Raw genomic sequence first — 72,089 nt, 5'->3', positions numbered from 1 at the left:
TTGTGGCTCCCTGGCTCCTCTTTTTGATACAGCGCAGGACCTCCTGCAACACCATGACGTACCGTACCGTACCGTGCCGTTCTTTACGGACTGATGCAGGGCACCTGCGCCATTCTAAGGATATCCACGTAGCTGGGCTCTTTATCAACTGTTATATGAATGCCATGTGCTACACCAGGAGGCGCTTCACCTGGGACAAGATGACCGCTGCAGTCTGTAGGATTATGAAATGACCTATAAACAATAAAGAAGAAGAGAATGATACCCATGGTGGAAATCCTTTTCTTTCTTCTCATGCAAGGAGGATAACATCAGAGATAGCTACTCAACCCCCACCACCACCAACAACACTGTAGAAGCACAAGTCTCTATCTTAACTGCATAAACCCAATGAGAGCAGGGCAGACCATGTCCAACTTGATAGACCCCCTACTGTGAGCAGGGATGATCCCCCTGGAGCTCAGCACCTTCCTCGGGGCGAGTCCCAGCACTGCCCCCTATCCGGCTCCCACCGAAAGCCTGTCTTTTGGACTCGTTTTGGACTTTTGCAACGGGGATTGTGGGTTTTGCATGAATTATGCTAATTGTGCAAACCAGGAAGTGGAAGATCAGCAACTTCCCCTTGCTAGTTTCCCCCGCCTGTGTGTCTGTATGTCAAAAAAAGCTTCAGGCCTGTGAACTCTGCACCCTCTCCCCTTTCTCCCCACAGCCTTCCCCAAATTCACTAGGTGCTGTCTCCATAATTGAAATGTCATGTGCTGTTGGTTGGCTACAGTGACCGCGTAGCCAGTGAACAAGTGTGCCATGGTTAGTGGAAGTGGCAGGGCCTGTGTGTGGTAGATGTGGACTTTACCGGATGGCTGCACTTTAGTACAAGATGCTGGACTTTGCATAGATCCGGTGTTTTAGGAAACACGCCTGTGTATATCTGGCAAACACAAAAAACCACTCACTCTTTGCTTGATTATGGGTTATGCATACATTATGCAAATGGACCAAACCAGGAAGTGGACTTTTGGCACTTTTCCTTCCTTACTTTCTCTCCTTCTGTGTCTGTCTTTCAATAAAGCTTCAGGCAAGTGTTACCCCTACCCTCTCCCCATTCACCCCACACCCTTTCCCGATCTTACACTGTGTCGTCACCGTCATTAAAATGCAGTGCCTGTTTAGTTAGCTTCAGTGAGCGAGCACTGCGCCTGTGTAGTGTTTCCATGGCACAGTTGAGAATTATACTCCTGTGTGCTGTCAACACTAAGTGTCCATCTTAATTTATTGTATATGTCGTGTTTTGATCTGTGCTGCCACACAGTATATGCTGTATGTATGTGCAAATGGATGGAATTTTGACTTATGCTCTTTCAATAAAGCACATGTGTGTAGTAGATGCTGTAGCTGCTCCTCCTCCTCCTCCTCCTTCTTCGGCGGCCTCATTCACACGTGTGGCACCGTACCACTCCGTACCCCGTGAAAAGATAGGACTTGCCCTATCTTTTCATGGCATACGGCGCCTTGCGCCATACATCCCTATGGAGAGGGGCGGGAGTGAGCAGCGCTCTCCCCCTCCTCCTCTCCCCGCGTGCTGCCGTGTGCCCGCAGTGCTACGGTACGCCGGGCAACGGTAGTGTGAATCCAGCCTTCTTCTGAAGCTTCTCTAGTATCTTGTGACTGGAAGCTTTGCTTTGTTTTTGGTTTATTAGATATGTGAATATTTAAAGGAACCAAAAGCCTTAAAAATTGTGTAGTTGAACCTGAGGCGCTCAAAGCAGGGCACAAGATGTTCAAAGATAAGCACACCCTGCCAGAGGAGGCATACACCGGCATGGAAGTGTGCTTGCTTTACAGTCCTTCATCCTGGTGCTAGATGTCCTAAACAACAACACAGTCACATATGCACAGTCATCTTATTCCAAAACAGGGCCCCAACATTACCACAGACCAACAGACGGAACAGCCTCCCCGAGAAATGACAGCTCCCACCCATGCCACCAAACACACCAGACAATCCATTATATACAGCCACGCTACACGTCACAACCGTATCTGCTCCGACAAGACGGGCCTGGAAAATAATCACCTCCTGGAGCTACCGCCTCAATTTCTCCACTTGGACTACCGACCAAAAGTCACTGACAACCAAATGAGCAAAGCACCATCCGTCAGCAGAGACAGATTCCTCACATACAGAGACCCAAAAGGAGGCCTGAGTGCCCCTAGTAGTCACCTGCAGCCCATACCTGGAGCGCCCACGTGCTATTGCCAGGGAACTCCAACCCATTCTTCATAAAGATAAGAGGCTAAAAGAAGAATTCCCGGTCCTCCGTCTCCTTTCCTTCCAGTAACCATCAGAAAATGGCGCCTCATCCTGCCTGCAAAAACAGACGCGGAACGTGTCGGCGCATTCCCACGGGTGACCGTGTACCTGTACCACAAGCAAAGCAGGTACATAAGATGACGGGGATATTTTCCTGAATGTAGTCCAATGCCGTGCACCTTATTATGTGTGGCCAGTGTCCCACCACGGGCCTGTATGTGGGGGAGAGAGCCGGGAGACTTCCTCAGCGCTTGGACCTGCACCGATCCCATATTAAAAACAAAAGGAAAGGAGCGGCCGTACATTTCTCCAGAGAGGACCATGCCACGGGAGATCTGTGCAATATTGTTTTAATGGGACATTTCAAAACACGGAGGGAAAGGAAAGAATACGAGTATAAATTAGGGATGTGTATAACCCGAGTGCGGGAGTATAAATTAATACAAAGATTTAACACCTTGCAAAGTGGTCTTAATAACCGCGTGCCAGCCTCATGATCCCCCTCCCCCCCCCCCCATCCCATCTCTGACCCGGGGGCCACAAGCAGATAAGAGCCAGAGCTCTCTTGTCACACCTTACAGGTTTTTAGTCTGTTTCTTAACATCATATTGTAAATGAGATGTCTATGTATATATCATCCTGTTGTCTTAAAGGTTTTTTTTTAATGTCCTTTGCAGATCACTGTCTAGTGTGTATAAACTGCTGTAAATTTTCGGTTTCGTGCATAACATCCTGTCTGACGGAAAGAACTAGTACTCTCCAAAGCTCACCATCAAATATAATCAGTGAGCCTCACAAGCGGTATCGCCTGATTTTTTTTCATTCTTCGTTTAAGATTGTAAATAGTGTCCTATCTGCAGGCAGCATGGTATAGAGCAGGCGGAGCAAAGAAAATTTGACACATTCTTGTATCTGCAGGCAGCATGTTATAGAGCAGAAGGAGGTGAGCAGATTGCACACAATGTGCCAATAGCAATAGCTTGGTTCAAGAAGAGTAAAAATACCCGTCTTACCTTTTCTGAGAAGTATTTTTAGCGGAGGAAGAGTATAATATTAGAATAAATAGGCCTATATATCAGTGGTGGCGAACCTATGGCACGGGTGCCAGAGGCGGCACTCAGAGCCCTTTCTGTGGGCACCCGGGCCATCGCCCCAGCACACCAGACAAGACTCAAAGACTCTTCCTGCAGTTCCAAGCAACTTAAAAGGTGCTGCTTTCAGTCATATTTTGATACTTACTTCGCTACTTGGGACTGTAGGAAGAGGGAGAATGAGTAGACAGGGCCAAATTATCTTTGGAGGACCTCCTGCTGGCCCCACAATTCTCTGTACAGAGGGGGACACTGGAAAGAAGCTAAAATTTTCCATCTTTCTACTGTGTTGCTGTCCTCCGGAGGACAATATGATTGAAAGTTGTTGAACAGGGAGCAATAAGTTACTGCTTTAATTTTTGGTTGGCACCTCGCAATAAATAAGCAGGGTGTTGGGTTACAGTTTGGGCACTCGGCCGCTAAAAGGTTCGCCATCACTGCTATATATATACATAATGTTAATAAGTGGCTGATTATGCAGGTAAATCATCACTGCCTTGTTTTCGGTGCTTAAATAGCCAATCTAGGCAACTGTAGTCATCTTCCATCATACATTAAACAAGGGCTGCACAACCTTTATTCAACTCAGGGCCACAGTGTAATTTGTCAAGGGGGTCGCACTTGTAACCGCCGAAAAGACATCAAATTCCACAGTGAAATACAAAACTCCTTCCCAGAAACGCCATTTACTGCTGTGCCAAAAAATCCAGCATTGTATTCCATGTACCTGCTGTACTGGACAGACTATAGGAATGATTTTGTTTTAAGTGATTTTTTTTTCCCTTTATTTTGTTAAACTTGATACAACAACAGTGTTAGTGGTGGTGACATCACAGGACACATGACATCACAGACACCACATGACATCACAATGGGAATAGAATGTTGAGGCTTCTGCCCCGGAGACATCTGCCGTCACTTGCACTCAACATCTTGAAGAGGACGCATCCAGGTAAGTGGGGCTCCGCGGCGCGTTGGTCATGCACAGTATAATTTGGGGGGGGGGGGGGATGGTGCAATTTAGAACCATTTACCCACAAATAATCTCAGCAGAAAACATCTATGTTTCTTGCTGTGAGAACTGAGGACTGGATTTTGATACCAATTTACAATCTACAAATTGCTGCCAAAATCTCTCTCCAGTTGAAGTCAATAGTAGGCGGTGAAATCTACCTCCCAACCATTGGAGGGGCGGAGGAGGGACAAAAGTCATGGCGCATGTAGCACGCCGCTGAGATTTTTTCCCCCTTAGCCTTTTTGCCCCACCCCCAGCAGCTCCCCTCATACTGCGTCCCCCCCCCCAGCAGCAGCTCCCCTCATACTGCGTTCCCCCCCAGCAGCAGCTCCCCTCATACTGTGTCCCCACCAGCAGCAGCTCCCCTCATACTGCGTCCCCCCCAGCAGCAGCAGCAGCTCCCCTCATACTGCGTCCCCCCCAGCAGCAGCAGAAGCTCCCCTCATACTGCGCCCCCCCCAGCTGCAGCAGCAGCTCCCCTCATACTGCGTCCCCATAATCAGGGTCAGAAGACCTGATTTAGACCCAGTATTTGACAGTGATCAGAGAATCTATGTTAAATACCACAGTGTAAATGGGATTTACTGTATATTAGATCCTAGGAGCCATTATACATTTACTGTATATTATAGTGTGAGCTCCTAGGAGCGGGACGTAGATTATATATTAGACTGGTGGGTTAGGTTTTGGGGGGGGGGGTGTTACCCAATAATAATGTACAGGATAGATGTTGGCCAAATGAGTAGACAGTTATGTAAGAAGCCCGGGTCACTGGGGCACTTCTAGTTTTGGGCCTGCTTCTGTCCAGTAGCTCCAGGGAGTCACGCGATTCACTGCAGTCTCCTGGAAAACGCAATGTCCCAGGAGGCCACTCATGGGCTGTAGCAGGTCCTGTGAACCCACGGAACTTCTGGCCAGGTGCCGACCCATGTACCAGCAGTACCAGAGCCGTGTGGCAACCGAGAGCAGGAGAGAGGTAAGTATTTGTTTTTTTTATATTCATGGAAAACTCCGTTAAGCTCTTAGGAGCAGGTCATCACCTGTATATTGGATTGTTAGATCCTGGGAGCAAGGCATTTACTGTATATTAGCTCCAAGAAAATAGTATACAGTAAACGCTATTCCTTGTACTTTATATTAGACTGTTAGCTCATAGGTTCAACCATTTCAGGCGGGAGAGCATTTCTCCCAGGCGTGCGGATCCCAGAGGAAGAGGAACTGACGACATCTGCAATCCCCTTCGTCCTCTTGTAGCCCACCTCCAAAATTAACCCTATGCATGCTTTTACCACTGGTCAAAGCGGGCATACGGTTTTTGGCCTTGCCTAACCTCCTGCCCTTTTCTGTATATTTGAGTGTGAGCTCCTAGGAGCGAGGACATTAGACTGTGAGCTCATTAGAGCAGGGAATTTACTATGTATATTCAATTGTGAGCTCCTAGGAGTAAAACACTTGGGTCCGCACCTGTGTAGGGGCTTTCCCTTACACTTTCCCTTTTGGGAGATTGTAACGGAAACAAAAACCCGGAAGGTGAACGGAAGCTCTTCTGATCACCCTCTGTTCCCCATAGACACTCACGTATGGAAGGTTATCTTCTGTTACACTTCTGTTATTTATGGCTGAAATAAAGACACAGGTGTGAACTCGGCCTTAGCTCACAGGAGCTGGGCATTCACTGTGTACTGGCTCCGAGGAGAGCTAGTATACAGCCAGCGATATTACACTGTATATTAGATTCTAAGGATCCATGTCCTGTATATTAAAATGTTAGGCCCAAAGAGGTGGGCATTTTCTGTATATCTGAGTGTGAGCTCCTAGGAGCAAGGACATTATTAGACTGTGAGCTCATTAGAGCAGGGAATGTACTACCGTATATTCTCGAATATAAGCCGAGGCCCCTGATTTTGCCAGCCCTCAGCCAGCCCCCTGCCCCAGTTGTCAGCCAGCCCCCTGCCACTGTAGTCAGCAAGCCCCCTGCCCCAGTTGTCAGCCAGCCCCCTGCCCCAGTAGTTAGCCAGCCCCCTGCCCCAGTAGTTAGCCAGCCCCCTGCCCCAGTAGTTAGCCAGCCCCCTGCCCCAGTAGTTAGCCAGCCCCCTGCCCCAGTAGTTAGCCAGCCCCCTTCCCCAGTAGTCAGCCAGCCCCCTGCCACTGTAGTCAGCCAGCCCCCTGCCCCAGTAGTCAGCCAGCCCCCTGCCCCAGTAGTCAGCCAGCCCCCTTCCCCAGTAGTCAGTCAGCCCCCTTCCCCAGTAGTCAGCCAGCCCCCTGCCCCAGTAGTCAGCCAGCCCCTTGCCACTGCACTCAGCTAGCCCTTGTTTGCCCAATTCCTGAAAAAAAAACTCACCTTTCCGGCGCCCTCGAAGGTCTTCTTTTCTTCGGTCCGGCAGCAGCAGGTCCGTGTGACACTGCTGACATCAGAGTGCGGGCCGGCCGGCAGACACAATATGATGACAGCGGCGGGTTGCGTCATAGTCTGCGCGGAAATGTGAGTTGTGACTTTATTTTTTTCCTTGACTTGAGTAGAAGGGTGCCGCCCCACGGGGCATTCTTGGACCGTCTTTTGATTGTTTTTATGGCCGGTGACACACGTGGCATTTTTGCTGCGTTTTATTCATTGCGTTTTTGCATCCTTGAAAAATGCATTATATTTGCATATTGGTGCTGGCTGTAGTCAGCCAGCACCCTGCCCCAGTAGTTAGCCAGCTCCCTGCCCCAGTAGTCAGCCAGCCCCCTGCCACTGGAGTCAGCCAGCCCCCTGCCAGTGTTGTCAGCCAGCCCCCTGCCCCAGTAGTTAGCCAGCTCCCTGCCCCAGTAGTCAGCCAGCCCCCTGCCAGTGTAGTCAGCCAGCACCCTGCCCCAGTAGTCAGCCAGCACCCTGCCCCAGTAGTTAGCCAGCCCCCTTCCCCAGTAGTCAGCCAGCCCCCTGCCAGTGTAGTCAGCCAGCACCCTGCCCCAGTAATTAGCCAGCCCCCTGCCCCAGTAGTCAGCCAGCCCCCTGCCAGTGTAGTCAGCCAGCCCCCTTCCCCAGTAGTCAGTCAGCCCCCTTCCCCAGTAGTCAGCCAGCCCCCTGCCCCAGTAGTCAGCCAGCCCCTTGCCACTGCACTCAGCTAGCCCTTGTTTGCCCAATTCCTGAAAAAAAAACTCACCTTTCCGGCGCCCTCGAAGGTCTTCTTTTCTTCGGTCCGGCAGCAGCAGGTCCGTGTGACACTGCTGACATCAGAGTGCGGGCCGGCCGGCAGACACAATATGATGACAGCGGCGGGTTGCGTCATAGTCTGCGCGGAAATGTGAGTTGTGACTTTATTTTTTTCCTTGACTTGAGTAGAAGGGTGCCGCCCCACGGGGCATTCTTGGACCGTCTTTTGATTGTTTTTATGGCCGGTGACACACGTGGCATTTTTGCTGCGTTTTATTCATTGCGTTTTTGCATCCTTGAAAAATGCATTATATTTGCATATTGGCTTTTTCAATGGGTTTTCGGTTAAGGGCGGTGACACACGTGGCGTTTTTTTTTTTGCGTTTTTGTATCCCTGAAAAAATGCATCATATTTGCATATATTGGCTTTTTCAATGGGTTTTAGGTTGAAGTATATTAACATGGCGTTTTCTCCCCTGCCTTTTTTTTTTGTCTGCGTTTTGCAAGGTGCGTGTTCATTGTGTTTGTCAAAGCGGTTGCATTTCTGCATGCTGGCTTTAATCTGTTTCTCATCTGCCTACACTTGTAGAAATTCAGAAAGACAGGTTTAAACCAGCCAAACGCGTGGTAAACATACAAAACGCATGCGTTTTCAGTCCTTTTAAAAACGGTTCAAAAACGTGTGGCAGCACCCTTTGCCCAGTTTGAGGTTTTCAGCAATTTTTTTTGTGCAGAAAAACTCGGCTTATACTAGAGTATATATTCAATTGTGAGCTCCTAGGTCCGCACCTGTGTAGGGGCTTTCCCTTACACTTTCCCTTTTGGGAGATTGTAACGGAAACAAAAAAACGGAAGGTGAACGGAAGCTCTTCTGATCCCCCTCTGTTCCCCATAGACACTCACGTATGGAAGGTTATCTTCTGTTACACTTCTGTTATTTATGGCTGAAATAAAGACACAAGTGTGAACTCGGCCTTAGCTCACAGGAGCTGGGCATTCACTGTGTACTGGCTCCGAGGAGAGCTAGTATACAGCCAGCGATATTACACTGTATATTAGATTCTAAGGATCCATGTCCTATATATTAAAATGTTAGGCCCAAAGAGGTGGGCATTTTCTGTATATCTGAGTGTGAGCTCCTAGGAGCAAGGACATTATTAGACTGTGAGCTCATTAGAGCGGGGAATGTACTACCGTATATATTGTCGCATATAAGCCGAGGCCCCCTAATTTTGCCACAAAAGTAGTTAGCCAGCCTCCTGCCCCAGTAGTCAGCCAGCCCCCTGCCACTGTAGTCAGCCAGCCCCCTGCCAGTGTAGTCAGCCAGCACCCTGCCCCAGTAGTTAGCCAGCTCCCTGCCCCAGTAGTCAGCCAGCCCCCTGCCACTGGAGTCAGCCAGCCCCCTGCCAGTGTTGTCAGCCAGCCCCCTGCCCCAGTAGTTAGCCAGCTCCCTGCCCCAGTAGTCAGCCAGCCCCCTGCCAGTGTAGTCAGCCAGCACCCTGCCCCAGTAGTTAGCCAGCCCCCTGCCCCAGTAGTCAGCCAGCCCCCTGCCAGTGTAGTCAGCCAGCACCCTGCCCCAGTAGTTAGCCAGCCCCCTTCCCCAGTAGTCAGCCAGCCCCCTGCCAGTGTAGTCAGCCAGCACCCTGCCCCAGTAATTAGCCAGCCCCCTGCCCCAGTAGTCAGCCAGCCCCCTGCCAGTGTAGTCAGCCAGCACCCTGCCCCAGTAGTTAGCCAGCCCCCTGCCCCAGTAGTCAGCCAGCCCCCTGCCAGTGTAGTCAGCCAGCCCCCTGTCCCAGTAGTTAGCCAGCCCCCTGCCAGTGTAGTCAGTCAGCCCCCTGAACCAGTAGTTAGCCAGCCCCCTGCCAGTGTAGTTAGCCAGCCACCTGCCCAATAGTTAGCCAGTCCCCTGCCCCAGTAGTTTCCCAGCGAGTGATATTAAACACCAAAGAGCTGGGCATTTTCTGTATATTTGAGTGTGAGCTCCTAGGAGCGAGGACATTACACTGTGAGCTCATTAGAGCAGGGAATTTACTATATATATTCAATTGTGAGCTCCTAGGAGTAAAACACTTGGGTCCGCACCTGTGTAGGGGCTTTCCCTTACACTTTCCCTTTTGGGAGATTGTAACGGAAACAAAAAAACGGAAGGTGAACGGAAGCTCTTCTGATCCCCCTCTGTTCCCCATAGACACTCACGTATGGAAGGTTATCTTCTGTTACACTTCTGTTATTTATGGCTGAAATAAAGACACAGGTGTGAACTCGGCCTTAGCTCACAGGAGCTGGGCATTCACTGTGTACTGGCTCCGAGGAGAGCTAGTATACAGCCAGCGATATTACACTGTATATTAGATTCTAAGGATCCATGTCCTGTATATTAAAATGTTAGGCCCAAAGAGCTGGGCATTTTCTGTATATCTGAGTGTGAGCTCCTAGGAGCAAGGACATTATTAGACTGTGAGCTCATTAGAGCAGGGAATGTACTACCGTATATATTGTCGCATATAAGCCGAGGCCCCCTATTTTTGCCACAAAAGTAGTTAGCCAGCCTCCTGCCCCAGTAGTCAGCCAGCCCCCTGCCACTGGAGTCAGCCAGCCCCCTGCCAGTGTAGTCAGCCAGCACCCTGCCCCATTAGTTAGCCAGCCCCCTGTCCCAGTAGTCAGCCAGCCCCCTGCCAGTTAGTCAGCCAGCCCCCTGTCCCAGTAGTCAGCCAGCCCCCTGCCAGTGTAGTCAGTCAGCCCCCTGACCCAGTAGTTAGCCAGCCCCCTGCCATTGTAGTCAGCCGGCCCCCTGCCCCAGTAGTTAGCCAGGCTCCTGCCCCAGTAGTCAGCCAGCCCCCTGCCAGTGTAGTCAGCCAGCTCCCTGTCCCAGTAGTTAGCCAGCCCCCTGCCACTGTAGTCAGCCAGGCCCCTGCCACTGTAGTTAGCCAGCCACCTGCCCAATAGTTAGCCAGTCCCCTGCCCCAGTAGTTTTCCAGCGAGTGATATTAAACACCAAAGAGCTGGGCATTTTCTGTATATTTGAGTGTGAGCTCCTAGGAGCGAGGACATTACACTGTGAGCTCATTAGAGCAGGGAATTTACTATATATATTCAATTGTGAGCTCCTAGGAGTAAAACACTTGGGTCCGCACCTGTGTAGGGGCTTTCCCTTACACTTTCCCTTTTGGGAGATTGTAACGGAAACAAAAAGCGGAAGGTGAACGGAAGCTCTTCTGATCCCCCTCTGTTCCCCATAGACACTCACGTATGGAAGGTTATCTTCTGTTACACTTCTGTTATTTATGGCTGAAATAAAGACACAGGTGTGAACTCGGCCTTAGCTCACAGGAGCTGGGCATTTACTGTGTATTAGCTCCTTGCGATGCTATACAGTAAAACGATATTTTGTCATGTATATTGGATTGTATTTGTATTTCCTTTTTTTTTTTTTCTCCCCGCACACATACAGCAATATGCAGCAGGACAGACCTGATCCAGGGACGTAGATCCGATCGCCGCATGTGGGGTCAGGAAGGAATTTTTTTCCCCCCTTAAGTATAAATCTCGGGAGGTTTCTTTGCCTTCCTCTGGATCTTTGGGTCCAGTGGTTCTTGGGCCAGGGCAATGGGGACTGCAGCTCGTTCTGTGGTCTCCACCGGGCCTGACCCGAGAGTCACCGCGACCACTGTGTTATTTATTACAGGGCCAGTAATACTTTTATTACAATGTTGCTTATTGCTCCAATAAAAGATCTGAAATGAAGATACAGTTGTTTGTCTTTTTTCCTGCGTCCTGCATTGTGACATGGATGAGGGGGATCGCTGCCGTCTCATGTTATAGGACCATATAATAAAGTGTCACCACGCAAATCACAGGGCGGCAGCTTCTACGGTAGCAGCGACTATTGGAGACGCTAGAGAGTGAACGTTACATTAGCTGCACCCACAGGTGCGGCGTAATATCAACTCTGGGTGCCCTGCACATTACACACTTAGTCCCCGGTAGGGGCAAAACAATGTTGTTCCTTTTACTCAACAAACTACCTGATGGGAGACTGAAGACAGGGGCAGGAAGCGGAGCCCGAGAGGCAGTGATCCCCGGAGGTCTCTAATAAACACAGGGAACACGCAGAAGAGGCCTTGTTGTTCCTAGGGGTGGGACACATAGGTGGGAGTATGGTCTACAAGAACAACTGCTCTCTCACTGATGGAGCAGAAAGTTGTGCATGTGGACTATTACTCCATTAGAGCCCAGGGATCAGCTACCGGCGGTATGGAGTATGAATAGCGCGGCCGGGAGCGCGGCCACACCCTGCTGTCCATTCACAAGTTCGTATAGGACCCCCATTCTTCTTATACGTAAGTGTTTTGGCAGTCTGCCCCCGCAGCGATCAACATGTTATTCCTGTGTATTGGCCAAATGCTGGTAAGTTAAAGGGGTTGTCCGTTCACTACAATTTTTCCCATATGCAGAGGATAGGGAATGGCTTGCAGACAGATAGGGGTCCTAGTAGAGGGACCCACTTTGTATCACAAGAACAGGGTTTCCATTTTGCCCCAAATTAATAGAAAAGATGGGCGCTCATGCGCTTTCCTCTCTATTTATCTCAACGGCACTTACGGAGAAGGTTAATCCCTTTACACAAGATGGGGAACTGGCAAATATCCCTAGTTAATAGAGTGAAACTTATTTGTAATATAATATATGGGCAACAGAAAAAGTCATAAACTCTTATAGCGTTACAGAAAAGTGTCCGCCATATCCTTTAGACTGTAGTAGTCAACATCGCGGATGCCCTCAAGACTTTTCTGGATGTGTGCGTATCTGTATTCACCAAATGGGGCTCTCCAATAAGACACATCAGACTCCTCTATGGTGCTCCACGGGCCTCTGCAATGACTCACTGAAGCCGGAGTAGTGCACCCTGGCCTTCTTTTCGCATCCACCACCAACAGTGTCCTATTGCAATATCCCTACCAGGGCTGACAGCAGGAACTAGAACCCAGAGTGGCCGGCTATGTTGGCGGCTAGGCCGGAGGTGTCCCGGAAGCCTGGGGTTCTGATGTAAGCTCCTCTTCCGCAGCCATCTGGGCCGGCAAGGTAAAGCTGGAAGAGGGGGAGGCCGCGTGTGTAGAAGGTATCTTCGGCCGGCACTCCCAGTTTAGGTGTCCATCTCCTCCGGCAGATGATATTTATGAGATTCTTAAACAACATCTTTTAGCTGGTGATGGCTCCCTTGTTTTCAGGCTAGCAAGGCTGTAGGTGGTCTGGCTGTGACCATAAAAAATGTTAGCGTGGACCAGTGGTCAGCTTCACTGGGAAGAATCTCCTTTGGAGCCAGATCGGCTCTGCTGCATTAGCAGCACGACAATCGCCATACAATTTGGCAGTGTGTTCACAGCACAAATCTCAAGCCAAAGAACCAGAGCTCTAGACAGATCCTATATTTTTAGGTTTGGCCTGTCTAGACACTCTGCACTCTGGGTTGGCAGCCTTTGAAAGCTTGTGAAAACCTAAGGAAGATACATAATGTAACAATCATACAACATAAAACTATAAGTTGTAAATCCAACTTGTAACCCTTGCAACTTACAGACATCTAAATAGATTCAAGTAATACCCCATTTCAGCCACTTGGCGGTAGTGTGGTAGTGGAATGCAGCTTACCCGGCAGCTCTTGGAAAAAATACACGTCACTCGATGTTTCGGAGTATATGGGTGCACAAGTAGGTTACTACACCATATATACAGAGGCCGTATAGGTCAAAAATTGAGGAGAACTTATTTAATCTAGAATAAACAGTATAGCAATCCAACAAAAATTATTATTTTGCAACGTTACGGTCTTATAAAATCAGACCTTCGTCAGGCACGGATTGCAAGGTATAAGTAGAAATAGAGATGAGATGCGGTGCTATGACCGCTGGAGCGCAGGTGGAGAGGAGGAAAAGCGGGTGCTGCCTGCTGGAGAAATGAGCCCTCAACCAGCAGCTCTATCTTGCTTATCTTGGTTTTCTATATGCAGGCAGGATGTTATAGAGCAGGAGGGCTGGGGTGTTTACCCACCGAGACTCAAAATATTGTGAACATTTCAAGATGAATGCCTAGAGGCGGGATCTTCATCTACTGGACATCTATGGCTAATACAGTGGATGTGCCTACCGTGCTGCATATGAAACCTTCATGGGTGCTGCAGAACGGTGTGAGCGAGCAGAGGCTGCAGAACGGTGGGAGCGAGCAAAACTGAATGGTGAACACGAGCTGCAGGTACGCTAGCTACAACCATCTGCTGCAGTGTTGCCAGAGAGCTATGTCCCAAAGCTGCGGACATGGTTGCTGGATAAAGGTACTGACTTGGACACTTTCTTGCTTACCTTTGAAAACCTTGTCAGCAATACCATGTGCCTGCGGACCAGTGGCTTCGGTTCCTTACCCCATTTCCATATAATAACCCATAAGGCAACATATAATGCACCCTCTTTAATGCTACCCTCCCACTTTTATTGTGGCTCCCTGGCTCCTCTTTTTGATACAGCGCAGGACCTCCTGCAACACCATGACGTACCGTACCGTTCTTTACGGACTGATGCAGGGCACCTGCGCCATTCTAAGGATATCCACGTAGCTGGGCTCTTTATCAACTGTTATATGAATGCCATGTGCTACACCAGGAGGCGCTTCACCTGGGACAAGATGACCGCTGCAGTCTGTAGGATTATGAAATGACCTATAAACAATAAAGAAGAAGAGAATGATACCCATGGTGGAAATCCTTTTCTTTCTTCTCATGCAAGGAGGATAACATCAGAGATAGCTACTCAACCCCCACCACCACCAACAACACTGTAGAAGCACAAGTCTCTATCTTAACTGCATAAACCCAATGAGAGCAGGGCAGACCATGTCCAACTTGATAGACCCCCTACTGTGAGCAGGGATGATCCCCCTGGAGCTCAGCACCTTCCTCGGGGCGAGTCCCAGCACTGCCCCCTATCCGGCTCCCACCGAAAGCCTGTCTTTTGGACTCGTTTTGGACTTTTGCAACGGGGATTGTGGGTTTTGCATGAATTATGCTAATTGTGCAAACCAGGAAGTGGAAGATCAGCAACTTCCCCTTGCTAGTTTCCCCCGCCTGTGTGTCTGTATGTCAAAAAAAGCTTCAGGCCTGTGAACTCTGCACCCTCTCCCCTTTCTCCCCACAGCCTTCCCCAAATTCACTAGGTGCTGTCTCCATAATTGAAATGTCATGTGCTGTTGGTTGGCTACAGTGACCGCGTAGCCAGTGAACAAGTGTGCCATGGTTAGTGGAAGTGGCAGGGCCTGTGTGTGGTAGATGTGGACTTTACCGGATGGCTGCACTTTAGTACAAGATGCTGGACTTTGCATAGATCCGGTGTTTTAGGAAACATGCCTGTGTATATCTGGCAAAAACAAAAAACCACTCACTCTTTGCTTGATTATGGGTTATGCATACATTATGCAAATGGACCAAACCAGGAAGTGGACTTTTGGCACTTTTCCTTCCTTACTTTCTCTCCTTCTGTGTCTGTCTTTCAATAAAGCTTCAGGCAAGTGTTACCCCTACCCTCTCCCCATTCACCCCACACCCTTTCCCGATCTTACACTGTGTCGTCACCGTCATTAAAATGCAGTGCCTGTTTAGTTAGCTTCAGTGAGCGAGCACTGCGCCTGTGTAGTGTTTCCATGGCACAGTTGAGAATTATACTCCTGTGTGCTGTCAACACTAAGTGTCCATCTTAATTTATTGTATATGTCGTGTTTTGATCTGTGCTGCCACACAGTATATGCTGTATGTATGTGCAAATGGATGGAATTTTGACTTATGCTCTTTCAATAAAGCACATGTGTGTAGTAGATGCTGTAGCTGCTCCTCCTCCTCCTTCTTCGGCGGCCTCATTCACACGTGCGGCACCGTACCACTCCGTACCCCGTGAAAAGATAGGACTTGCCCTATCTTTTCATGGCATACGGCGCCTTGCGCCATACATCCCTATGGAGAGGGGCGGGAGTGAGCAGCGCTCTCCCCCTCCTCCTCTCCCCGCGTGCTGCCGTGTGCCCGCAGTGCTACGGTACGCCGGGCAACGGTAGTGTGAATCCAGCCTTCTTCTGAAGCTTCTCTAGTATCTTGTGACTGGAAGCTTTGCTTTGTTTTTGGTTTATTAGATATGTGAATATTTAAAGGAACCAAAAGCCTTAAAAATTGTGTAGTTGAACCTGAGGCGCTCAAAGCAGGGCACAAGATGTTCAAAGATAAGCACACCCTGCCAGAGGAGGCATACACCGGCATGGAAGTGTGCTTGCTTTACAGTCCTTCATCCTGGTGCTAGATGTCCTAAACAACAACACAGTCACATATGCACAGTCATCTTATTCCAAAACAGGGCCCCAACATTACCACAGACCAACAGACGGAACAGCCTCCCCGAGAAATGACAGCTCCCACCCATGCCACCAAACACACCAGACAATCCATTATATACAGCCACGCTACACGTCACAACCGTATCTGCTCCGACAAGACGGGCCTGGAAAATAATCACCTCCTGGAGCTACCGCCTCAATTTCTCCACTTGGACTACCGACCAAAAGTCACTGACAACCAAATGAGCAAAGCACCATCCGTCAGCAGAGACAGATTCCTCACATACAGAGACCCAAAAGGAGGCCTGAGTGCCCCTAGTAGTCACCTGCAGCCCATACCTGGAGCGCCCACGTGCTATTGCCAGGGAACTCCAACCCATTCTTCATAAAGATAAGAGGCTAAAAGAAGAATTCCCGGTCCTCCGTCTCCTTTCCTTCCAGTAACCATCAGAAAATGGCGCCTCATCCTGCCTGCAAAAACAGACGCGGAACGTGTCGGCGCATTCCCACGGGTGACCGTGTACCTGTACCACAAGCAAAGCAGGTACATAAGATGACGGGGATATTTTCCTGAATGTAGTCCAATGCCGTGCACCTTATTATGTGTGGCCAGTGTCCCACCACGGGCCTGTATGTGGGGGAGAGAGCCGGGAGACTTCCTCAGCGCTTGGACCTGCACCGATCCCATATTAAAAACAAAAGGAAAGGAGCGGCCGTACATTTCTCCAGAGAGGACCATGCCACGGGAGATCTGTGCAATATTGTTTTAATGGGACATTTCAAAACACGGAGGGAAAGGAAAGAATACGAGTATAAATTAGGGATGTGTATAACCCGAGTGCGGGAGTATAAATTAATACAAAGATTTAACACCTTGCAAAGTGGTCTTAATAACCGCGTGCCAGCCTCATGATCCCCCCCCCCCATCCCATCTCTGACCCGGGGGCCACAAGCAGATAAGAGCCAGAGCTCTCTTGTCACACCTTACAGGTTTTTAGTCTGTTTCTTAACATCATATTGTAAATGAGATGTCTATGTATATATCATCCTGTTGTCTTAAAGGTTTTTTTTTAATGTCCTTTGCAGATCACTGTCTAGTGTGTATAAACTGCTGTAAATTTTCGGTTTCGTGCATAACATCCTGTCTGACGGAAAGAACTAGTACTCTCCAAAGCTCACCATCAAATATAATCAGTGAGCCTCACAAGCAGTATCGCCTGATTTTTTTTAATTCTTCGTTTAAGATTGTAAATAGTGTCCTATCTGCAGGCAGCATGGTATAGAGCAGGCGGAGCAAAGAAAATTTGACACATTCTTGTATCTGCAGGCAGCATGTTATAGAGCAGAAGGAGGTGAGCAGATTGCACATAATGTGCCAATAGCAATAGCTTGGTTCAAGAAGAGTAAAAATACCCGTCTTACCTTTTCTGAGAAGTATTTTTAGCGGAGGAAGAGTATAATATTAGAATAAATAGGCCTATATATCAGTGGTGGCGAACCTATGGCACGGGTGCCAGAGGCGGCACTCAGAGCCCTTTCTGTGGGCACCCGGGCCATCGCCCCAGCACACCAGACAAGACTCAAAGACTCTTCCTGCAGTTCCAAGCAACTTAAAAGGTGCTGCTTTCAGTCATATTTTGATACTTACTTCGCTACTTGGGACTGTAGGAAGAGGGAGAATGAGTAGACAGGGCCAAATTATCTTTGGAGGACCTCCTGCTGGCCCCACAATTCTCTGTACAGAGGGGGACACTGGAAAGAAGCTAAAATTTTCCATCTTTCTACTGTGTTGCTGTCCTCCGGAGGACAATATGATTGAAAGTTGTTGAACAGGGAGCAATAAGTTACTGCTTTAATTTTTGGTTGGCACCTCGCAATAAATAAGCAGGGTGTTGGGTTACAGTTTGGGCACTCGGCCGCTAAAAGGTTCGCCATCACTGCTATATATATACATAATGTTAATAAGTGGCTGATTATGCAGGTAAATCATCACTGCCTTGTTTTCGGTGCTTAAATAGCCAATCTAGGCAACTGTAGTCATCTTCCATCATACATTAAACAAGGGCTGCACAACCTTTATTCAACTCGGGGCCACAGTGTAATTTGTCAAGGGGGTCGCACTTGTAACCGCCGAAAAGACATCAAATTCCACAGTGAAATACAAAACTCCTTCCCAGAAACGCCATTTACTGCTGTGCCAAAAAATCCAGCATTGTATTCCATGTACCTGCTGTACTGGACAGACTATAGGAATGATTTTGTTTTAAGTGATTTTTTTTTCCCTTTATTTTGTTAAACTTGATACAACAACAGTGTTAGTGGTGGTGACATCACAGGACACATGACATCACAGACACCACATGACATCACAATGGGAATAGAATGTTGAGGCTTCTGCCCCGGAGACATCTGCCGTCACTTGCACTCAACATCTTGAAGAGGACGCATCCAGGTAAGTGGGGCTCCGCGGCGCGTTGGTCATGCACAGTATAATTTGGGGGGGGGGGGGAATGGTGCAATTTAGAACCATTTACCCACAAATAATCTCAGCAGAAAACATCTATGTTTCTTGCTGTGAGAACTGAGGACTGGATTTTGATACCAATTTACAATCTACAAATTGCTGCCAAAATCTCTCTCCAGTTGAAGTCAATAGTAGGCGGTGAAATCTACCTCCCAACCATTGGAGGGGCGGAGGAGGGACAAAAGTCATGGCGCATGTAGCACGCCGCTGAGATTTTTTCCCCCTTAGCCTTTTTGCCCCACCCCCAGCAGCTCCCCTCATACTGCGTCCCCCCCCCCCAGCAGCAGCTCCCCTCATACTGCGTTCCCCCCCAGCAGCAGCTCCCCTCATACTGTGTCCCCCCCAGCAGCAGCTCCCCTCATACTGCGTCCCCCCCAGCAGCAGCAGCAGCTCCCCTCATACTGCGTCCCCCCCAGCAGCAGCAGAAGCTCCCCTCATACTGCGCCCCCCCCCAGCTGCAGCAGCAGCTCCCCTCATACTGCGTCCCCATAATCAGGGTCAGAAGACCTGATTTAGACCCAGTATTTGACAGTGATCAGAGAATCTATGTTAAATACCACAGTGTAAATGGGATTTACTGTATATTAGATCCTAGGAGCCATTATACATTTACTGTATATTATAGTGTGAGCTCCTAGGAGCGGGACGTAGATTATATATTAGACTGGTGGGTTAGGTTTTGGGGGGGGGGGTGTTACCCAATAATAATGTACAGGATAGATGTTGGCCAAATGAGTAGACAGTTATGTAAGAAGCCCGGGTCACTGGGGCACTTCTAGTTTTGGGCCTGCTTCTGTCCAGTAGCTCCAGGGAGTCACGCGATTCACTGCAGTCTCCTGGAAAACGCAATGTCCCAGGAGGCCACTCATGGGCTGTAGCAGGTCCGGTGAACCCACGGAACTTCTGGCCAGGTGCCGACCCATGTACCAGCAGTACCAGAGCCGTGTGGCAACCGAGAGCAGGAGAGAGGTAAGTATTTGTTTTTTTTATATTCATGGAAAACTCCGTTAAGCTCTTAGGAGCAGGTCATCACCTGTATATTGGATTGTTAGATCCTGGGAGCAAGGCATTTACTGTATATTAGCTCCAAGAAAATAGTATACAGTAAACGCTATTCCTTGTACTTTATATTAGACTGTTAGCTCATAGGTTCAACCATTTCAGGCGGGAGAGCATTTCTCCCAGGCGTGCGGATCCCAGAGGAAGAGGAACTGACGACATCTGCAATCCCCTTCGTCCTCTTGTAGCCCACCTCCAAAATTAACCCTATGCATGCTTTTACCACTGGTCAAAGCGGGCATACGGTTTTTGGCCTTGCCTAACCTCCTGCCCTTTTCTGTATATTTGAGTGTGAGCTCCTAGGAGCGAGGACATTACACTGTGAGCTCATTAGAGCAGGGAATTTACTATGTATATTCAATTGTGAGCTCCTAGGAGTAAAACACTTGGGTCCGCACCTGTGTAGGGGCTTTCCCTTACACTTTCCCTTTTGGGAGATTGTAACGGAAACAAAAACCCGGAAGGTGAACGGAAGCTCTTCTGATCACCCTCTGTTCCCCATAGACACTCACGTATGGAAGGTTATCTTCTGTTACACTTCTGTTATTTATGGCTGAAATAAAGACACAGGTGTGAACTCGGCCTTAGCTCACAGGAGCTGGGCATTCACTGTGTACTGGCTCCGAGGAGAGCTAGTATACAGCCACCGATATTACACTGTATATTAGATTCTAAGGATCCATGTCCTGTATATTAAAATGTTAGGCCCAAAGAGGTGGGCATTTTCTGTATATCTGAGTGTGAGCTCCTAGGAGCAAGGACATTATTAGACTGTGAGCTCATTAGAGCAGGGAATGTACTACCGTATATTCTCGAATATAAGCCGAGGCCCCTGATTTTGCCAGCCCTCAGCCAGCCCCCTGCCCCAGTTGTCAGCCAGCCCCCTGCCACTGTAGTCAGCAAGCCCCCTGCCCCAGTAGTTAGCCAGCCCCCTGCCCCAGTTGTCAGCCAGCCCCCTGCCCCAGTAGTTAGCCAGCCCCCTGCCCCAGTAGTTAGCCAGCCCCCTGCCCCAGTAGTTAGCCAGCCCCCTGCCCCAGTAGTTAGCCAGCCCCCTTCCCCAGTAGTCAGCCAGCCCCCTGCCACTGTAGTCAGCCAGCCCCCTGCCCCAGTAGTCAGCCAGCCCCCTGCCCCAGTAGTCAGCCAGCCCCCTTCCCCAGTAGTCAGTCAGCCCCCTTCCCCAGTAGTCAGCCAGCCCCCTGCCCCAGTAGTCAGCCAGCCCCTTGCCACTGCACTCAGCTAGCCCTTGTTTGCCCAATTCCTGAAAAAAAAACTCACCTTTCCGGCGCCCTCGAAGGTCTTCTTTTCTTCGGTCCGGCAGCAGCAGGTCCGTGTGACACTGCTGACATCAGAGTGCGGGCCGGCCGGCAGACACAATATGATGACAGCGGCGGGTTGCGTCATAGTCTGCGCGGAAATGTGAGTTGTGACTTTATTTTTTTCCTTGACTTGAGTAGAAGGGTGCCGCCCCACGGGGCATTCTTGGACCGTCTTTTGATTGTTTTTATGGCCGGTGACACACGTGGCATTTTTGCTGCGTTTTATTCATTGCGTTTTTGCATCCTTGAAAAATGCATTATATTTGCATATTGGCTTTTTCAATGGGTTTTCGGTTAAGGGCGGTGACACACGTGGCGTTTTTTTTTTTGCGTTTTTGTATCCCTGAAAAAATGCATCATATTTGCATATATTGGCTTTTTCAATGGGTTTTAGGTTGAAGTATATTAACATGGCGTTTTCTCCCCTGCCTTTTTTTTTTGTCTGCGTTTTGCAAGGTGCGTGTTCATTGTGTTTGTCAAAGCGGTTGCATTTCTGCATGCTGGCTTTAATCTGTTTCTCATCTGCCTACACTTGTAGAAATTCAGAAAGACAGGTTTAAACCAGCCAAACGCGTGGTAAACATACAAAACGCATGCGTTTTCAGTCCTTTTAAAAACGGTTCAAAAACGTGTGGCAGCACCCTTTGCCCAGTTTGAGGTTTTCAGCAATTTTTTTTGTGCAGAAAAACTCGGCTTATACTAGAGTATATATTCAATTGTGAGCTCCTAGGTCCGCACCTGTGTAGGGGCTTTCCCTTACACTTTCCCTTTTGGGAGATTGTAACGGAAACAAAAAAACGGAAGGTGAACGGAAGCTCTTCTGATCCCCCTCTGTTCCCCATAGACACTCACGTATGGAAGGTTATCTTCTGTTACACTTCTGTTATTTATGGCTGAAATAAAGACACAAGTGTGAACTCGGCCTTAGCTCACAGGAGCTGGGCATTCACTGTGTACTGGCTCCGAGGAGAGCTAGTATACAGCCAGCGATATTACACTGTATATTAGATTCTAAGGATCCATGTCCTATATATTAAAATGTTAGGCCCAAAGAGGTGGGCATTTTCTGTATATCTGAGTGTGAGCTCCTAGGAGCAAGGACATTATTAGACTGTGAGCTCATTAGAGCGGGGAATGTACTACCGTATATATTGTCGCATATAAGCCGAGGCCCCCTAATTTTGCCACAAAAGTAGTTAGCCAGCCTCCTGCCCCAGTAGTCAGCCAGCCCCCTGCCACTGTAGTCAGCCAGCCCCCTGCCAGTGTAGTCAGCCAGCACCCTGCCCCAGTAGTTAGCCAGCTCCCTGCCCCAGTAGTCAGCCAGCCCCCTGCCACTGGAGTCAGCCAGCCCCCTGCCAGTGTTGTCAGCCAGCCCCCTGCCCCAGTAGTCAGCCAGCTCCCTGCCCCAGTAGTCAGCCAGCCCCCTGCCAGTGTAGTCAGCCAGCACCCTGCCCCAGTAGTTAGCCAGCCCCCTGCCCCAGTAGTCAGCCAGCCCCCTGCCAGTGTAGTCAGCCAGCACCCTGCCCCAGTAGTTAGCCAGCCCCCTTCCCCAGTAGTCAGCCAGCCCCCTGCCAGTGTAGTCAGCCAGCACCCTGCCCCAGTAATTAGCCAGCCCCCTGCCCCAGTAGTCAGCCAGCCCCCTGCCAGTGTAGTCAGCCAGCACCCTGCCCCAGTAGTTAGCCAGCCCCCTGCCCCAGTAGTCAGCCAGCCCCCTGCCAGTGTAGTCAGCCAGCCCCCTGTCCCAGTAGTTAGCCAGCCCCCTGCCAGTGTAGTCAGTCAGCCCCCTGAACCAGTAGTTAGCCAGCCCCCTGCCAGTGTAGTTAGCCAGCCACCTGCCCAATAGTTAGCCAGTCCCCTGCCCCAGTAGTTTTCCAGCGAGTGATATTAAACACCAAAGAGCTGGGCATTTTCTGTATATTTGAGTGTGAGCTCCTAGGAGCGAGGACATTACACTGTGAGCTCATTAGAGCAGGGAATTTACTATATATATTCAATTGTGAGCTCCTAGGAGTAAAACACTTGGGTCCGCACCTGTGTAGGGGCTTTCCCTTACACTTTCCCTTTTGGGAGATTGTAATGGAAACAAAAAAACGGAAGGTGAACGGAAGCTCTTCTGATCCCCCTCTGTTCCCCATAGACACTCACGTATGGAAGGTTATCTTCTGTTACACTTCTGTTATTTATGGCTGAAATAAAGACACAGGTGTGAACTCGGCCTTAGCTCACAGGAGCTGGGCATTCACTGTGTACTGGCTCCGAGGAGAGCTAGTATACAGCCAGCGATATTACACTGTATATTAGATTCTAAGGATCCATGTCCTGTATATTAAAATGTTAGGCCCAAAGAGCTGGGCATTTTCTGTATATCTGAGTGTGAGCTCCTAGGAGCAAGGACATTATTAGACTGTGAGCTCATTAGAGCAGGGAATGTACTACCGTATATATTGTCGCATATAAGCCGAGGCCCCCTATTTTTGCCACAAAAGTAGTTAGCCAGCCTCCTGCCCCAGTAGTCAGCCAGCCCCCTGCCACTGGAGTCAGCCAGCCCCCTGCCAGTGTAGTCAGCCAGCACCCTGCCCCAGTAGTTAGCCAGCCCCCTGTCCCAGTAGTCAGCCAGCCCCCTGCCAGTTAGTCAGCCAGCCCCCTGTCCCAGTAGTCAGCCAGCCCCCTGCCAGTGTAGTCAGTCAGCCCCCTGACCCAGTAGTTAGCCAGCCCCCTGCCATTGTAGTCAGCCGGCCCCCTGCCCCAGTAGTTAGCCAGGCTCCTGCCCCAGTAGTCAGCCAGCCCCCTGCCAGTGTAGTCAGCCAGCCCCCTGTCCCAGTAGTTATCCAGCCCCCTGCCACTGTAGTCAGCCAGGCCCCTGCCCCAGTAGTCAGCCAGCCCCCTGCCACTGTAGTTAGCCAGCCACCTGCCCAATAGTTAGCCAGTCCCCTGCCCCAGTAGTTTTCCAGCGAGTGATATTAAACACCAAAGAGCTGGGCATTTTCTGTATATTTGAGTGTGAGCTCCTAGGAGCGAGGACATTACACTGTGAGCTCATTAGAGCAGGGAATTTACTATATATATTCAATTGTGAGCTCCTAGGAGTAAAACACTTGGGTCCGCACCTGTGTAGGGGCTTTCCCTTACACTTTCCCTTTTGGGAGATTGTAACGGAAACAAAAAGCGGAAGGTGAACGGAAGCTCTTCTGATCCCCCTCTGTTCCCCATAGACACTCACGTATGGAAGGTTATCTTCTGTTACACTTCTGTTATTTATGGCTGAAATAAAGACACAGGTGTGAACTCGGCCTTAGCTCACAGGAGCTGGGCATTTACTGTGTATTAGCTCCTTGCGATGCTATACAGTAAAACGATATTTTGTCATGTATATTGGATTGTATTTGTATTTCCTTTTTTTTTTTTTCTCCCCGCACACATACAGCAATATGCAGCAGGACAGACCTGATCCAGGGACGTAGATCCGATCGCCGCATGTGGGGTCAGGAAGGAATTTTTTTCCCCCCTTAAGTATAAATCTCGGGAGGTTTCTTTGCCTTCCTCTGGATCTTTGGGTCCAGTGGTTCTTGGGCCAGGGCAATGGGGACTGCAGCTCGTTCTGTGGTCTCCACCGGGCCTGACCCGAGAGTCACCGCGACCACTGTGTTATTTATTACAGGGCCAGTAATACTTTTATTACAATGTTGCTTATTGCTCCAATAAAAGATCTGAAATGAAGATACAGTTGTTTGTCTTTTTTCCTGCGTCCTGCATTGTGACATGGATGAGGGGGATCGCTGCCGTCTCATGTCATAGGACCATATAATAAAGTGTCACCACGCAAATCACAGGGCGGCAGCTTCTACGGTAGCAGCGACTATTGGAGACGCTAGAGAGTGAACGTTTACATTAGCTGCACCCACAGGTGCGGCATAATATCAACTCCGGGTGCCCTGCACATTACACACTTAGTCCCCGGTAGGGGCAAAACAATGTTGTTCCTTCTACTCAACAAACTACCTGATGGGAGACTGAAGACAGGGGCAGGAAGCGGAGCCCGAGAGGCAGTGATCCCCGGAGGTCTCTAATAAACACAGGGAACACGCTGAAGAGGCCTTGTTGTTCCTAGGGGTGGGACACATAGGTGGGAGTATGGTCTCCAAGAACAACTGCTCTCTCGCTGATGGAGCAGAAAGTTGTGCATGTGGACTATTACTCCATTAGAGCCCAGGGATCAGCTACCGGCGGCATGGAGTATGAATAGCGCGGCCGGGAGCGCGGCCACACCCTGCTGTCCATTCACAAGTTCGTATAGGACCCCCATTCTTCTTATACGTAAGTGTTTTGGCAGTCTGCCCCCGCAGCGATCAACATGTTATTCCTGTGTATTGGCCAAATGCTGGTAAGTTAAAGTGGTTGTCCGTTCACTACAATGTTTCCCATATGCAGAGGATAGGGAATGGCTTGCAGACAGATAGGGGTCCTAGTAGAGGGACCCACTTTGTATCACAAGAACAGGGTTTCCATTTTGCCCCAAATTAATAGAAAAGATGGGCGCTCATGCGCTTTCCTCTCTATTTATCTCAACGGCACTTACGGAGAAGGTTAATCACTTTACACAAGATGGGGAACTGGCAAATATCCCTAGTTAATAGAGTGAAACTTATTTGTAATATAATATATGGGCAACAGAAAAAGTCATAAACTCTTATAGCGTTACAGAAAAGTGTCCGCCATACCCTTGAGGCTGTAGTAGTCAACATCGCGGATGCCCTCAAGACTTTTCTGGATGTGTGCGTATCTGTATTCACCAGATGGAGCTCTCCCATGTCTGAGCAATGTTCCCTCCCATTGCTCCTCCATTTGGGGCAGTAGAGAGGGGCCATACCTGTAACTTACAGACAGCTAACTGTAAAAATCTAAGCATCCTTCTAGATGAGAAATGGCAGGGGACGAGAATAAAGCAAAAGGGACACAAACATGCTCAATTTTAGTTTTCTGGCTGGAGGGCCACTAGAGTTAGAGTAGAAGACCCATCAGGCAGACATGGGACACAAAACAAGGTACATGTCCTTATATCTCTGTAGAAAAAAAATATATATAACTTTCAATATTTAAAGGTGTGGAATGAGAGCTACAGCTACAGCTCAGGTCAAGTCGAACCCAAACATAAAGCATACAAAATGCATTGAAGGTTATTCCCACGATGACAAAATGCCTAAATATACTCAGGATAACAAAATATTCACTGTTATTATCAAAAATATAGCATTTTACAGATATAATTCCGACCAGTCTCTATCATTCCTGGTGTTTACAATTTTGGTTTACACCTGGATCCTACTGTAAATTTTCTTATGTTTGGGCAGGGCAGATTCTTCTCATGAGTAGCTTCTCCTGCCTGCAAACTGCAGTTAACTCTGCACCCCCCCCCCCTCCATTAAAAGAGGAGCTCAGACACAGACACTTCCTGTCGGCATGCAGCATCGTGCAGAGTTTACTAAACAAGCTACAGATAAGTTAAGGTCTTCATCCAGGGTAGGGAGGCAATCTGTGTGGATACAGCTGAGCTGTAGCAGAGCTGAAGTGTGTCTTTGTGTGTTATATTTGCAACATCCCCCACCGGGGCCTAGTCTTTTCATGTGGCCTGGAGGCATCCAGGGCCCAGAATACCGGAGTGGCTGGCTAGTTCGGCCTAGGGCATGCTGTGGTCACGGTGCTTGGTATGGGGGACCTACAGCCTGGCAGGTCTCCAGCAGGTGGTGAGTGCGATAAATAAGGAGGGAGAGGCTGATGTACTGGTTCTACCTGGGCAACCACTAAGTGCCTGTAGGATGAGTCCCTGGGTAATGGATGGGGGAGCCAGTGGTGGTACAGCCTTATCCAGGGATCAGACGGAGGCAAAATTGTGCAAATCAACTTACAGTTCTTTACTCAACCTCAAACAGCAGGTAACGGCCCCAAAAACAATTAACATCTGATTCTGGTTACTGGAGTGGTCATGGAGAGTGGCCTGCAGGAATGATGCACCAGTCTGGTAGTAGATGCAGGCTGGGATAGTTGAGGTGGAGCTGTGTCCAGATTGTGGAAACTGCTGCTCTGGGATTAGAGTCTCCTGACTCAGCTCCTGGGATTGGTATCTGTGGCAGCTCTAAAGGTGTACTGCACATACTGTCTTTCTCTTCACTCAGACCAAGTGTAAAGGACCATGAGGTAAGAACACAGACCATGTGGTCTCACCCAGCAGAGATTTTTATACTCCCCCTGGTCAGGTGGTAACACCTCTCCAATCACACTCCAGCTAATAATACACCAACTTAACTGTTGCCTTTCCAGGCAGAATCTACAGCTGCAATTATATCAAGTTCTCCTGGCATTATCTTCTGGGTGAGTTGTTCAGGCACACCAGATAGAACTTGACAAGGAGAGGGCACTATTCACAACTACCCACCTGCCTATGCATTGGCAGGGGTGTTGCATATTCATCTCATGGATCTCTCATCTCTAATCTGTTTCATTTCTCTTTTGCTTTCTTTGTCAGGTACTAGTAGAATGTTCAGAAGCTAAATGATAAACCCTGTTCCCTAAAAATCAGAGCACATTGTCAGCACACAGCATCTCATAGCACAGAGGAATCATGAAGTGTCTGCTTAGAGAGTCCCTACTCACACTCTGGAATTTTTCACTGAATGATAGGAGCTAAAACACCAATAAAACTAAGTAAAATTGTAAAGTAAGGGGTTAAAATGAGCTTTATTGTGTAAACATCATTAGGGGATTACATTTTAAGAACTTTCTTTCATGGGCAAACCCCTTTAAATGCCAAGTTTCTACTTCAATATTGGAAAGTATCTAGAATTTCTAAGAAGGTAAATAAAACAACAGCACTTTTAACCCTTTAAGGACGGAGGGTTTTTTCGCTCATTTCTCACTCTCCAACTTCAAAAATCCACAACTTTTTCTGTGTTCAGAGCTGTGCGAGGGCTTATTTTTTGCATAACAAATTTTACTTCTCAGTGACTCCGTGAAAAAAATTCCAAATGTGGTGAAATTGGCAAAAAAAAGGCTTTTGCGTCACTTTCTTGTGGGGTTCAGTAATGATCCTGCATCAGTGTAGCAACACTATTCTCAAGGTATGTTTGATTCATAATGCATCAAATCAAATGGTAGGTTTCCTTTATGCTGTATTGTTAATCCTGGTTCTTATGACAACCCAACATTTTTAAAAATTTTGACTGGGGTTACAATTATAAAGTACACGGTTCTGACTTACATACAAATTCAACTTAAGAACAAACCTACAGAACCTATCTTGTACGTAACATGGAGACTGAATGTATAATAAATACTTTAAAATTCTTTAAATAAAGACCCCAGAAAAGCCTAAACCGTACTAAACTTATCGTAAAATCGCTACGGTTTTTCTGAAGAGGTGTGAACAGTTACCAACAAGGCTGGTGGAAACGTAAAGTAGCCGGAAAGTGGAAAAGTTATTTTTTATTGTTTATTTAAAGCGTTGTTATTTTATTTACCTTCAATGTACTTACCTACAGCGTCTTCATTGTGTCACTGCACATGCTCTGAAGTCTCCAAACCGAGGTGTGCCCTATCTGCGGGCAGCATGTTATAGAGCAGGAAGATTGCACATAGTGTCCTACTGCACCGAGGAGCAGCAGGAACTAGTGTCTGGCTATGATGGAGGCTAGGCCACAGGTGTCATGGAAGACTAGGGTTTTGATGTAGCCCTGGGTCGGTATTAGCAGCACAACAATCAGCATACAATTTGTCGGTATGTCCACAGCACAAAACTGAAGATGGGGCGGTATACAGACGGTATATGTATAGATTTTGTCTGTCTAGACAATCTGGGTTGCCAACCAATGATAGCACTCGAAAACCTCTGGAAGATACATAATGTAACAATTATTATGTAAATACAATATTTAACCCTTCCAGGTTACAGATATATGAATACTTTAAATAATACACTGTAATATCCTATTTCAGCCACTTGGTGGCAGTGTGGTAGTGGAATGCAGCTTACTCAGGGGTATTGGGATAATTAAAGGATGCTGAGTGTGGACATCGTACATTAGTACCTATAATATAGGGACATTGTACATAGTTTCATATCAACAGGAAGCAGGTTATAGAGCAAGAGGAACTGAGCACATTGTACATCGTGTCCTATGTGTAGGCAGCATGTTATAGAGCAGGAGGAGCTGATCACATTGTAAATGGCACCCTTTTTGCAGGCAGCATGTTATAGAGCAGGTGTTACTGAGCAGATTGTCCATAGTGTCCTATGTGTAGGCAGCATGTATTAGAGCAGGAGGAGCTGAATAGACTGTATGTGGTTCTGTATTTGCTGGCAGGATGTTATAGAGCAGGATGGCTGAGGTGTTTACCCACCAAAATATTGTAAATATTTCAGGATCGATGCCTAGAGACGGGAGGTTCATCCACTAGACATTTATAACTAGATATGCCTTGTATGTCGGTCAGGGCCGGTGTTAGGGGATGGCAAACTGGGCATTAGTCCCAGGGTCCCCTTCATGTGGACTTTTGTGGGCAGAGGATGTATTGGTGAAGATGATTTTTATCTATCTTCTGTCTATATATCCATCATCTATCCGTCTAGTTATCAATTCCTAGAATTATTCCTATCTATATATCTAACCATATCTAGTATCTATTTAGCTATATACAGGCAGTCCCCGGGTTACATTCAACATAGGGTCCATAGGTCTGTTCTTAAGTTGAATTTGTGTGTAAGTCAAAACTGTATATTTTATAATTGTAGTTTTGGACAAATTTTTTTTTGCCCCAGTGACAATTAGAGTTTCAAAATTTTTTGCTGTTATGGGACCAAGGATTATGAATATAGCTTCATTACAGACACCTTACAGCTCATCATTGCAGCCTGGGACTATAGTAACATCCAGAGACTTCACCAGAGGTCAGAGGGGTCTGTCTGTAACTATGGGTTGTCTGTAAGTCAGGTGTCCTTAAGTAGGGGACCGCCTGTATCTTCTATCTATTATCTATCCATCTATCAATTGATCTTCTATCCCTCTTCTACTGTGTCTATCTCTCATCTATCTTCTATCTATATATAATCTACATTCTATTTCTATAAATCTATCATCTATCTATACATCTATCATATTTATCTTCTATCATTAATCTCCCAATCATCTGTCCATCTCCTATAACATTCTCCTACAGGCCCATATGACAGATACTTACTGTACTACTGTGTGTAACCTATTATTGTGCAGTAAGGAGCCTCTTACTGACTGTGACTGTTGAAAAAATAGTTTTTGTTTGGGCCACACTTTTAGTTTTGCCCAGGGCCCCACTTTGTTTATATCTGGCTTTGATGTCTGTACTAAGAAAACCCAAATCCTTCCTCTCCTCTTGTAGCTTCATCCCTTTGCTGTTCACCTTTACAATATACAGTGCCTACAGGAGCTGGACTTCTCCTGGTGGTGCCCTGGGTGATTATTTCAGCTAACGCCTCCTCCATGGTTCCCTAAAGGGTAGCTTGATTTTTTTGGATGGACATTGATTCCATTTGACAATCCGGTCCACAGCAGACGCCTCGTAGTATCCTTTATACAGATTAAGCAATTTACTGTATTTTTCGGACTATAAGGCGCACCGGATTATAAGGTGCACCATCAATAAATGCCTGCTAAAACATCTAGGTTCATATATAAGGCGCACTGGATTATAAGGCTCACCTGATTATAAGGATGAAAGACCAGCAGGTGGCAGACCTGTGCACAGTTCAAGGCAGCTGTTGTCTGTAAGTACGGTTCATATATAAGGCGCACTGGACTATAAGGCGCACTTTTGATTTCTGAGAAAATCAAAGGATTTCTGTGCGCCTTATAGTCCGAAAAATAATTTTCACAGTTTCCAACATATTCCAGGCTTGGAAGTTGTTTTGGAAGGAGGTATCATGTAATATGGTGCTAATTGCTCTGTAATGTTGTTCCAAATGGAGAAGATCCCCTTAGTGATAGGACTCATGTGTCAGCTATGCATCCTGTCATCACACCCTGGGATTTATGGTATTGTTAGTGACTATGCTGTTTGGGAGTTGTATCTGGTTTACCTGAAGCGGTAGGTGTGTAAAAAGCAAAACCAAAAGCTCTTGGCTAATTCTTTAATTGAGCATTAGGCTCGTAATCTGGATCCACCTAATATAATCACTAGTTAAGTGTTATCTTTTATATACCGTGGAGTATTGTACTGAGGACAGAGGATTACAACAATTGTTTGTGGATAGGTTCAATACTGACCTATATCTGAACGCTTGAATTTTTTTAAAAGAAAATTAATAAAATATATATTGTGCCACCTCTTGGGACCACATGCAGTCCCCTACTTAAGGACACCCGACTTACAGATGACCCCTAGTTACTGATGGACCCCTCTGTTCACTGTGTCTTCTGGTGAAGCTCTCAGGATACTTTACTTTAGTCCCAATGATCAGCTGTGAAGCTTTATTGATAATCCTTGTTCCTATGACAGCACAAGATTTTAAAATCCACAAAAATTTTTTGTCTCTAGCTACATCTATAAAATATACAGTTCCCACTTACATACAAATTCAACTTAAGAACAAACCTAAATAACCTATCTTGCACACTACCCGGGGACTGACTGTAGTTTCAACTCTCTTTCATTTTAAAGGGGTTGTCCATTCACAGCAAGTTATCCCCTATCCACAAGGCAAGGCCAGGAATTTAGACTTTTTCCGTCTGCCCGCTATGCCCCCTTAAAGAGGCAGCTCAGCACATTTACTGTAGCCTGTGATAAGTTCCTGGTGCAGTTTATAGCCCAATTCTACGCTGACGCTGTCAGCTGGGACCTGTAAGAGAAGCCGGATATATTGCACAATCGCTGCTGGCTCTCCGCGGTGCAGCCGTGCCAAACTGACAGCGACTGCAGCCGCGCCCTACCTATTGACAGCGCTGGTCGAATGTTATATATATCTAGCATTCGGCCAGGTTTTTGAGGGTGACAGGTCATCTTTAATAAATAACCCAAGCACTATTACCTAACGCCAATGTGTTATGTTCCCTTTCTGTATTGACTATGAAAAATAATGAACTGTATGTAGATCCTCATAAATATTAATAGCAGCATCACATTTACATTTCAATAAGGATCTGCTCATGTATGCTGACGTGTGACAATAATAAGAATGATAATTACCATTGATAAGGAGGGAGGGAATTCAATGATAATGAATATGCTGCAGCCATGACTTGTGCTCTTGTCTTATTCATTGCTATTGGGGAGTACTTAGTAGTCAGTATCCCCTGTACAATAAGCAGATTCTGTGAATGATTGCTGGTTATAATAGAAGTGTATTAGAAGTGTAAATGGACATCACCACTGAATACATGGAGTGAATTCCTTTTTCTAAAGAGCAAATAGTAAGTCGCTAATATTCGATCATCTACACATCCTGCAGCATTGACTTTGCACATAGCATCAGATGACTGAGAATGTGTGAGGGTATGATAATTATATCAGAGAAGTACAGAATTCCTCCTGTGGGGAGCATAGTCATTTTTAATAAAAAAAAACACTTTCTATAGATCTCTATTGGGTTTGGTTTGGTTCTCCCACTTATAATCTTAAGAACATAAGTTGTAAACTGAAGGCTAATAGCTTGACTATCGTATAAACAAGAATGCAAAACTCAGCCAAGTGTGAATGTTTATAATAATGGGGGGAGCGAGATAAGACTATGCCACAATTTTCTGCTTGTCTGCCCACTATTATATCTATATACTCACAAGAACATGGCTGTCATTAGCTACTTCCCTGATTTCTCTATAAATATGCATGCTTCGACATCTCCAACAAGTTTCCCCAGTGGGAAAGGACCAATAATGAAGTGGAAGGAACAGTGGCAGGTCCAATCGTAAAGTGGTACATGCAAGACTTTATGGGGCTTGTAGGAAACTACCATCAAATAGGAATCTTTGGATTGTAGCAATCAGATATTTATTACCTGACATGGGGATCGGCAGTCAATAACTGATAATTAGGGCCTGCCCACTAATTAACTGTTTGGCTGCGGATTTGCGCCTGAAAACACAGATTGTAAGAAGCCCAGTGTAGTAATTATGACAGATTATAACCGGCTAAAATACCTTATTCTTAAATAGGCTACAAGAAAAGCACACACCTATGACATAGAGGCACAAAACAGAGCTTTTGGCATCTTACAACATGTTGTTCTGTCTTGATCATTGATAAAGTGACTGCACCAGAGGCAGATCCAATTATAAACAACTACATGTAAACATCCATCAAAAAGGAATTATTGGACCTTAAAGGGCACCTACCACCACGAATCTACCTATAAAGGTAGATCGGGTGGTAGGTGGATGTATGGGACGTGAGGATAGCCCTTTTTAGAGCTAATCCTCACGTCCCCGCTACCCTAGCATAAACTTTATTGCCCTAATATGTTAATTTAATTAAGCGGCTACCGGGGCGTGGAGTAGCCGGACACGAGGCTACACGGCGCGGCTACTCCACGCCCCAGTAGCTGCTTTCCCCCGCCTACCCTGTGATCTTCGGCGCGCAGCTCCTGGCAGCTGCGCGCCCTCGTCCGAGAAGCCGGAGTTCTGCGCATGCGCAGTAACTCCGGCCAAGATGCGCGATCTCGGGAACGAGGCCGGAGTTACTGCGCATGCGCAGAACTCCGGCTTCTCGGACGAGGGCGCGCAGCTGCCAGGAGCTGCTCGCCGAAGATCACAGGGTAGGCGGGGGAAAGCAGCTACTGGGGCGTGGAGTAGCCGCGCCGTGTAGCCTCGTGTCCGGCTACTCCACGCCCCGGTAGCCGCTTAATTAAATTAACATATTAGGGCAATAAAGTTTATGCTAGGCTAGCAGGGACGTGAGGATTAGCTCTAAAAAGGGCTATCCTCACGTCCCATACATCCACCTACCACCCGATCTACCTTTATAGGTAGATTCGTGGTGGTAGGTTCCCTTTAAGACTGTTCCGAGGACTAATGCTTTAAAATTAGTGGTTTAAGACTGAGGCTCTGTTAGACCATTTATTACTAAACATACCGAACTATTGCACCAGAGGCAGATCCAATCATAAAGAAGTACATGTAGGACATTATGGGGCTTGTAGGAAACGTCCATCAAAAAAAATAATTGGACCCTAAAGACTGTTCTGAGGACAAATGCTTTAAAATTACTTGTTTAAGAAGATTGAGGCTCTGTTGGACCATTTATTACCAAACTACTGTCTGGAAAGAAATGCAGAAACAGTAAAATCAGACCAACAGCCCCGCAGTTGAGAAGACAGGAGGTTCCTTAAAACCTTTCAAAAATAACATCCCTGTTTATACTTAGACACCAAGGAAGAATGTTAAGTACTAGAAAAGTAATGGGTGGATTTGTAGATGAGAATAAAAGCCAGGATTACTTAGAAGAGCAGGAGAAGACAATGAGTCACAAAAACAATGGATAATCCTTCTAGTAGATTCTAGATGGATTCTATAAGTGACAAGTGAAGCAAAGAATAGAAGAAAAACACAGTAATTAGTGTCTACCAGAGCCATGGTGAAGAATATTAGGACTATGAATGTGCCTCCACCATCGTGTAAGCGCTAATGCCACAGAATCCACCAAATAAGCCACAGAATCCACCAAATACATGAAACATGAGGGCAGGAGCTTAAAATTGCTTTGTTACTCAATGACACCCAAGTGCAACTTATCAGCAGAGTGATCTAAGTGTACAAAGTGCATATAGACATATATAATCCTCCTACTCATTGGTCATTACCCATGTATACAACATCACTAATTAGTTGACATGGTAACCCTTTATGACAGGTTCCACAACAATAGTATACATTTCATACGACCCATTGTACAACTTATAGGAATACAGTAAAATATAGTAGATGTACTGAGATCCACACACTCAATCTTACCAATCCATCATCTTTAGGGCTTAGACAATCCAAACATTTTCAATTAACAAGGCTTTGGTATTATTGTATAAGATTGTAAGTGTCAGGTTCGCTAGGGAAAGTGCTGGGACTTCTGGTTCTTCTGGTGGTACCAGCAGCGTTCTCCGAACCCCGGTGCGTATCCGCGCAAACTCCACCTCTTGTCCCGGGCAGCGGCTGCTAAGATCTCGCGCTGTCTAGGAGTTGTGTTTGGAACTGCTGGGACTTGTTCTACCTCTGCTTGGTGCCTGGTTGTTTCTGCACCATATGGGGTTAATTTCCAGAAGCTGTCCAGCTCCTATCAGGTTCTGGAGGTGGGTTCCGGCTGCATAAATTGCAGCTTCACTAGTCACTTGTCTTGTGACTTGTAGTCATAAAATTCTATGCTCCAACAGGCTCAGAGAAGGCGCACTAACTCCGATACGTTTGTGGTGGGGGATAAAGTATGGTTATCCACGAAAAACCTCAAATTGAAGGTCCCCTCTTTGAAGTTTGCGCCCAGGTTTGTAGGTCCGTTTGTTGTTACTCATATTGTTAACCCGGTTTCCTTCAAGATTACACTTCCAGCAGGGTGGCGGGTTCATAACACCTTCCATAAGAGTCTTCTGAAGCGGTATGTTGAGCCTGTTTTGCCTCTTCCTGACCCTCCTTCTCCATCTATTGTGGAGGGGAATCTGGAATTTGAGGTGGAAAAAGTTATGAATTCCAGATGGGTAGGTAACTCCCTGCAGTACCTGGTCCATTGGAAAGGTTTTGGTCCTGAGGATAGGTCTTGGGTTCCGGCTAGAGATGTTCATGCTCCGCGGTTACTCAGGTTATTCCATCATGCCTACCCTCAAAAGCCATCTTTAAGATCTAGGGGTCCGAAGGCCCCCCGTCAGGGGGGGGGGGGGGTGTACTGTCAGGTTCGCTAGGGAAAGTGCTGGGACTTCTGGTTCTTCTGGTGGTACCAACAGCGTTCTCTGAACCCCGGTGCGTATCCGCGCAAACTCCACCTCTCGTCCCGGGCAGCGCCTGCTAAGATCTCGCGCTGTCTAGGAGTTGTGTTTGGAACTGCTGGGACTTGTTCTACCTCTGCTTGGTGCCTGGTTGTTCTGCACCATGAGGGGTTAATTCCCAGAAGCTGTCCAGCTCCTATCAGGTTCTGGAGGTGGAGTTCCGGCTGCATAAATTGCAGCCTCACTAGTCACCTGTGCCAGTGTTTGAAATCCCTTCTCCACTCGCTCTCAGCATTAGTTTGTATTGCTCTGTATCTGTATCGTTGTTGACTTCGGCTAGTTTTTGACATTGACTCTTTGCCTACTGATTTTGCTATTGACGTACCCTCTCGTTGTGACTCCGGTTAGTTTACTCTTCTTTTGTGTTTTATGTTTGTCAGTCTGTTTGTGTTTCCCTTCCCACACTTATCAGTGTATTTCGAGTCTTCAAGTAGTCGCCCCACGGTTTAGCGTGGGGGGGCTATAGGAAGGGACAGAGGTTGGGGCAAGCTCAGGGCACACTATCCCCTGTCTTTTGTGTTACCCAATCTTAACAGTAAGTCTCATAAGTTAAAAGTTCTTGGATTCTATTGACTATTCTGAAGGGTTACTATGTCAAATAATTCTCTGTATGAGTAAAAACCATTAAGAAACGCAGAAGGCAGATTCCTACTTAATGGCAGTTTTCTACAAGCCCCATGATGCCTTGTATGTACCTCCTTTTGATTGGTGCTGCCACGATTGTCTCACTGCTGTGTGAAGTCTCCTTCCACATTGCTGCTGTTCATACTGTAGTTTATTAGTGCCGGGGTGGCTACTAATCTGTGAAGTAAGGTGGGAGAGGTGAGTGCTGTGATCCTTCTCCTCTAATTGTCCTTTGTATCCTACGGGAGAGTCACAAATCATAATAATACATTACTGTACTTGTACATCTGATCTCTCTGGGCCACAATCAGCCAATGTCAAAAATGTTGGAACCTGAACAATATGGTATAAACAATCAATCCTAAAAAATAATCAATATCTAAACCGAGTAAAACCCCTTTCTACAAAGCCTTATCAAAATCCATCATGATAAACCAGGGACACTTACTCATAGATCCAGAAACAGTGACTGTGGAAATCTTCTTATATTTCTTATCCATGGCCTCCTTCTTTCTAAAATCAACTTTTAAAATTATGCTAATGAGCAAGAAGAGCTCAGGGGGTGTTACCAGAGCACCTCCCTGCTGTAGTTTACAATGTGCAAGGAGCACTTCCCCCCTCCCACTGTGTGCTGAAACTTCCGCAGCTGCCATGGGATTACATCAGGCAGAGGGAGGAGAAACTGCCGAGAGAGTAGGGGAAGAGAGGAAGTGCTGAGGTGGGGGGAAGTGCTACTGCACATTGTAACAAGCTGCAGTACAGAGGGGCTCTGGTAACACCCCCAGAGCCCTTCTTGCTTTTAAAACATAATTTTAAAAGTTAATTTCAGAAGGAAGGAGGCCATAAATAACAAATATAAGATCACCACAGTCACGGTGTATGGATCTATGAGTAACTGCCCCTTATTTATCATGCTTGTTTTGATGGTAGATTCCCACTAAAGGGGTTTTACGGCTCCCACATTTCTCCGGTACTTCAAATTTCACGTTTTGAGACCTAAGAAATGTTACACAGCACTTCTTCCACTGACTTGGCTTTCTTATTGGATAAAGCAGTTCCCGTGACCTCATCAGAACATCCAATAGGATGCAGGACCGGAAGTACCAGAGCGACTCGGGAATTGGAAGCAGAAGTGGTGTAGGTATGTGTTTTACCCATGCCCCACCATCAGGGGTTTTCCATGAATATAACCATATAAACGCTGTAATAAAATGACAAATAACAAATGTAACAAATACAAGTGACAAAATATATCACAATACCACGTTACGTCTGGACAGCGCGTAGTAAAACGATTTCAATAAATGATCCCCATTTTCATTGGTTTTTATTTTTCAGAATAGACTTTTTTTTTTTTCGTGGAATCACGGTCAGAATCCTTAACAAATTACAAAAAAACAAAAAATGGCAACAATCGTCTTCGCACTTGTGAATCAATACAAAAAATTTAGAAAGCATGAAAATCACATTCCTCTCCCAGAAGTACGAGCCAAGTATATTCCAAAATATCTACAAATCTCTTCAGTACATGAGATGCTTGGTGAGCGATGGTATCCTCGGTAACACACGAGTACATTCAACGCGTTCCGTTTTTTTTGTTTCCTAGAAAAGGGAAAATATTGCTCGGCGGTTCTAACGCTACGTACAATGGATAAATAAGCGACAAAGAAAGCGTCATAAAGGTGTAGACAAGATACTGTGCAAACAAACAATCTACATTCTAAGCAAATACCCTGACGATCTAGAAATATCGTATTGTGCTACGCTAATTCACTTCAGTGCAGAAACAACGCGTCACACAGAACCTTCGTTATTCGTAGAAATGCTCATATATATATATATTTTTTTTTTAGTATTTGAGTTAATGTTTTGTATTACATCTACCCTGAAAATCGTGGGAAAATACATTGTGGTAGCGGGGCATGGGGGGAATGGGTTGGTCAAAAAGAGCTGAAACAATAAGTAAACGATGGTAAATAGGGGCTCATTGTATTTCCTTTACAAAAATGGACACAAACTGTAGATATTGTTTTGTTTTTTTACTATATTATTAATTACGGTATCACATATAATGGCTATTAAAAAGTTTGTCCTATTCAGATTACTACTTTTTTTAACCGCTCATTTGTCCTGCAGTGGCCACTACAGGATAAAAATGGTATGACAGGATGTCCTTTCATAATAAATAGGCAGCCATGTAGTATGTGGTCACATTGGAGGTCGTTTACGAAGGGCCTGAAACCGCTTTTTTTGGTTGGGTTTCCCGAATTTTTCCGATTTGCGCCGAATTGCCCCGGGTTTTTGGCGCACGTGATCGGATTGTGGCTCATCGGCACCGGCTTACATGCGACACAAATCGGGGGCTGTGGACGTCGGACAACCCGACTAATTCGGACAAAATTTAAAGACGCAATTATGTCGCAAGATCAGCACTCACATGCACCGGGAAGAAGAAGGTGAACTCCGGTGGACCTCAGCGGGGAAGCGACACATGCAGGAAATTGGACGCACGAACTTAGTAAATTGCGGCAGACCCGAATCCTCGTCGGTCAACGCACCTCAGGGATCACGACGGGACGGGTAAGTAAATGTGGTCCATTGAGTCCTCCGGAGAGGAAGGAGCCGTTTGCAGGGGTTAAAGGTGATGGCTACTTTACCTCATGTTTTATGTACTGTGTTAGTGTATGGTTCAGGATATTAGGTAATGTCCCTAATTTATACATCTATTTACCCAATATACATCTATTAAAACTTCTGCTCCGCTTTCCTGATATGTGAAGTGAAGCCTTTTGTCTTTTACCTCATCGGCCAGACATTCCTGTTCATAAAATGTGATCAATCGCCCTGCCAAGACCTTATTCTTATATTCATGAATACTTTCATAAGGTCCTGGCAGGGGGATTGCTTGTGGACAGATAGAGATCACATGACCCTCCATCTGCGGCCATTTTATGGACAGGAATGTCTGACTGATGAGGTAAAAGACAGGAGGCTTCACATAATATATATCAAGAAAGCGGAGCAGAACTATTACTAGTAGTATATTGGTAAATTACTTAAAATCCTGCCCCCAACACATTACAAAAAACATGAGGTGAAGAGGCAAACCCCTTTAAGATAGGGATCGTCCAGGCAAAGGACCCCTTTAAAATGTATATACCCCACTTTAATCAACCATTGATATTACAGTCAATAAAACTGATATAGGAGCTCTCTGGGGGGCCCCTCGCTGTGATGAGCTTAGATTTGAAGTTTTTTAAGTGGGTTTTACAGAATTAGAAGAAAGCAGTAATTATATAAGATTATTTATTTTTGGAGGCCGTTCTATCATGGTGCCTCCGGTCACTGTCAGTCTCTGTTTGCAAACATGGCTGCAGCGGTGACATCCCATGGCGCGCTCCTACTGCAGCCTAATACTGGCCTCAGCCCAACAGGACCAGCCATGATGGGAGACGCCACACTGGATCGGAAGAGAAGAGAGAGGTAAGTATGTAAAAATATTAAGCATCCTTGACACCCCCTTTAAGTCTATGAGCTGTTACGGTTTCTTCCAAACCCATTTAGCCCCTTTAAGAAATCAAAAATAGAGGTTCAAGACTCAATTTGTTTATGGAAAGAAAATCACGGAAAGTCGGAAGGTCCATGTCAAACAGCAACCACACAGAATGTAGTGAAGGATGAAGGGATAGAAATGAATTACTATGATGTATTTAAGACATCGGGCACAACCCTCGTGTATCAGTTTTTCGGATCTGTACCTGCCCGTCTCTGCAGGTAGCAGTTGTATTGGTGAGAATGCAGCATTATCAGTACGTTATGAGACAGAATATTTAAAGGGGTTGTCCAGCATTTTCAAAAACAGCGCCACGCCTGTCAGTGGCTTGTGCTAGTATTGCACCCTAGCAAATAGAAATGAATGAGCTAAGATGCAATTCCACGCATTGCCCATGGTCAGGTGTGGAGCTGTTATAGAAAGAAAGCGGCCATGTTTTTGAAGCCCTTTAAGATTGTAGAGGGGTTTTAAGACTGGTTCACATAGTAATGGACTGACCATATGATCCTGATTATTGCATGTAGATATGATTCTCTCTTAGTCAGGAATAAATATGGCCAATAGGGTAAGAGTTACGTATGGGACATGTACCCCTAGTGTGTAGACGTATGGGTAGCACCGTATTTGCGACATTCATGGTGTGAATACGACAATCGTATGCAATAAGAACTTGGGTAATCGATAATGGAATTTAAATGCATTTAAATGTGGTTTTACTCAAATTGCCCCAAAAATTATAACAATAACCCTTTTGTATTAGGCCAACACATTTGTATTGGATCCCTACTACATGTCATTCACATCCAATTTTGCTTTGACAACCAGAAGATCAACGACTGCGATAAGACTTCTGTATGTCAATTTGCAGGACATCACTTTTTGGCGCTGTGCAGTGACTGAGTGGTATTATCATGGGGTCAATTGGACCCATTTGGGGGAGATTTATCAGAAGTGTCTGAGGTAAAACTATTCTAGTTGCCCATGAAAACCAATCAGAGATCAGTTTTTTATTATACACACGGCTGTGGAAAAATAAAAGCTGAGCTCTGATTGGCTGCTATGGACAACTAGAACAGTTGTACTCTCAGACACGTCTCATAAATCTCCCCCCGTTTTTAAGAATAGATAAGGAAACTTGTCTCTCCAATGCTATTACATAACAGAGAATACAGCCAGGAAGTGTTGTCATAGGTAACATTTTAAATATTCTTTATATCTCTATATAGTTTTATATATTCAAAGAGATTGTCCGTGCTCAGAAAATCCTACCTGCCTCACGGGTCCACCACCACGCCAGCTCTGATACATCTTAGGCTCCTCCTTGTGGTCACTATTGGACTTCAATATTCAGAACCGGGATGTAGAAATCAGCAAGGAACCCAAAAAGCATCAGAACAAGAACAGTAGAGGATAGTAAGATTGGTATGATTTTTCTATTAAAAAAAAAACTTTTTGCTAGCAACTATTATCGGATGGACAAGCCCTTTAAGAATGATAGTAATTCCGCAGGTCTAAGGCAGGACAAAATATTTCCAATTTAAAAATTTTTTGGGAAAACAAAAACCTACATGACAATCGAACTGTGAGATACGTGATCACTCTACATTCACAATATTCCCTTTATTGACTGGCTTTATCATGGGCACCGTGGAAGGATAAGATATGAAGATGACGCACATACCAAAGATGACCACATTTCATTCAAGTAAAAACAACAAAAAAATATGGTTAAAATCATGAGAAATAAAAAAAAATGAGCTGCTGCGTTATGAAAAGTGTAATAATCCAAAGTCAATAAAATTTTGATTGACAGGCAGCCACCACCAGCAAAAAAAACAGAATGGCCATCGGTGGCGCCGTAGTCCTGCAGTCCCGTAGAAGTGACGTAAAATCACAACAGAGCGAGTGAATGCTGACTCGTCGCCAATGCTGGAGTGTCTGCTCTCAGTCCGCCGGTGACACTTAAGACATCAACCGAGTTTAGTGAGCTGGAGATCTCCATTGATCTTAACAGTGTCAATAGAAGAAAGTAGTTCCACACGATGGTAAAAGTCAAAAAGCTGATGTCCGTCAACAAATACCCTGAAACGTGGATGCTCGCAGAGAATCTCTACCTGCAACGAAGATAAATACCAGTTAATGATTTGATCTGTAACATAAGAAAGCTTAAAGGAAACCTTTCATGGAATTCCACTCCTCTCTATGCCTCCTTGCAGGCTCCTGTGATTTCATGAGATCAGATATATGCATGGTGTCCAGTTTGCTAATACTAGGAGGCTAAAGGACCTGAGATGTCACCCAAGTCAAATGACATTACTGCTGCATGCTGGAGGCCACGCCCCCTCGACTCGCTATAGATATCCCTGGGAACCAAACATAATTATAAAAATGATTATATGGGGATTTGAGGGAAACAATTTATATCTAAAAGAAATATGTCAGTTAGTTAATAGGGCTCTATGGGATCCTGCCACTAGCTGTATTTGTGAAAAATGTGGTGATAGGTTCCCCTTAAGACTGCAAGTATTACTAGTTCCCAAACACAAGCGTTTAGCTCTAAACACAGCTGGGTTTAAGGTTAGCTCCTCCCTGATGCACTTGCCTTGCGTTTCTAAGTACATTCATGTCCAAACTCGCACTCCCATTTCAGCAATAATTTTTTATGTGATGAAAAGTTATACAAAGTAAAACATCTGTCTCTGGTCATGTGATGTTACACAGGTGCATGACTCAGCTGGTCATGTGATGTCACACGTGCACAACTCATTATTTCCCTAGTCATGTGATGTCACACAGGTGCACGGCTCGAAATATCCCTGGTCATGTGATGTCACACTGGTGCACGGCTCGAAATATCCCTGGTCATGTGATGTCACACAGGTGCACGGCACGAAATATCCCTGGTCATGTGATGTCACACAGGTGCACGGCTCGAAATATCCCTGGTCATGTGATGTCACACAGGTGCATGGCTCGTTATATCCCTGTTCATGTGATGTCACACAGGTGTACAGCTCGTTATATAAAATAGAGCAATCAAAGCTGTGTGATAGAACAAGTCATGCACCTGTGTGACATCACATGACCAGGGACCGGTATTTATCCACAGAAAGTAAACAGTGAATCTTTCTGTAGAATGACAGCAAGCAGAGATCTAGAAATTTATAGAGAAAGTATATTGGAAAACTGTATAACTTTTCATTGGCCAAACAATCATATTCCCTTACTAAAATGGGAACATCCCTTTAAGAGGACCCCCACCAACACTGATTCTATGCCTCCTTTGATAGGTGTCGGTGCACTGATACGGATGGAGAAGGCTACAAAAAGTGAGCAAACTGTGCCGTTATTTACAGTCAGGAGGGAGGTACTCAACTGGAGCAGACAGACTGGCACCGCCCACATGACTGTCAACACCCTAATTAGCATATTGTACACTGAAATTAATGCTGTTAATGTATGAAGTGAAAACAAGTTTTGGTCTCAGCAGCAACATCTATGAAAAGCATTTTTGGAGTAAACCCTGTTAAAATGTATTCATGCTATATCACAAATAGACTAAATAGCACGTAAAAGGGACGACCAGGATCAGAAAATCCGGTTCCCTTCCAAAAACGGGAAGGGTTAATACTATGTAAGGTAACACAGCTTATCCTAGTTGACTTCACTAGAGCTGCACACATGACCTATGACCTGGCAGACATGTTTTTGTAAACCTAGGCAACCTGTTAGTTACGGTTCTGGGTTTTACAAGCAGAGGGGAAATCCTAATCTCTTACAAGTGAGGGAGATTTTTTAACCCGGACACTGACAACTAGATTAGCAAAACCCTTCAATAGGCCTAAATCCAAGGGTCCCATATGATCTGTATATCCACTGTAATCCTGTCCAGGTATAATGAGCCAAACGAGAAGCATCACAGGGACCCGCAGTGTTCCCATTGAAAGGATCTATGAGGGTGAGGTCACATGTCGTGTTTACCGCATGAGTTTAAAAATGCATTGCAATAGCTGAAGAGTGATTTGCCTAATTATACAGCTGTTAACACATGTGTTTACAAAACGCAACCGTAAACGCATTGTTAATGCATGTGTTAACGCATACGTTTGTTAACTCGCTGTTAACACATGCGTTAACGCAAACACTAACATTTGCGTTTTGTAAACGCAAGTGTTAACAGCTGTTTAATTAGGCAAATCTCCCTTCAGCTGTTGTTTTAAGCGCATGCGGTAAACGCGACGTGTGACCGCACCCTCACAGATCAGAAGATAATTACAATTGGATTTTCCCTTTACGTTGAGTCCTGTGACGCCATCAGATCCATAAAGTACAATGGACTAATCTACCAATCTCGTAGATGCCTTGGTTTGCATGAACTGGACCGGCCACACATGGACATACACAGTGGTCCACATTTACTAAGAACAGTGCATTCTGTACTATGTGCAGTTGCCTGTGTAGTGTGCAGGGGGCGCTAGATTCAGGATTTCTGACGCCTGTTCTTCATGAATCTGGCGCCCCCTGCGCTCCCCCGACAGAGTGCTCCACTTTTTTTCTGGTGCAACTTTAACATGTGGCGTACAACACAATTCTGTTGGACTCTGCATGATAATGTGGCGCATGGTACGACTGAACACTGCAACGCCCCTTTCAGTTCAGAATTTTGTGTCCCGTCGGGTATAGTGCAGCTGCGCCACAAATGAGTCATGTGCAATAAAAAATATGGCGCAAAGACTTCTTAAATACACGTACAAGCAGTTTGCCCTAGAAAGAACATGCAACGTCCGACAGAAAACTGGCGCAGGGGCTTTAATACATCTGGGCCAGTGGGTTTTTGACATTTCTGTAGCCTTGTCCTAGGTTCTGTACGGTGATATATAGTTGTGTTGTTTGCTAGAGGTTCTATACGAGACATACTTCACAGTTTCCACTGCGCATGCGCGACATAATAATAATAATGTTGTGAGAACATGCACCTAAATAAAGCATAAAAAGGCCATTCCATGAAAATCGGACCGAGCTGTGGCCGGATATCATGGATCAGCCACAGTGCAGCAGATGGGACTGTGAGGACAATATTGTCAGGTTATAATCACGATTACAGTTCGGCGCTGCTTTTCTGCAGGAAGCAGGGACTCCTTCTATCTTATATCACTATGAAGCAAGGAGTCATGTCTTAAGCCCTGTGTTTGGTCCATGAAATACTGCGTGTCCATTTTTGGTGCCTTAGCCTCACCCTTTTCTGCTTATTAATAATATACAAGTTTTTACGCTGAGTGATATGGAGTATAGTGAAGGTTTCTAAGTGCTGTAAATTATAACAAAGTGCAAAACGGGCAAACATTTGGCACTACTGGAGGGCGAAACGTCTTCACTGTGGGGAAAAAAGACTTGTCAAATCTGTCTAATTTGTATCTACAGAGGAGGGAACCATGTCTACATGCCCGGCACAACTTACTGAAACCACATTTTACGTCAAAAAACAGTGGGGCACATTTACAAAGGGTTTGCACACCGCGTTTCCGTCGGGTTTCCCGTCTATTTCCGATTTGCGCCGCATTTAACAGGGGTTTTTGGCGCATGCGATCGGATTTTGGCGCGCCGACTTTCATGTGACACAAATCAGGGGGTGTGGCTGTCGGACGATCTGACTCAAATTCAAATTGTGTCACAACACAAGCACTTACATGCACCGGGAAGAAGAAGGTGAACTCCGGTGGACCTCAGCGGGGAAGCGACACATGCAGGATATCAGACGCACGATCTTAGTGAATGGAGCCGGACTTCATCCTTGTCGGACAGTCCGGATCGGGGATCGCGACAGGACCGGGTAAGTAAATGTGCCCCAGTATATAAACCCACTGCACGTATAAATAGCAGATTTTACACAAGCTGCTTCACTGTCTAATAAAAAGTTTGACAACTATCTATTCTTCCCATTTGTAAGGATCTCTGCTTGCTGTCAGTAATAATTTGCCCCCTAAACATATTTCATCCACAATCTTTATAAACAACCGTTTTCTATTATTTTAACCTTCAGGCAGTCCCCGAGTTACGTACAAGATAGGGTCCGTAGGTTTGTTCTTAAGTTGAATATGTATGTAAGTTGGAACTGTATACTTTATAACTGTAACCCCAGACAACATTTTTTTAGGTCTCTGTAACAATTGGATTTTTGTTACAGGATTAACAATAAATTTTAATTGCAGACGTCTGATTACTGTTATAGATGATTATTATAGCCTGGGACTAAAGTACAAGAAATTACCAACATCCAGAGGTCCGTTTGTAACTAGGGGTCGTATGTAAGTCGGGTGTTTTTAAGTAGGGGACCGCCGTATTTGTAGATACAATTACAAAAAGAAATGTATGGAAATGGTAATTATTTCTTATGAGTCAGTGTTCCTCGGTCTCTTTTTGTTTTCCCCTTCAGTTTTCTCTCCTTCTAGTCCCATCTTACAGAAGGACTAATCTTATAATACAGACAAATCCTTGGATAAGGAGCTTAAGTCACACATATGCCTCCTGTATATATGAATTCATGTCTGATTGCATCAAAAAGATCTATAAGGGTCACATCAAAAATCTGGGTCAAATGTGAGATCAGAATCTGCTTTCGGGCTCTGACCAACTAGACATAAATTCCGAGGAGCATCGGTCCTGACAATGCCGACGCTGCTCAGAGAGGTGTTCTGTATTATAATATTATAACATATTGCGAGGATATAACATCAATTTATGAGCAATCGGGTCTAGAGCAGTGATTGTGAACCTTTCAGAGTCTGAGTGCCCAAATTACAACCAAAATCCATCTTTCAATTGTATTGGCGTCCTGTAGACAGAGGAGGAGGAATTTGTATTATCATCGTAGCTTCGCTCGAGGGTCCCTGCAAATGGGAAAAATGGTAGACGCAGAAGCTCCAATGATAATCCAGGAGACTACACTGATTTTGGCACATCCTGAGCAGCCTGCAAGAGGATGCCCCGAGTCAGGTGCTGGGGCACCAGCCTGGGTGCCCACAGAAAGGTCTCTGAGTGTCACCTCTGGCACATGCACCATAGGTTCGCCACCACTAGTTTAAAGGATCCCACTGGTCCTATGAATAAGCAGCCCATAGTGCACTGGCCACATGGCCATCCCACCCCATGATTCATCAAAGGTGATGTCAACTCTTCCCAACATATCATCACTTTACATGGTGTTAAAATCCCTTTAAAACACTGTTAGGGCCTGTTCTACTTACAAGACCCTGGATATTGGATATTAAATGACAGAGATATTCTTCTTTAGGAACATTGATTACTGGGAATACCATATAAATTCACAGGGTTCCAAAAGTCATATCCCCGTTAATCATAAAGTAGTGGAATATCCTAATAGCATGCCATTACTTTATATAATAGGGAAGCCCTATTAGCATGGGCAGCACAGTGGCTCAGTGGTTAGCACTACAGCCTTGCAGCACTGGGGACCTGGGTCCAAGTCCAATCCAGGTCAAAATCTGCAAAGAGTTTGTATGTTCTCTCCGTGAGTTTCCTCTGGGTCCTCCGGTTTCCTCCCACACTCCAAATGACATAGTGGTAGGTTGATTAGATTGTGAGCCCCATGGGGAAAGGGCCTGATCTGTAAAGCGCTGCAGATTCTTTGCGCATTATATAAATAAAGGAATTATTATTATTACAATTCGAGCCTGTACAACCTACCAGATGTACAGTCAGATGTCATATATTGGAGGTAATCTCCTCTAGAAGGGAAGATTTCTTCATATTATGGTGGCATATGGAGGCGACATATGACGGCACACAAAGCATGAGGTGCTGCCGGTGACTGATATATAATGCATCTGGCATCTGACTATGTAGAAGATATGAAGAAGGAAATTTGAGGTAATTTATAACTGAAGATTTTATAGTCTAGCAAAACAATAGCAATTCCTATGCCAGTGATGGTGAACCTTTTGGAGACCGAGTGCCCCAGGTACAACCATACCCCACTTATTCATTACGACGTGCTAACATTGAAGTGAAATTTAAGCAGTAATTTCTTGCTTCCTTCGCTTTCATACTTTATTAGTGTCCTAAGAGCAACAATATTGTAGAAAGAGAGAGTGACAAATTCAGGGTAACCTGAATAGGAAGAATTTTTGGGCTTGGAGCTGAAGCTACATTGATAATCTGGATCAGGCTCACACCTTCCCATACCTCCTGTAGTCTCAAGCAGCACTGTCGCTTTAAGATAGCACTGAGCGCAGCAAGTCCTGGGCTGTCAGGGAATCCATGAAGATAGATTGCATCCTCTTTGGTGATTGCTTTGGTGCCCACAGTGAGTTGTCTGAGTGCCACCTCTGGCAACTGTGCCATAGGTTCGCCACCACTGTCCTAACAGTGCTGCCTACAGTTGGGAATCTGTCCCTTCTGGAATAGATAAACTGGTTTGGCTATTCAAGGTAGCCAAGTGTAGTAGATAATTGCTGGGTTGCGTTCAGCTACTACCACGTGTGTAAGTCCAGTCCAGGAGTGCACGGACACTCGATCCAGTCGAGATTCAGCAAACGTGCAAACAGGTGTGGTCCAGCTTCAATCTAGACGAGACTTGGCTTATTTGTTAAAACTTTTTCATTTTATTTGGAAAAAATTAAAAAGTGGACATACATCGGAGGATAATCCAACGCGTTTCGGACGCTACCGCGTCCTTAGTCATGGACCAGAGTCACGGTGCCTGGATCTATGAGTAAGTGTCCTTGGTTTATCATGATATTTTTTGATGGTAGAGTCCTTTAAAGGAGCACTTATATCAAGTTTTCCCCAACAGGATAAAACTGATAAGTAGAGGTAAAACTAATTGCAAGTACTAGGAGTCTCTTGCATCCCCAAATAAATGGAATGGCTGATGGGACATGTGCAGCCACATTGTTCATTTTCAATGGGACTGCGAATGGACTGAGCATAGCAGATGTTAAAGAGAATGGGCTACACAGCGAATGCCCCACAAAACCCATCTGGAATACTAGAACTTCAACACGTTATAGTGGAATTTTTATGGGAAAGCCTGTTCAGATGTTTCACATATAGGTCCAGTTTTACGGATGGTAAAACAACCCCCTCTCCTCCAACACAGTCCTCCTATTCCTTACCCTGAATGGCTGATCAGCGATAAATGGAAAGTAAGGGATGGCAGACTCCTCTTCTCCCCACTTCTCCGAGACGCAGGCGTTCCTGAGGAGCTGCTTATCTGTGAATTCTGCTTTCATCTCTATGGCCACGTCGGCTGGAGGGTCTTCTGAGTCTCCGCATGTCAGCTGGATTTCAAAACTGAAAAATAAGGGGGAATTTCTCAGATGACTGAATGCACATTAAAGAGGTTTTATTTTACGAGGATAACAAATGACACAAACTTAATATTGTCTGCTGCTCCGGTGTTCCCCTGGTCTCCTGCGGGACCCTGTGACCCCTGCTATAATACTGATGTGTTATCTGCAGCAATGTTATGTCATGGGACCCCAGGGAGTAGTAAGGAAACTATTACTCCTATATTATACTATTGAAAGTTGTTAGTAATAAAATATCATGGGGCTGGAATCGTAAAGTGAAATTTAGAACAATATTGAATGATAGATCGGATGCTTTGGTTGCGGTCATCATGACTACTATTTATCCTGGGGACACAGCTTCGAGGAAGAAGATTTCAAGGCAAATTCTGTAGAAAGAATTTGACAGAAATCTGAGGAATGAGCAGCATCTCCTACATGTCCAGTCTGATCAAGCGCTTCTTCATGGAAAGTATCAGCAGTCTATGAGTATCAGCAGTTTAACATATTACAGGACCCTGCGACAAGATGATTAATTACGAGACTGCCCCATGTCATATGTGGTTACATGATGAAAGTCTTTTTACTAGCAAATAGTAGAAAGATCAGTTTTTTTTGCATTTAAAGGGAACTTGATTTCACCACATTAAACCACCAATAACCTCAGGTAGGGTATAAAATATCCTTTGTAGAATTCCATCTTCTATGTGAAATCTCACCTTTTTACCCATACAAAATTTCCTCCAAAGTTACATGAAAATGAGCAGAAAAGAGTCATATTTGCATATTCTCACATGAGTCAAGTTTAGAGGCTGTAGGGAAGGCGTTGCCCCACACTCCACTATCTTCAGTTTTAAAGTACCTAATTTCATGACATTCATGGTGTCAAATTAAAGAATAGAATCTCATATTTTACATCACATCGGGTTGAAGATTTACAGAACTAAAGATACAGGAAGGTACCGTATATACTCGTGTATAAGCCGAGTTTTTCAGCACAAAAAATGTGCGGAAAAACGTCCCCTCGGCTTATACATGAGTCTATTCCAAAAAAAAAAATTACCCACTTAAAAAAAAATAAACTTAAATACTCACCCTCCGATGTCAGCGCGGCTCCCTGATGTCGGCACGGTTTACCGATGTCCCCGATGTCAGCGTGTCCCATCTTCTTTCTTCTCTGCGGCTCTTCTCTCTTCTTTCCTCCGGCATGGACGCGGCCATGTTTTCTCTGTGGCCGCGCATACTATGACGTCAGCAGCGGCCGCGTCATAGTATGCGCATGCCAGAAGAAAGAAGAGAGAAGAGGAGCCGCGGAGAAGAAAGAAGACGGGGCGTGCTGACATCGAGGACATCGGTAAGCCGCGCCGACATCGGAGGGTGAGTATTTAAGTTTATTTTTTTAAGGGCCGTGGGGGCAGACTACTAGGGGCTGCTGTATACTACTAGGGGCTTGCTGTATACTACTAGGGGCTGCTGTATACTACTAGGGGCTTGCTGTATACTACTAGGGGCTGCTGTATACTACTAGGGGCTTGCTGTATACTACTAGGGGCTGCTGTATACTACTAGGGGCTGCTGTATACTACTAGGGGCTTGCTGTATACTACTAGGGGCTTGCTGTATACTACTAGGGGCTTGCTGTATACTACTAGGGGCTGCTGTATACTACTAGGGGCTTGCTGTATACTACTAGGGGCTTGCTGTATACTACTAGGGGCTGCTGTATACTACTAGGGGCTTGCTGTATACTACTAGGGGCTGCTGTATACTACTAGGGGCTTGCTGTATACTACTAGGGGCTGCTGTATACTACTAGGGGCTGCTGTATACTACTAGGGGCTTGCTGTATACTACTAGGGGCTTGCTGTATACTACTAGGGGCTTGCTGTATACTACTAGGGGCTGCTGTATACTACTAGGGGCTTGCTGTATACTACTAGGGGCTTGCTGTATACTACTAGGGGCTGCTGTATACTACTAGGGGCTGCTGTATACTACTAGGGGCTTGCTGTATACTACTAGGGGCTGCTGTATACTACTAGGGGCTTGCTGTATACTACTAGGGGCTGCTGTATACTACTAGGGGCTTGCTGTATACTACTAGGGGCTGCTGTATACTACTAGGGGCTGCTGTATACTACTAGGGGCTTGCTGTATACTACTAGGGGCTTGCTGTATACTACTAGGGGCTTGCTGTATACTACTAGGGGCTGCTGTATACTACTAGGGGCTTGCTGTATACTACTAGGGGCTTGCTGTATACTACTAGGGGCTGCTGTATACTACTAGGGGCTTGCTGTATACTACTAGGGGCTGCTGTATACTACTAGGGGCTGCTGTATACTACTAGGGGCTGCTGTATACTACTAGGGGCTTGTTGTATACTACTAGGGGCTGCTGAATACTACTAGGGGCTGCTGTATACTACTAGGGGCTTGCTGTATACTACTAGGGGATGCTATATACTACTAGGGGCTGCTGTATACTACTAGGGGCTTGCTGTATACTACTAGGGGCTGCTGTATACTACTAGAGGCTTGTTGTATACTACTAGGGGCTGCTGTATACTACTAGGGGCTTGCTGTATACTACTAGGGGCTGCTGTATACTACTAGGGGCTTGCTGTATACTACTAGGGGCTTGTTGTATACTACTAGGGGCTGCTGTATACTACTAGGGGCTTGCTGTATACTACTAGGGGCTGCTGGATACTACTAGGGGCTGCTGTATACTACTAGGGGCTTGCTGTATACTACTAGAGGCTTGCTGTATTCCCACCCTCGGCTTATACTCAAGTCAGTAGTTTTTCCCAGTTTTGGTGGTAAAATTAGGGGTCTCGGCTTATACTCGGGTCGGCTTATACTCGAGTATATACGGTAAATTCATTGTTGGAAACATGAGCTGCAGATAAAGCTACATTTTTATTAAAGGGGTTTTCACGCGAAACAAGTGAGGCCCTAGCTACAGGATAGGGCCTAATTTGTTGATCGTGGGGGTCTCAGTGATGGGACCCCCACAGATCATGAGAACGGGGCAGTATGTAAAAAGCGATGAACAGGGTAGTCCGACAATGCCCGACCGGTCATCTTGGAGAGCAATGAGGGGTCTGACTAGGGTACACCGGACACTGGTTCTCGTGATCTGTGGGGGTCCCTTCACTGAGGCCCACACCAGTCAGCAAGTTAGGCCCTGTGGATAGGGCCGATCAGCAAATCAGCAAGTTAGGTCCTGTGGATAAGGCCTAACTTGTTTAGTGGGAAAACCCCTTTAAGTGTCTTTATTAAGAACCACAAACCTGATAGATAAGGAAAAATGTGATTCTTATCTTTAATATGATACAAGAAACATGTTTCTAGGTACAACAGAGTCTGCTCATTCTCATATAGCTTTGAGATTTTGTTTTTATATGTTAAAAGGTGAGATTTCACATGAAAGAGGGAATACTAGAATGGACATTTCATTCCCTACTTGAGAGGGCTGATAGGGTAAAATCTACTGACAGGTTCCCTTTAATTCACGGTGTATAATTATCTTCAAAAACCTTAATGATCCTGATTCGGCAGGCTTATTATAGGAGATTTATCAGAAGTGTCAGAGAGCAGAACTCTGCTCTAGTTGCTCATTAAAACCAATCAGAGCTCAGCTTTCATTTTCCCACAGCTGTTTATAAATTGAAAGCTGAGCTCTGATTGGCTCACAAATCTCCCCTATATGTAATTATATATGTACATAGAAGGAGATACAGATATCAGGCCGCTTCTATCCTATCAGTGGTATCACATTGCTCATGCTGCTCGTTCCGGCACTTCACAACAAATCAATAAAAGCGTTCGCACCTCTCTGGGTTCATGCCGACGATTCCCATTATGAGGATCTTCTTCCCTGGTCTCATGCCGCCTTTTATGTGACCGCAGAAAGGAACTGTCTGAAATAATAATGAGTTTGGTTAAACAAGGTCACTAAAGCACACATAGTAACGCTGATAAACTGTAGTCTATGCCTATGTCACACTGTTTTACACCCCTATAGTGTGAACAGGATGTTAGGCTACCAATCAGGTACCAGGGTTTTTACAGTATAAGTAAAAACCTAGAGTCCTTTAAATAGAGCAGAGTAATGCAATACACTAAGTATATAATGATTATAGGGGTCATACCAGTATAACCAGAGCTCTTCCGGTTATAATTATAGGCGTTCAGCAGGTATAATTATATATGTACACATTCTTCTTCTGGGGATCTGGATCTGAACTTTTTCATCTTTGTTTAAGAGCACATAAACATAAAAAAGCTGTTTCTTGTGTACAATTTTTATGAGACGCATTACTTTCATTATATGCTGACAAATAACTAGTTAAAACTGACCTCCAAGGAGTCTCAAACTCAGATCTCGCTTAAAGGGAACCTGTCACTACGTTTTACCCCACTAATCTACCAGCCCCTCTGGTAGGGCATCAAAAAACCTTTCTAGAATTCCCTCTTTTATGTGAAAAGTAAAAAATTTCCCTATAAAAAAAATACAAAATCAGCCAATTATGATGAGATGAGTCAATTTTAGTGATTGCATGGGGAGTGTCACTTTGGAAGCCTCTATCGTTGGTTCTATAGCACTGAGAAACATGCTGCTGGTGTCATATTAAAGATAATAATCTCAACTTTCAGAGCTATGATTATCAGGCTTATGGCTTTGTGATATTCAGAACCAGCTTGCATTTCCAACTATGTCTATAGTTGCCTGTATCTCTGGTTCTGTAGACTGAAAAGCCATAATATGAGATTCTTATCTTTAGTATGACACCAGCTGCATGTTTCTAGGTGCTATAGAACCAACATAGAGGCTTCTGAAGTGACACTCCATTGCAACCACTAAACTTGACTTATCTCATGTGAAAAGAGTCATATTTTGGGGGAGATTTTTTTTTTATAAGTAAATGGGTGAGATTTCACATAAAAGAGAATGCTAGAAAAGGACCTTTAATACACTACCTGAGGGGTGTAGTAGTTTATCGTGCTAAAACCTTGTGACAGGTTCTCAAGGGTTCACAAACTTGTCTGTGCTGGTCAATTATTTTACCACATCATTGCTTCAAGGGATCTAAAATAAAATAGATCCACCTAATCTTTTTATTGGTTGGTGTCTCCAGCTCATTACTGTTGATGTTTCCAAGGTTACAGACTACAAATCCCTGTGTAGTCTGATCCAGGAGACCATGTTTGTTTGTAGTACGGTATGTAACCATGAAGCCACATAAATCTACATAGGAGCTGTATACACAAGACGCTGGGTGATCTGTAATCAGGACTATTGCTCTTTAGCTTTAGGTGCACTGAAGCAGAAAATTGGGAGACATAGGTTACTTGGCGTTGACATCATCAATTGGGACACGTTGGAGGGGGTTGACCATAGGAACCCACATCACTTACACAAATTCCCTCAAAGTGATGGAGCAGCAGAATGTTCATTCATCCTCCAGCTCCACACCATGTCCATGGGAGTGTCGGGAATATGCTCATCCTGCTATATACTCTCCCCACTGCCAGATGTTCAATGAGATAACTATCAGGACCCTTTGTTCTATGAAGATAAGACACAGCCAGAGGTGTTTAAGACAAGCCCTGTGTCCTTGTTTATGGGGCACTCAGCTGATATAGGATGACAGCCATCTAAAACTGAATGGGCAGATTTAAAGTGAACCTGTCATCAGATTTTTCCAAATTAAACTACCACCCCCCTCAGGTCGGGTACGAAATGTCCTTTCTAGAATTCCTTCTTTTATGTGAAAACTCACTTATTTACCTGTAAAGAATTTCCTTTAAAGTCATATAAAAATGAGCAGAGAAGAGTCATATTTTGCCTGGGAAGAGTCAAGTTTAGAGGCTAGAGTTAAACGGAACCTACCATCACGAATCTACCTATTAAGGTAGATCAGATGGTAGGTGGATCTATAGGACGTGAGGATAGTCCTTTTAAGGGCTAATCCTCACGTCCAAGCACTTTTTTAATTACTTTTATTATCCGAATATATAAATTTTCTAAAGAGGCTACTGGGGCGTGAAGTAGCAGGAGCTGAGGAAACACAGCGCGGCTACTCCACGCCCCAGTAGCCCCTTCGATCCTCCTACCCGAAATCTTCGACAAACCTGCCGTCTGCGCATGTGCAGAACAGCAGGCCAGCGTCTGTGCAGCTACGGCTTCGGAGCAGTGACCGTGCAGATGCGGGCCTGCGGTTCTGCGCGCCGAAGATTTCGGGTAGGAGGATCGAAGAGGCTATTGGGGCGTGGAGTAGCCGCGCCGTGTAGCCTCAGTCCCAGCTACTCCATGCCCCAGTAGCCTCTTTCGAAAATTTACATATTCGGATAATAAAAGCCATTAAAAAAGTGTGGGGACATGAGGATTGGCCCTTAAAAGCGTTATCCTCATGTCCTATAGATCTACCTATCGTCGTTCTATAATACCAACAAACATGCCGATGGTGTCATATTAAAGATACAAATCTCATCTTTCACATTAAGATTTGCAGTTCTACCAAAAGCTACACAAGTGGAGATACAGGCAGTTAAAAAAGGTGTGAATTGGATTTTTCTCTGCACCTTACATTTACAACTATGTCTTTTACTGTCTTTTATCTCCAGTTGGGTAGCTCCCAGAACCGCATTCCTCATGCCACTTGAAAGTTGAAATTCTTATCTTTAAAATAAGACCAAAAGCATGTTTTTATACTTGATTCATCTCAGGCACAATTTGACTCTTCTCAGCTCATTTTCTCATGACTTTGGAGGAGAGATTTCGCATAACAAAGGTAATTCTACAAAAGGACATTTTATACACAACCTGAGGGGGCTGGTAGTTTACTGGAGTAAAATCTGGTGATGCTTTAAGTTGCACCGTAAACTTGAGAACCAGCTATCGAGGATCTGATATGGACTCCACAATGCAGGAGGATTATGGTTCACTGAATGGATACATACAGGTAATTGAAGCCAATAGCAATAATTTTTTTGCATATTTTTGCAAAACTGAAAACAAACCTGAGCTTCGCCTCATCCGCCGGGGGGCAATACTGAGGTTTATAATGTATTTCTTATAATGAACCACAACATGTTTTTGAAGTAAATGCAGATCTGCAGAATGTAATTTGTTTCCCCACGAACAACATTCATGCTGCATTATATATTCTTCTGATCTTTTCATGCTCAGAATTTACTTAGCATTTAGCCCAATCACAAGTCTCAGGGAGACAATGCTTCATACAGGTTTCCTATTCTGGGCCTGTGATGCGTAGTGTAAGGCTATGTTCACACCACATTGTGCCACCTGTACATGAATCTCTGTTTTTTCAGGTGTATTAAAATTCCTTTATATATCAATATATACAGTAGATGATTTATACATAGGATAGGTCAACAAAATCAGTGGCCCCCATCAAAAGTGGGGACCTCAACTGGTAAACCATTCTTGGTGTAGTGGCTGAGCAGCAGTTACCTGGCATAGCCCCTATACATAACTGCTCGATATCCCATCAATAGGGATATTATACACCTATCTGATATTGATAACCAGTTTGTCTTTCGATATCTCCTGTAGCTACACTGCCATGTTAATGCAGAGGCTGTGCTCCTTCCCTGACAAGCAGGGCAAAAACTATCCCTATTGGCTACGCTCATACATTCAGCTATGCATAGGTGATCAATATCCAATAAATAAGGATATGATACACCTATCTCATGTTGATGATCTTTTTATCTTTCTATATCTCCTGCAGCTACACTGCCATGTTAATGCAGACGCTATGCTCCTTCACTGACAAGCAGGGAAAAAAACTATTCCTATTGGCTACGCTCATACATTTAGCTAAGTATAGGTGATCAATATCCAATAAATAAGGATATGATACACCTATCTCATGTTGATGACCTGATTGTCTTTCTATATCCCCTGCAGCTACACTGCCATATTAATGCAGAGGCTCTGCTCCTTCCCTGACAAGCAGGGCAAAAACTATTCCTATTGGCTATGTTCATACATTCAGCTAAGTATAGGTGATCAATATCCAATAAATAAGGATATGATACACCTATCTCATGTTGATGACCTGTTTGTCTTTCTATATCTCCTGCAGCTACACTGCCATGTTAATGCAGAGGCTCTGATCCTTCCCTGACAAGCAGGGCAAAAAGCTATTCCTATTATCTATGATCATGCAGTGTTAATTTGTATAGTTATACAATAAATATGATATTTAATAGCATATTATATTTTAAGTAAAGAAAGCTTTAACCTACCAGGCGTGGAAAGAATACTTCTGCTTGTACCGGCGAACCCAAAGGACTGCTTAATCGTCTGCTGTCCAGCTGCTGGGGAGAGGATATGGTATAGTCAGATTTACGGTATATTCTACATCATGTAGACTCACAGTATACAATAGATATGGTTGGCATTATACAGCCGGACACACGTGATAGAATAAGGTTTTATGTTTTTGTTCCTGTTTGAAGGTTTGACCTTTGGTACAGACACGGCCTCTGGGAATGGTTAGAGGCATTGCCACCTTTGCACCTGTTCTAATAGATTATGGGACTTGCAATATGATCCCTGGAAGAAAGTAAGTGACACTCCATAGCTGACGACGATAAGGAGCTCTCCGTATAAGAACTTGTAAGTGAAAGCTTAGCGCTCAAGAGGGAATCAGAAACAGTAGTGTTAAAGGAGCAAGTAATACAGGGGGTCTCTTGGATTCGCGAATCAAATCTTACATTAAATTTTAACTCTTTGCAATGCACTTGGTACTGGATGACTATAATGCTCCGAGTCTGGGTCCTTGCACAGTGATCAGGACTGGAAATCAGGGCAACATACAATGTAGGCCAACATGTGGCCCAAAACAGAGTGGAGGCAGTGTGTTAAAGGGGTTGTCCACTTTCAGCAAATAATTGATATTGTTTGTGTAATGAAAAGTTATACAGTTTTCCAATATACTTTGTGTATCAATTCCATTCCTCCCGGTTTTCTAGATCTCTGCTTGTTGTCATGTAACAGAAAACTTCCTTGAACTTCCTGTATAGAAAAACCCGGTCCATGGTCATGTGATGTTACACGGCTCTTTATATACCTGGTCATGTGATGCCACAAAGGGGCAGAGCTCATTATATCCCTTAGAGTAATCAGAGCTGTGAGATATATAATGAGCCGTGCACCTGTGTGACATCACATGACCAGGGATATAATGAGCTCTGCACCTGTGTGACATCACATGACCAGGGATTTAAAGAGCTCTGCACCTGTGTGACATCACATGACCAGGGATTTAAAGAGCTCTGCACCTTTGTAACATCACATGACCATAGATATAACGAGCCGTGCACCTGTGTGACATCACATGACCAGGGATATGACAAGTCGTGCACCTGTGTGACATCACATGACCAGGGATATGACAAGCCGTGCACCTGTGTGACATCACATGACCAGGGATATAACGAGCCATGCACCTGTGTGACATTACATGACCAGGGATATGACAAGCCGTGCACCTGTGTGACATCACATGACCAGGGATATAACGAGCCGTGCACCTGTATGACATCAGATGACCAGGGATATGACAAGCCGTGCACCTGTGTGACATCACATGACCAGGGATATAACGAGCCGTGCACCTGTATGACATCAGATGACCAGGGATATGACAAGCCGTGCACCTGTGTGACATTACATGAGGATAGATATAACAAGTCGTGCATCTGTATGACATCACATGACCAGGGATATGACAAGCCGTTCACCTGTGTGACATCACATGACCATAGATATAACGAGCCGTGCACCTGTGTGACATCACATGACCATAGATATAACAAGTCGTGCACCTGTTTGACATCATATGACCAGGGATATGACAAGCCGTGCACCTGTGTGACATCACATGACCAGGGACCGGGTTTTTATCCACAGGAAGTAAACAATGAAGCTTCCTATAGAAAGACAGCAAGCAGAACTCGAAAAACGAGGAATTGATACAGAAAGTATATTGGAAAACTATATAAATTTTCACTACAAGAACAAAATCAATTTGCTAAAAGTGCACAACCCCATTAAGACGGGCACCTGTGTACTATTCTTAATGATTGGTGGACCCAGCATACGACATGCCAGAATTCCTAAGTTCTTCCAACCTCTTAGTACCCTAATTGTGCTGTAGCATTGGTACTGGAATGGACATGTACACCAGATCTGAGGCAGCATAGGTTTCAGCTCTTATCTGTAACAGGTTTCCACACTCTGCAGTGCCCACTTTTTTTTTTATTAAGTGGCTCGAAAAGTTGGCGCAGTAGAAATTGTGACTTTCTAGGAATCACTACCACTACCTCCAGCTTAAAAAATGTACAGTTTCAGCAAATAAAGCTAAAACATTTTGGAGACATTATATAATTTACATTGTGTTATCATTTTGCAATGATTATTAGGATCTCTGCTTGCAGTCAGTGAACGGAACCCTTCACTGTTTCATTCCACAGTTGTGTTCATGTGACGCTCACAGGGGTTGTTACAAGGACAGTTATCAGAGCTCTTTCTTGTAATAACCTGTGCACTCGTGTCCTTATCACATCATCTAGAAGCAAAGAATGATCGTTCCCAGACACTGACCTCTAGAAGGAATATTAAAATCTATGGGAAATGAATACACAGATTATACTGCATAGTAGAAGTGAATTTAAAGGGCATCTACCACCAGGATGCAGGACTACATGCAAATGAGCCTGAGGGGCTCCAGGCTCCATAGGTGTTAATGGAGCCTGGAGCCCTTCAAGCTCATTTGCATACAGTCCTTCATCCTGGTGGTAGATGCCCTTTAATACATCTGTGCCATATGTCATAAGACGTCAGACAAATCCGTTTACAGCGTATACAGGCCGCAGCGAGAGCCTCAGACTTGATATTCACCTCCTGACAGCTCGCTCTTTACACTCTATAAGCCTATTTGATCCACCAGATTGATCCCGACACGAGGATGAATTATATCCTTGTGCAGAGTGTGGAAAGGATCCCTGTAGCATATTATAGCACTCATGTACATCAGCCCCAACATAAGTCCCTCAAATTCAATTATTACATCATGATCACATTAGATCCAAACCAATCACTTATGTTATAAGAAGAAATTGATGCTAAAATATGCACTAAAATGACCCATTTTATTATAATCCATTAAACCCACATGAAATGAAAAAATATTTTTTGTGCAGCGGAGACCACTATTTGACCTCAGCTACTATTCACTTTCTTGGGAGCAGAGCTGCAGTACCCCGGTATGGCCACTATACTCTGTACAGCGATAGCTGCAGAACCAGAAACTGCTGTAGCAGATCATTGGGGACGCCAGGTGTAGGATCTCCACCAACTTCATACATAGGACCTATTCTTAAAGGGGTGGGTGCACTTATACCAAACTTTGACAGGGTAAACATCAGACCGTAGAATAGGCACACCAATATTATACAGGCGCTCCCCTACTTAAGGACATCCAACTTACAGACGACCCATAGTTAAAGAAGGACCTCTCTGCCCCCTGTGACCTCTGGTGAAGCTCTCTGGATGTTACTATAGTCCGAGGCTGCAATAATCAGCTGTAAGGCGTCTGTAATGAAGCTTTATTGATAATCCCTGGTCCCACTACAGAAAAAAAAGTAAAACTCCAATTGTCACTGGGGCTAAAAAAAAAAATTAGTCTAGAACTACAATTATAAAATATACAGTTTCGACTTGCATACAAATTCAACTTAAGGACAAACCTATGGAGCCTATCTTGTACATAACCCGGGGACTGCCTGTACTTACCCTGGCGTTCACCACCTGGAGACATGGGTCACGTGACCCCTGGGCAGCAGGACTTGGGGCTCCCTGTGATGTCCCATGTCCTGCTGGCTTCTGTTGGAAGGAGTTCCGTATGGTCAGTGCTGTCTGTACCTCCCCTCCATCATAACCCTCCCGTATCTGCGGTTGAAGGGGCGTACAGTTGTCTTTGGCACACCCTTCCAAACATTAATATTGGAGTGGCAATCACCGAGTAAATGTAATGACTACATTTCCCCCTTTATCCACAGGAAGCCAGCAGGACACAGGACATGACAGGAAGTCCTAAGTCCTGCTGCCCAGGGATCATGGGGCCCCTTAGTGAACAACAAACTTTTACAGGGTATCTATAATTATGAGAGACCCTATTATACTTACCTGTGATATAAGCGGCCAACCCCTTTAAGACTGTCTGCCACTATTATCTACCTTTGTCTGCTATTATTGTAAGTCCTGAAAAACCTCTTAAAGGGATCTTCCTTCATGCATTCATTACTATCCCAGCACCTTATTTACCGCAGCATATGTAGAGCATTTGTGACTTGCATTACATATATAACGCTGACAAGACCCATGACATATTATCCCCGGCTGTATAGGTCACACCAAGCAATTTCACCTTCTGCAAAGTCACCGAGGCCCCTGCCTTAGGCTTCTCTAACATGTAAGAGGATCCTTGTCAGCTACTAGTACATACAACATACAGGGTGCTCCATTGTACAATGAAGTTCTATGGGAAACTCCCTGCATAGTACAGAACCATCCGGATCTCATGGAGAGAACAATTGGGCTTCATTAATACGGCATCTGGTTTAATGATATTGGTAGATTTGTCATCACCTCATGGTTCCCGATCCAGGTCAAGTCAAAACCGGACCAGAAGTGAGCTGATCCAATTGAAAAGGGGCCTATATTTATCGCTGAGAACACAAAGCCTTAAGCAAATTGGGTCTATGGAAAAGTATAGACAGTAGCACAAAAAAAATGTTAAAAAGTCACTTTTGACACACTGTGAAGGGGGGGGGGCATTTATTATTCGTTTTTTTGCCACATTTTTTTTAAATGGAGCAAATAACAGGGTAAGGCTACATTCACACACATGTATGGGGGACGTATATACGACCGATATACGTCCCCCATACACTTCTAGGGGCTCACGGCACCGTACGGTGCGGCACTGTACCGCTCCGTAGCCCGTAGAAAGTTAGGACATGTCCTATCTTTCTACGTAATGCGGCGCCGTACTACGGTACGGCGGGCATATGTCGTGTGCATGTAGCCTAAATGTGTGATGTTTCGGCCACATAGGCCTTTTTCAATGAAGGTTGGTAAACCAAGCACACTTACATGCTAGTGTGTGCCCCCTCTAGCAGGATCTGCTCTTCTTTTTTAGCTATTTACTATGCAGTTCTGGATCCCCTCTGGCTAATTTGCATAGCTTTTTTGTTGTTAAAAAAAACAGGGCCTAAGAAGCTAAAAGAAGAGCAGATCCTGCTAGAGGAGGCGCACACCAGCATGTAAATGTGCATGGTTTACAGTCCTTCATCCTGGTGGTAGCTGTCCTTCAAGCAATGATGACATACGGACCATGGATTCCTTGTTTGCGGCCCAAAAACAGCACAAGGAGTCCTTAGTCTGGGAACAGGAATATACATATGGCATCCAAAGCTGTAGAGTTTTGCCCTCAGCTTTGAGGATGACCGTGGCCGAGCAGCACTGAACGGCTTATACAATAAGCTTCTTTCAATTCAGAGAGTGTTAAATCCTTCCAAGAAGTCATGAAAGGGCTCAGATTCCTCCTTACCAATGTAAGGCACAAGTCTGGAGACCTCTAAAGAAGGACAACGCTGTAGTCAAGGCCCAGCAAACACCTTCCTGTGACTACATCTGCTCAGAAGGACCCTGTGGGGTCACAGACGGTGACAACACTATATTTAGGAGTTTCCAGTCGCTTACAGAAACTGTATGATTATGTATATTTTTTGTTATTATTAGTGGGTTTTGGCAATTTTTTCCACAAGTTTGGAAAGGGTATGTCACCCTTATGGGAGAGTATGTTGAGCATCAATCGAGGATCACAACATAACACCATCCTATAAGAACAAATAAGTCATAGTTGAAAGGTTATCAAACTTTATTCCCTATCCCTAATATAAGGGATAAATGTCTGATTGTTGGGATCCGATCTCTGTCAATCATGGGTGTCCCCAAGTGCCTCATGTGGTTGGAGCTGCAGTGTTTATGCTGAGCTGTTACAGGGGTTGTCCCTAGTTTCACTGTGATTGCTCATTCTTAATAATTGAATAGAGCATGTGTCCTGCCACTCCATTCACTACTATAGGAGCATTGGAGATTGCTGAACACAGCGATCAGGTATCTCCCGACTGCCAGAAAACTGGTTAAGGTGTAAAGGTTTTTTTTTTTTTTTAGGGACTTGCTACAGGGCAATTTGGAACACTTGGACCTGTGGGTGATTTAGTGTCCCAAATCACCCAGACAGGTCCTCTTTAAAGATAGTCTACCACCAACATCCATCATGATAAACCAGGGACACTTACTCATAGATCCAGGAATTTCCTTCTAAAATCAATGTTCAAAATTATTCTATTTGGACAGAAGGGGGTGGGGAGTAACCAGAGCCCTTCCATGTTGCAGCTCCACTGGCTGTTACACTGTGCAAGGAACACTTCCACGGAGTGCTGAAACCTCCCCTGCTGCTATGATATTACCAGGGAGCTGAGGGGGGGGAGAGTGTTAAGCTACAGCACAGAGGGGCTCTGCTAGCACTCATAAAGCCCTTCAAGCTCATTAGCATTATTCTAAAAGTTGATTTTAGAAAGAAGGAGGTCAAGGTTAACAAGATCCACTGTGCCTGGATCTATAAGTAAGTGTCCCTGGTTTTTCATGATGGAATTTGATGGTAGATTTCCTTTAAAGACACATGCACCCTCTTTTGACCACTTTCACATTAGCAACTTGGCAACAGTATGGGCACCCCATGGTGCACTAAAACCTGTGGCCACGACTATGGTACACTAAAACTTGTGGTCATACCCATGGTACACCAAAACTTGTGGTCATACCCATGGTGCACCAAAACTTGTGGTCATACCCATGGTGCACCAAAACTTGTGGTCATACCCATGGTACACCAAAACTTGTGGTCATACCCATGGTGCACCAAAACTTGTGGTCATACCCATGGTGCACCAAAACTTGTGGTCATACCCATGGTACACCAAAACTTGTGGTCATACCCATGGTGCACCAAAACTTGTGGTCATACCCATGGTGCACCAAAACTTGTGGTCACACCCATGGTACACCAAAACTTGTGGTCATACCCATGGTGCACCAAAACTTCTGGCCACATCTTGGGTGCAATAAAATGCTCATTAGCAAATAATTAGGAATGATGTACAGTCTACAGCCCCGCTCACATGTGTTTAATGATGCACAGCCCTAGTGTTTGGCAGATCCTCTTGGCTTCCACGCAACTTCAACTTTTTGGTAAAATTCTACAGAATCTGCAAGGCAGATGTGCCATAGAAGGAAGGTTTATCAACACGAAGCAGATTCTGTGCCGCCATTACTGCCAATCCCATACATCTGCATACGTTTTTTTTCTGTTGAAATTTTCCTATTCAGATGATAAACTGCTGTGTGAATATACCCCAATACAGCAGTGTAGCCTATAACAAGGGTCTCCCTAGAATATGGAGTTCATACAAGGGTAACCACATTAGAAAAATCTCCCTTATCTGTAGGTCTACAACTTGTCGGATCCTGTGCGATGCTGTCTATGATGCAAATCCATTCCCTGTTGTACTAATCAGAGCACTTTAATTATTGATGTATTTCAGGGAGTCCGGCCCAGCGGGGAAAGACTGATTTAATTACTACAGATTAATTAATCTAGAAGGATGAAGACAAGTCTGATCATTCGAGAGGTTCATACACCTCAAAAGGGCAACTGGTGACAACATATTATCTCATCATGTTATCACCTTACACAAAGGGGCCTATTAACTAAGGGTCCCGTGGCCGCATTTCGGGGATCACGCCGCTGGGTGCCGGATTTTGGTGCCGGCTTTCATGAGTCAGAAATCGGGGGGCTGGCCATCGGACGATCTGACTGATTCGGACTGAGTGCAGGATTTAACTTTAAAATTGTGTCGCAAGCCCAAGCACTTACATGCACCAGGAAGAAGGGGAACTCTGTCGGTCCCGAGTGTGGGAGCGACACATGCAGGATATCGGGTGCACGATCTTAGTGAATCGGGGCAGAGTGCATGATCGTCGAACACTTCGAATCGAGGAACGCCGGACCGGGTGAGTAAATGTGCCCCATTGTCTTACTTATAGTAGTGGTTTTATTTTATGCCAATATCATGCAGAGGGTCTGTGTCCCATTTATCCAAATACATCCGAACTCCATTCAGATGTATAAAATAGGTGTAATTCCTGCAACAAATCTGCCACTTGTAAATTTATCCTTAAAGGGAGTATACCATCTCCACTGAGCATCATGATCTTCTGGCAGAATGTCGTAGAGAAATGTACTGTCAATTCTAACATAGTTTATTATTTATGTACATTTTGCCATTTCTGAGATATTCCCATTTCAATCCATATGCTAATGAGGCAGTTGGTGCACCCAGGATGTATCCTCAGCACCTGATGCACTGCTATTCATGCCTGGACCACTGCTCTCTCCATCACCAAGCTGGAGATTTATCTTGTGAGAAGCTTAGGGAGTCATTGGAAGACGAAGGAAGTGAGTTATACAGGTGATGATTAACATACGGATTAAACTGAGAATATTCTGGAAATGGCATAATGGACAGAACTAATAAAATGTATGTTGGAATGCATTGTTACAATGCATTCTTCTACAACATGCCGCCAGCATGGACGTGGCAAATTCCCTTTAAGATAAAATATTAAATTACAACCCTCAGGCCAAAGACCCTGTGGCATCTCGAAAGAAAATGGAGCAAGTCTGTCATTGGATACAGAGATAGAAACTTTTTTTTTCATTCATTGTTTTCATAGTATAATATTGTCTTCTAAGATCTTAACATACGCGGATATATTAACGTTAGGCAGTCATTTGTGCAGAAACAAAATGTTTGCATCCCATCAGAAACCTAAATAGGACTGAAATGTGTAGAAAGAGCCTAGAGGTTTCTTCACATGTAACAGATTTGTTGAGAAGATCTTTGCAAGTGATAATCAGTAACTTTCTGAAGATCTGAACGGCATTGGATTTGATACATGTACATAGAGGTTTAGGAAGTTTTCAGTCCAGACCTCTCATGTATGATAGAGGTTGTATGACCCAAACATCCATGTTTTAAAGGGAACCTGTCACCAGGGACCTCATTTTCACTAAAGACAGGTTGCAGAAGCCCATGACACCTGCAGTGCAAAAATGTCTCTCTGCCTTTTAAGCACTTGCATTACAATATAATTGTGTGTTATAACTTACCTTGCTTCCTGGCAAAATCCTGGGGTAGTCACAGGGGTTGGGCTTTGGTTTGGATGCATTTCAAAAAACAAAATGTGACTTGTCTGTGTTACTCACTCCTCCGCTCTCAGTCCCCGCCTTTGTGCTCCTGTACAGCTCCTCCCTCTCCCACTGATGTCATCACACCAGGCTATGACCTCTGTGAAGGAGTAGGAGGGAGGAGCTGTACAGGAGCACAAAGGTGGGGGCTGAGAGCGGAGGAGTGAGTAACACAGACAAGTCACATGTAGCTTTTTGAAACACATCCAAACCAAAGCCCAACCCCTGTGACTACCCCAGGATTTTGTCAGGGTGCAAGGTAAGTTATATCACACAATTATATTGTAATGTAAATGCTTAAAAAAGGCAGAGCGGCATATTTTCACTGCAGGTGTCATGGGCTTCTGCAACCTGTCTTTAGTGAAAATGAGGTCCCTGGTGACAGGTTCCCTTTAAAGGCAATGGAATTATTGGAATGGAATTATTTAAATTTAAAGGCAAACTGACCCTTGATTGGACCCTAGAGCCATCACTTAAAATTATGGAGTCATGCTCCCCCTCTCTTCTAGTATACATAACTACCAAGTGAAATCAATGAGCTGTTCACGTACAGACTCGTATTTATTAATTTGTCCGCAGGGTGGCGCTGGAAGCGTGCTATAATTTTCGGCGTAACTACTTAAGTAGCAAGGGATTATTGATATGGCCCACGAACCAAAAGATTAAGAATTGTTTCCACATTCATGAAGGTAAAGCAGAACTCCCTAGATTTGCTTTTAGCTGTGTTTTTTGTGCGCCAAAGATTGTGCCACAAAACCAATCGGAGATATAGAAGCGCCAGTAAAGTGTCAGATTCACAAGCGGCGACACAATTTTACGCCCAAAAACAGAACAAGAGGCGACTGTCGGAAAACCACCAAAATTGTGGAGTCGACACTTCATAAATAAGGTGCAAGTGGCGCAGCAAAAAAAAAAATTTCGCCACTTTTCTGTTTAAAAGGCGATGATAAATTTTACAAATTTATTTATAAATTTACACAGCAGATTTTAACCACTTTTTGGTCTTCTTGTTTAGTACGGTATATTTTGTATATATTTTGTTACAAGTCCACAAAACTTCCTAAAAAAATCTTCCTAAACATGTTATCCCACTGTAACGCAATCTCAGCTGTGATGAGTTCTACATAAAGGATGTGTGACCAGAAATAAAGCAAGTGACGTTCCCAGCATAGTAAGATCCTCGGATAAATAACTGCAGGCAGCGGATACCAGGGAGAAAGCCAAAGTATTTTCTGTTTTTCTCAAGATCCTGTCCTCACCAGGAGGACGAGTACAGGGATCTCAATGCAAGTTTAGGGTCTGTAAAGCAATAGGTCATAGGTCATGATGCAAGTACCATATGGGCGATAGATACACAGCGGAGAGACGTACAAGAATCTGGAGCAGGATCTATGGAGCACAATCATTCCCATCTACTATGTTACAACAAGGAGCTTCCCTGTCCTGGATCACTAGAGAAACAGACATTCATAGGATCAGACCCCACTGATGAGATACTACAAATCTACAAGATCTTCAACTCAGACTCCTTAAAGGACATCTATCACCTGGATGAAGGATTGTAAACCAAGCACACTGACATACTGGTGTGTGCGCCCTCTGACAGGACCTGCTCTTCTTTTCACGTCTTATGCCCTGGTTATAAAAAAAAAAGGCTTTTAAAATTATGCAAATGAGCCTGATGGACTCCAGGCTCCATAGAAGTTAATGGAGACTGGAGCCCCTCAGGCTAATTTGCATTATTTCTTATTTCTTAAAAACAAGGGCATGAGAAGTTAAAATAAGAGCAAATCCTGTCAGCGGGGGCACACACCAGCATGTCAGTGTGCTTGGTTTACAATCCTTCATCCTGGGGATAGATGTCCTTTAAGGTATATAAACATCATTGAGCTTTAGTTAAACTGGTATTGATACACACAGAAAAGTATCATTATTAAGTTACATTGGGGCTCATTTACTTACCCGTCCGCTGGAGTTCACGGAAAGTGCATTGTCCAATGATAATGCCCTGTGCCGCGATTCACTTAGATTGTGCGCCCGATATCCTGCATGTGTTGCTTCCCCGCTCATGTCCGACAGAGTTCACCACCTTTTTAGTGGTGCATGTAAGTGCTTGATCTTGCGACACAATTTGAAAGTTAAATCCCGCACTCAGTCCGAATCAGTCGCATCGCCCAACCAATTTTTGTTGCATGGAAGCCGATGCAGCCACGCCAAAAAACGATTGCATGCGCCAAAGTCCCAGTGCAGACCCCTGTTAAATACCTGTCAAAGCCGTGTAATTCCCGAAAAAGGCACACAGTCCGACGAAAAGCGCGACCCTTAGTAATTGAGCCCCATTGTGTCTATTCACAAGTCCTCATCTATTATGATGGCTCTTCCCTGACAAATAAAGTGATACGACTAAAAAGTGTGAATAAACCCCAAACAATCTTGATCATAATAATGATTACAATGTGCTCACATGTAATGGATACAGATAATAGATGTACAGATAATGTAAAGGATCAGCAGGTGGCACTTGTGGTTTATTGGCTTCAAAAACTGCATCAAAATCCTCAACACGTGAACACAGACTAATGGTCTCACAACATCCACCAATACATTACATAAATATCACAAAATTGTATGTGTATATCGGATGTCAAACAGCTAGATGCATAGATAGACTGATAATATATAGGGCTCTTTCACATTGGCGTTGTTTTTCACATCCGTGGTTCAGCGATTTCCACGGATGCCTCACGAAGCCATTGTTTTAAATCAGTGTTTTCACATTGGTTTGTATTACCACGGATCCGTTGTCCGTGAAAAAAAAATTATAAAACATTCCCTATTTTTTTCAATGATGCGGATCACAGAAGGCAATAAAAGTCTATGGGTCCGCAAAAAAAACGGATGCAACATCATTTTTTTTCACTGCTGAGGCTAAAAAAAAAAACAGGCGTGATGTTTTCAAGGCAATGCTTTACGTTCAGCTTTTTTTGGGGACACGGAGTCAAAACAGAAGAACGGAGACGGAACGGATGCGCAACTGAAGCTGAACATCAATGCCAATGTGAAAAAGCTCATAGACAGATAGATCATTGATATAATTAGATAAAGAATAGACAGATAGATAGATGATAGATAGATGATAGATAGATAGATAGATACATAGATATTAAATGGATGGATAGATAGATAGATAGATAGATAGATAGTATATTTACATTGGATGTCACACACATAGATAGATAATTGTAGATATTTGCTTGTTAATTGATTGATAGATAGTTAGATATGAGACAGATAGATAATTGATATACATGTATATTATATATATATATGTAGAGAGAGAGAGAGAGACACACACACTATATATACACATAATGTATGTATATGTGTGTGTATATATATATATATATATATATATATATATATATATATATATATATATATTTACATATATATTACACATAGATAATTATACATATAGTAATATATAGATTAAGGATAGACATATATATATATATATATACACACACACAGGTGTACTATATATATATACACACTATATTTATACTGTATATGAAGAGAACTGAGATAGATAAATAATAGATAAATGTATATCCAGGCCATATACAGTCATCTCTATAGGTCCCTGTCTCTGGCACATGGATACAGTATATACATTCCTATAGTGGTATCAGGTCGCTGGTGAGGACGTGGTGCCCGGGCAGGGGGTATACATTAGTATTAGATGAGAGGGGCACAGTATTGGGTAAGAGGGGGGTGGCACACCAGGTCCACCCCCAGCACGTTGCAGTCGGTACCTGGCCCCCCAGTCCTGTCCTCGCCCCCCACTTACCATGGTCTCCCTCTCGAGCAGGGAGCCCGCCATCTTGCAGAGCCGGGTGTGTGCGGTGCTGGAGGCTGCGGAGGGACTGGAGCAGCTGGAGCCGGGCAGGGAGGGAGGCAGGAGGCGGCTGTGGCACCGGCTGAGGGCAGGGCTGAGCCTGGGAGCACAGCACAAGGAAGAAGCCCGGGCTGACCTGACAGACTGGAAAAGCTGACAGGAGGAGGCGGTGATGGCGGAGGAGGAGCTGTGCTCTGTACATCTACTATGAGGGGATGCAGGGTGCCAGTGTGTGAGGAGGGCATCTCTACTGGCACCACAGCACCGATACACAACACTGGGCATGGAGTATGTGAGGAGAAAACCTCTACTGCCTGCACAGCCCTGGCACTGCCAACTACAGCACACTGGGCATATTGTATGTGAGGAGGGCACCTCTACTACCTGCACAGCCCTGGCACTGCCAGCTACAGCACACTGGGCATATAGTATGTGAGGAGGGCACCTCTACTACCTGCACAGCCCTGGCACTGCCAACTACAGCACACTGGGTATATAGTATGTGAGGAGGGCACCACTACTACCTGCACAGCCCTGGCACTGCCAGCTACAGCACACTGGGTATATAGTATGTGAGGAGGGCACCTCTACTACCTGCACAGCCCTGGCACTGCCAGCTACAGCACACTGGGTATATAGTATGTGAGGAGGGCACCTCTACTACCTGCACAGCCCTGGCACTGCCAGCTACAGCACACTGGGCATATAGTATGTGAGGAGGGCACCTCTACTACCTGCACAGCCCTGGCACTGCCAGCTACAGCACACTGGGTATATAGTATGTGAGGAGGGCATCTCTACTACCTGCACTGCCCTGGCACTGCCAGCTACAGCACACTGGGCATATAGTATGTGAGGAGGGCACCTCTACTACCTGCACAGCCCTGGCACTGCCAACTACAGCACACTGGGTATATAGTATGTGAGGAGGGCATCTCTACTACCTGCACTGCCCTGGCACTGCCAGCTACAGCACACTGGGCATATAGTATGTGAGGAGGGCACCTCTACTACCTGCACAGCCCTGGCACTGCCAACTACAGCACACTGGGCATATAGTATGTGAGGAGGGCACCTCTACTACCTGCACAGCCCTGGCACTGCCAGCTACAGCACACTGGGCATATAGTATGTGAGGAGGGCACCTCTACTACCTGCACAGCTCTGGCACTGCCAACTACAGCACACTGGGCATATAGTATGTGAGGAGGGCACCTCTACTACCTGCACAGCCCTGGCACTGCCAGCTACAGCACACTGGGCATATAGTATGTGAGGAGGGCACCTCTACTGCCTGCACAGCCCTGGCACTGCCAGCTACAGCACACTGGGCATATAGTATGTGAGGAGGGCACCTCTACTACCTGCACAGCCCTGGCACTGCCAACTACAGCACACTGGGTATATAGTATGTGAGGAGGGCATCTCTACTACCTGCACTGCCCTGGCACTGCCAGCTACAGCACACTGGGTATATAGTATGTGAGGAGG

General features: G+C 45.2%; 1 protein-coding gene across 2 annotated transcripts; it reads right to left on the bottom strand.

Moving 5' to 3' along the window:
• Window positions 1-37,730: 37,730 nt before the first annotated feature.
• Window positions 37,731-70,787, bottom strand: LGALSL (galectin like). Of its 2 annotated transcripts, none has more exons than XM_072140392.1 (5): window positions 70,551-70,787; window positions 57,564-57,632; window positions 53,118-53,206; window positions 49,108-49,285; window positions 37,731-42,087 (listed from the first exon to the last, which is right to left on the bottom strand). In XM_072140392.1, exons 1-5 carry the CDS (start codon window positions 70,581-70,583, stop codon window positions 41,944-41,946), a joined length of 513 nt encoding a protein of 170 aa, XP_071996493.1. In that variant the 5' UTR covers window positions 70,584-70,787; the 3' UTR covers window positions 37,731-41,943. The 2 variants fall into 2 exon arrangements, with proteins under 2 accessions (XP_071996493.1, XP_071996492.1); XM_072140391.1 differs by having other exon boundaries at window positions 57,564-57,635; window positions 70,551-70,782.
• Window positions 70,788-72,089: the final 1,302 nt, after the last annotated feature.

This window comes from Engystomops pustulosus, chromosome 3 (genome assembly GCF_040894005.1).
Source record: "Engystomops pustulosus chromosome 3, aEngPut4.maternal, whole genome shotgun sequence".
Taxonomy (NCBI): Eukaryota; Metazoa; Chordata; class Amphibia; order Anura; family Leptodactylidae; genus Engystomops; species Engystomops pustulosus.
This window is presented reverse-complemented; position numbering and strand designations above follow the sequence as displayed.

Bases quoted from the DNA above. Each gene is read 5' to 3' on its own strand.
- LGALSL (XM_072140391.1), bottom strand. From the start codon at position 70,583: ATGGCGGGCTCCCTGCTCGAGAGGGAGACCATG. The intron at 53,207-57,563 runs GTAGGTTAAAGC...TTATTATTTCAG, and splicing joins AAGTATTCTTTCCACGCCTG to ACAGTTCCTTTCTGCGGTCA. The intron at 49,286-53,117 runs GTGCGAACGCTT...CTTATTTTTCAG, and splicing joins GTCGGCATGAACCCAGAGAG to TTTTGAAATCCAGCTGACAT.